We start from the raw sequence: 70,799 nt of genomic DNA on the forward strand, positions 1-70,799 counted from the left end.
ACTGGGGTTGGTTGTTGTAAAGAAAAAGACCGTTGGCACAAACAGGGTGGGGTGGAGGTTTGAAGATGTTGCCTTCTCACTGGCTGGTCTGTGACCACCTTTCATCAGCTGGGCTGTGATACCCTCTCAGCTGTTCTCTGACCATCTCTCATTGACTGGTATGACTCTGTCTCCTTGGTGGGGTGTTACTGGGTCGAGGAAAGCTCCGTCCACTTCCATGGCTTTTCCCATCAGTGGGGTCCGCAACTGGCCAGGAGCTGGATGGGAAAGAGGCTACTGCTGGCCTCATGTCCTCATTTAGGAAGGATTCCCTTTTGTATTTTCACAAGACTTCTAAACTTTGACATTTTATTTCTGTTGTGATTTTCTCTAATTCCTATATAACTATCACCTTTTATTTGTAAAAACGACGTTGTCACTCCTAATGTTGAAAACCTGATTGTTGCTTATGTAATGGCCTTGGACAAAGAACACCAGGAGTCGTGACCTTGCAGCTCAAGGGTGTGGGATGGGAAGCCAGACACACGCCTATTCCCTCCTTGTCTGTGAACAACGAGAAGAAACAGTGTTCACATAGACAATGAGAATGGCAAACATGGCCTCAGACAGTGGAATCTGGCCTGGCGCTCAGAACTGGGCTGTGACATCTCCCCTTGAGCAGAAACCATTTCACCCGCCTGTCCTCCCAGAAGATACTTCCTTGTCTGTGATGAGTCAGGGCACATGAGGACCATGTTATGGTCATGTGTGTAAACAAGCTAGAAAATTGACTCTGGGGTGGGTGTGGGGCACCAGGGTGGCTCAGTTGGTTGAGCGTCCAGCTCTTGATTTCTGCTTAGGTCATAATCTCAAGGTCATGGGATCATGGCTCATTTCAGATTCATCACAGAGTGCGGAGCCTGCATAAGACTGTCTCTATCTCTCCCTCTGCCCCTCTCCCCTGTTCACATTTTCTCTCTCTCTAACATAAAAACAAAAATTAAAAACATTTCAAAAACATTGCTATGTTGGATGTATAATGACGACGGTATTGAGTATCAAAGTATAGTCACATAGGAATCAAAGGTCATCACGTAAGACAAACTCCGTTACCATAAACTTCATGTGTTTTCACAATAAACAGCTGTGTAGATATGTGTGTTATCAGAGTTCCAGGCCTCGGGAACAGCTCTGCTGAGAATCCTCAGCCCTGAAGAGCCTGTCCTGAGTAGCCCAAGAATGAGAGAAACCCAGGGAGAAATCCTCATGCTTGGCATTCAGGAAGGCTTCTTAACTGTTACACGAAGGTCACAGGCAACACAAGAAAAAGTAGGCAAATGAGGCTTCAGCAAGATGAAAATCTTTTGTGCATCAAAGGTCACTATCAAGAGATTGAAAGGACACCCATAAAAATGGGAAAGCAACCTTGTAAATCACATATGTGATAATTTCATATCATGCAGAATACACAAAGAACTCCTATCTGAATAACAAAAACTCATCCCAGTTAGAAAAGAACAAAAGCTTGAACAGACATTTCTCTTAAGATGACACACAAATGTCTAATAGACACATGAAACGATCCTCACATCAGGACGATGCGAGTCAGAACCACGACGAGATGCCACTTCCCACTCACGAGGACGGTGCGGAGCCAGAATCCAGAGAAGCAGCGGCATCAGGATGTGGAGATACCGGAACCCCGTGCTTGGCTGGTGGGAATGTCAACTGGGGCAGGTGACGTGGAAAAAAGTTTGGTGCTTCTTCAAAAAGTGAAACACAGATTCCAATGTGACCCACGTAATCGAGTCCTACTTAAACTGAAACACTCAGGTGTGTGCACACGAATGCCGGGTGCACAACTGTGCTGACCCCGCAAAAGAGGGAAACGTCCCAAGAGCCCCCCAGTGCATGGATGGATGAACAGGGTGCAGCATACACACAGGAGGGACGGTTGTTCAGCCCCAGAAAGGAGGCATGGACACATCATGCACGTGAACAAGTCATGAAGATATTCTACCACATGGAAGACACCAGCCACACGAGGCCACATGGTGTGAGTCCACTTACATAAAACAGGCAGAGGAGGCAAATCCACGGAGATGTCAAGAATTTCAACAGTGCCCAGGAGGCATGATCTCATGGCTATTGTGACCTTTAAATTTATTTTGGAAAACAGAGATATAAGTCACATACCATAGGACTCACATTTCTAAGAGTAAAACTCAGTGTTCTTTTTAGTTTTTATTTTTGTATGTTCTCAGAGCTGTGCCACATGTACACACCACCCGAAGAAGGAATTGGAGTCTTTTACATTCCTCATTCACGGACACTGATTACACACTGGATCTGCCGTGACTTTCCTTGCATAATAAAGCGCACACCTGAGCATTGTAACGTGTCACACCTGTGGCTGTGCCCGGCTGGGGCCGCGGGGGTCCCACGTCCCTTGGTGGCTGAGGATCCAGGCACTTTTTTGACCTGAGGCCTGAGGAGTGGAGGTTGGTTCAGAGGGCGGGGCCTCACGCTTTCAGAGGGTCAGGTCAAAACCGGGGAGACCGACCTGTATCCCCTGAGGTGAGGTCGCAGGTCAGTGAGCTGTTCTTCTCACTCTTTTATTTTTCAATTTTTTTAAACGGTCATTTATTTTGAGAGGCAGGGAGGGGCAGAGGGAGAGGGAGACGCAGTCCGAAGCAGGCTGCGGGCTCTGAGCCGCCCCTGCGCTCCGCCAGTGAGCTGTCCCGACACAGACGGGACAGGTGCGCCGTCACCCCGTGTGGACGACGAACACAAGCGTCACTAGACCCTTCTGTTCTATCGCGCGCCAATCCGACGCCGGACTCAGGAGGTTCCGCACAGAAAGTGAGGGGGATTCCCGGGACGGAGGAGGAGGCGAGCTGCTCAGCCCGCCCGGAGCGCATTCCGTGGAGAGCAGCTTCCGCGCAAGTGGATCGGACAAGTGTGTACAGCAGCCCGTCACTCAGGGGGCAGGAGGCGGGGCATGGGAGGATCTGCCCAATTTGCGTCCACACGGGCGGTGCCAGGTTTAGCCTCCTATCAGAACGTGAAGGGCCGCAGGCTGTCCTATCCCCGTGCGGAAGTGCGGAGGCTCGGTAATGTCCAATCAGGATCCGGGGGTGTTATCTTCGGAACGCCGTCCAATCAGGCCGTAGAGACTGAAGCACCGCCCAATGAGGGCCCGGGGCGTGAAAAACATCCAATCAGGCGCGAGCAGGAGCCCGATGGGCGTGGCTCTGAGCGGGACAGCTGGCGCACTCGGGTCCTGCGCAGCCCCAGGTACGGGTGGGGCGGCGGAGCAGGGCGCCCCGGAGCGAGATGGTGAGTGCGCGGCCGGAGGGGCGGCGGGAGGGGCGGCCGGGACCAGCCGGGACCAGGTGGAAGCGGCCGCGGTGGGGTGTCCCCGCCCCCAGGGGGAGCACCTGGGTCCTGGGCCGATGGAACTGGGGAAGGAGGTGGGGGAGCGGACACGGGGGAGGCCTGGGGTTCGGGGAGCCTGCGAGACGAGCTAACCAGCGGGAGTTTGCCCCTCGGGGGGACAGGTAGACACTACCCAGGTGAGCTGTCACCTGAAGGACACTATGTGCAGCAGTAAGGAGGCCGCAGGGAACCGCTTCCGACTCGGCGGCTCCCCAGCGGGGACGGGTGGGTTTCTTGTACGGAGGGTGAGGGTGAATAGTCGGAAAGGGGGGCTTTGTCGCGGGCAGACCGAGTTGGAACGCGTGTCTAGAAAGCACGCGTGCAGGTTGCTGGTCGGGAGGCCGGCGCCGCCCCCGGGGCTGGGACGCGGGCGTTAGGATCCGGCAGCGGGCAGTGTGGCCGTGGGGCCGGGGCCGCGCGCGCGGAGGGAGCAGGCGCACGCGCACGGGGGCCTGGGCTGCGCGGCCGGGGCGGGAGTGCGGGGCTTGGTCACTCTGCACACAGCACGGAGTCTCCCCGGTTTGGCTGTGTCCTGGCCTGGGGGGGACGGTCAGCCTCTGCGGCCCCGCTGTCCCTTAAAGTCTTCGGGGGCTGAGGTTGTTTTTTTGTTTTTCCCTTTCGTTGTAACTCAGACCCGGACCAGGAAGTTGTGCAAGGAGTGTACTGGGTAGTGGAGCCGGGAAGGCGTAGATGTGGGAGGAGAGCGGGGGGCCTAAAACGATTGCTGTTTCTGGGCACCCGTCACCCGCTGGGCTTGCGGGGGGACCCACGGTGGACCCGTCACCCAGCCAACCTGAGTCCTGCTCACTGATTGGGAAACAAAGGTAAGCTGTGGGCACAGCAGAAGCTAAGGACGCACCCCCCACTCCCAGCAGGTGGGGAAGGTGTGACCGTCCTCAGCCTGTCTTAGCTGCGCAGGAATGAAGGAAAGAGGGAAACAAATGGTTAATGATTTGGGGTGATGGTAGGGTGATGGGGTCCAGAGTCGAAGGTCAAGGAAGAGTTCTTGAAGACCTCTTTGGTGCAAAAAGGTGAACCTGTTAGAGCTGGGAGACAGGACACCAGGGCTGGCGAGCTGTCCTGGGACTTGGGGAGAGACTGGTTTATACTGTGGGGTTGTGGGTGGCCTCGCCCAGGGGAAGTTTCCAAAGAGATTTTCATATGCTAAAGAAGACCCCCAGGATTGGGGCAGCTAGGTATTGTCACGCTAAGGATGTTTTTTTCTCTAACAAACCATTAACATTAAGACTGAGGGAGTTCCTGTTGATGCTTTTACTCAGCCAACCTCAAATATTTGTCAATGGGCTGTAGATTGTGAGGAAATTTAATTTTATCTGCCATTTCCTTCTGCCTTTGTTTCCCACAGCGGTTAACTGACTGAGAGCAGTCAAGCCGGATGTGAGTCTCCATCCACTTAAAATGTCTTAGGGGGGCACCTGGTGGCTCAGTCGGTTAAGCGCTTAAGGGTCCAACTTCGGCTCAGGTCTTGATCTCACAATTCGTGGGTTCCCACGTCGGCCTCTGTGCTGACTGCTCGGAGCCTGGAGGCTGTTTCCATTTCTGTGCCTTTCTCTCTCTCTGACCCTCCCCTGCTACACTGTCTCTCTGTCAGAAATAAATAAAACATTAAAAATTTAAAAAAAAAAAAGAAAAAATGTTTTAGGAAATTACAAGGAAACAGAGCAATTTCCAGAAACCTACAGACTCAACTTCCTGGAGCCCCAATATCACCCTCCCCTCCATAGGATGCAATATCTCCTATGATCCGTCCCTCCTCACAACTGAGAGCAGCTCATTCTGCCCATGGTCATGGCCCAGTGCTGTAGTGAAACATCTTTTTGCACTAAAGACGTCTCAAGAATTTTTTCTTGATCCTCCCCAGCCCCCCAAAACGACATCAGCTCCCTGGTGAGTCAGAAACTGTTCCACCCTCAGTAGTTGCAGGAAGAAAACTATATTAGCAGCAGATACGGATTCAGGGGATCACAGGGAATGACTTCCAGAGTCTGAGTCCCCAGAGGGAGGGTGGATCGGCTCCTCTGGGTTAGGACTGGGAAGGATATTTCCAAGGGGAAGCCTCCTCATCGTGTGTGGGTCCAGCAGTTTGGGCCCCTGGAGGTCTGGGGAGGGCGGTCACTATTGCTCCAGGGCCAGGTTCCTGTCATTTGATGAGTTAAGAGGAAAGCTGGAAGTGACGGCTTAGGGAAACGTGTGGGGAAAGGTCTGTGAGTACAAACACGTAGGCTTGGGGTCTAGCTGGTGACAGACCTGGGAGATGACCTCAAACCTGCGCCTGGCTGAGGACGATTTATCACAACCACTTCCACCAGGGACCGGCTCCCATGTCAGGGACCCTCCAGTGAGACAGCACTGGGCTTGGCTGTTCTGCGAGAGGGGGAGGGGCAGGAGGCCCGCGTCAGGCTGGGGCCCCTGCGGTGGAGGAAGGCCTCCTGGGCTCAGGCCCCCGGGGCCTTGTTCCTCAGCTCAGTGGGTGCTCGGAGTGTGGGCCCCCCGCAGTTCAGGGCCCGTGGGGGGGGCAGTGGCCTGGGTAACGTTTGGGTNTTTTAATCCCATTGGGGCTCGGGGTCCCCTCAGGCCTCCCCGGTGGACCCGTGTCAGCAGGGAGAGCTGAGTCCCCATGTGGGACCGGGCNTTTGATTAGCTGAACTGAGGGCGGTCCGAGGATGGCTTTAGCCCTGAACAGTCTGAGGCGTTTCCTGGGACTGGGACTGGGGCCACGTGCAGCCCGAGGTTGCTCTTAATGGAGGACTTAGTGTTTGGCTCTTCACCTCTTTCCGCAGCTTTCCGTGTGGTCACCCCCAAGCAGCGAGTCACTTGCCTGGGTCTCTGCTGCAGGTGTGATGGGGGATTGTCAGCTGTGCCACCGGTGACGTCGTGGCTGCCGTGGGGCTCCCAGGGCTCGTCTGTGTCACTCGCGCGGGTCCCTAGGGCTCGGGTTGCCTGGTGAACCCCTTCAATCCTAGATGTTGGGGTGTAGGGGCCCCCAGTTCATGTTTTCCTTCTGTTGGCTCTGCTGCTGCTGGCAGTGTGGCCTCGTCTCCAGGGTAAATGCCCCGTAGGCTGCACATTGCAGCTCGCGAGTCAGTTACAGGTTAGCAGGAAGCAGGTGCAGAGTGTGAGCCCCACGTCGGTGCTGGGTCCTGTCACTTGTGGCTTCCTGTGTCCAGCTCGAGTGTGTGACATGGGGTGTCCTTGATGTCACATTGGATTTTCTGACTCCCCCGGGGCTGAGCATTTCTCCTGGGCGGATCCCTCTTCTGTGGAAACCTTTCCAGCGTGTTGTCCCCTGTAACTCACATGTCTGCTTCCTGATGTTCTGTTTCCTTCACGTCCTGTGGACATTCGTGCTGTTCCATTTCTGCGTGTTGTGAGTGTTCTCTCCCGGTCAGGGTGTATGTATCACCTCTCTGTGTCTGCATGGATGGACCCCTCACGTTGTTAGTGCACTTGAACTTCCCCGTCTCTTCCTGTGTAGACGACCTTCTTTTGTTCTGTTAGAAAACTCCTCCATCATTCAGGTCATGGTCACACATGCTGGAACTTTCTATTTGTGTGCCTACTTGTTTCTAATACAGTTAAATCCACTGGACTCACTTATTGTCTGGGAGGCTGACAATTCATTTTGTCCCTTAGATGCCTGTCTACCCAGACCCTGTGTCCTGGGTGCCCTTCTCTGCCACTGCCCTGCTGTCATTGCTTATGGACATCCAGGGGCACCTGATGACTCCCTGTAACTATATCCTAATTATGGGAATAGCTGGCAATCAGACATACTTGTCCTGGGAGAGAAGAGCTTCCCCAAGTGCATCATCCAGTCCACGATAATGAATGTGACCCCATCCATTATTCCCACAAAGGATTAGTTAATCCTGTGGAGTGTGGGGTATGCCATGGCTTTTAGGGAGTGATTTTGAGATCGCCGTCACGCAGTTGGTCAAGGTGATGGTGGAGTCCTGCAACTGTTGGGGAGCCCTTCCCATCTTCCACCCGTTCAAATAATCCTCTGTCCCTGGGGCCTGTTATTCTCCCCCCAGAGTAACAAGCAAGGAGATTGTCTATACATGAGCTATATGGCGGCTTCTCTGAGGCTGACCTCAAGTTGTTCAGGATCAGTTTTTAGGATTTTAGGGAAAAGGGAAGTTTGGGTTTTTTTTTTTTTTTTTTTTTTTTTTTTTTTTTTTTTTAATTTATTTCTAGGAGAGAGAGAGACAGCATGAGCAGGGGACGGTCACAGAGAGAGAGATACAGACTCAGAAACAGGCTCCAGGCTCTGAGCTGGCAGTCAGCACAGAGCCCGACGCGGGGCTCGAACCCACTAACCGCGAGATCATGACCTAAGCGAAAGTCGGACGCGTAACCGACTAAGCCACCCAGGCGCCCCTAGTTTTTAATGACGTTAAATCAAGAGAATGGAAGATGGGACTCTAGTATGGAGAGCTGTAGCCAGATATTTGGGGAAACCCGAAGAATTCAGGACTTAATCTAGTTTGTAAGGAATATTATCAAAGTCTAATACCTACAAAGATGTGTTATGTAAACATGGTTATTTTGTCTCTGAATTCTCTCTCATTTCCAGAGATAGCAAAATCAAGGATAATTGATTTGTAAAACACGTCGAGTTTTCACAAAATGGCCTAATACAAAAGCTCAACAAACAGTGATTGGCCATAGAAGTTTTTCAAAAAGCCTCCTTTGCTCAAAGTTTTTATAAGGAATCTCTACATTGAACTTTTAATAGCCTCTCGAGGCCNCAACGTGGCTCATTCACTGTGATGTTTCCTTCTCTGTTAAAGTGACCGGTGGCTCTGTCCCCATCAATCCCTAGGGACTCTTCCTTCTGGTGCCCTTTTTGTTGAATTCTGAGCCCTGGGTTAAATGTTTCAGAGGTCTGGCTGATTTCCTGGTTTCTTGAGGCCCTGAACTCGTCTTATACACCTGCTGTTAAAAGGAACCGGGCCCTGGCCTGTGCCCAATCCCAAATTCCTCAGTTAATCTGGGGAAAGGGTCATGTGTGCCTATTTCAGAAGAGAGGTGACTCACCCAGGCTTCTTGACCTTGTCCCTTCCAGGGTGAGAGCAGCACTGGGATCTCAGTGCCCACAACATCCTGACATTATTGTTTCAGTTCATGGAGCTGACGGGGCAGGATCATGTTTGAGCAAGAAAAACGTGTGTCCTCTGATTTCTGTGTTGTCTGCGTGAATATTTCACGTTTTAGTCTGTATTGTACTGGTCTGCTCAGATCTGCCTCAGTACAAATAACTCAGTATACTGAGCATGTGTAAGTCTATGTCAGCTCTTTTCCTCACCATGTGTTTCATGTTCGCCCTTCCCATCACTACGTGCACTGTGGGGGATCTTGGGTGTTGTCACTTCCTACTCACGTGTGACTCATGGGTCCTAGGAATGAATGGAGAGCAGCTCCCTGCCTGTCACCCTTCATCCTCTGAAACACACAGGTGAGGATGGAGCTTTGCTGCAGTAGAGTGTGTGGTATGTTTCAGGACTCTGTGGTCTTTGAGGATGTGGCTGTGAAGTTCACTGCAGACGAGTGGGCTTTGCTGGATCGAGGTCAGAGGAAACTCTACAGAGATGTGATGCTGGAGACGTGCAGGAACCTGTCTGCTGTGGGTAAGGATGGCCCCGTCCCTTCTCTGGTCTTTTAAGGAGGGAGTTGAAAAGGTTGATATTTGCAAATCCTATGAAACTCTCTATAGAATATCCTTAAGACTTCACCAAATAGTATTAGAAGTGATAAATAAATTTAGAATAGTTGCAGAACAGAAATTAATGTTCCACAACCTGTTGCATTTCTGTACTTACTACCCAAGTAACTGAAAAATTAAGCAAACAAATACATTTTCAATTAGTTCACAAACAATACAGTAGTATGTTAAAAGTAACCAAGTAAGTTGAAAGATCTGTACTCTGGAAGTTATAAAACATTTAATGAAAGACCTTGAAGATGACAAAATAAAGGGAAATCTATGCCATTGTTATGAATTCTATGGATTAATTTTGTTGAAAATGCCCATACTATGAAAAGCACTATACACATTCAGTGCAATCTGTATCAATTAATATATGGGTAGCATTTTTCAAGGAACTAGAGCAAGAAATTCTAAAATTTGTATAAAAACAGAAGATTCCAAATAAACAAAACTATTTTGAAAGAGCAAACCTAAGCTAAAAATATAACAGTCCCAGAGTTCAAACTATAGTAAACAAAACAGTATAGTACTGGCATAAATATGGACACGGAGATCAAAGCAACAGAGTAGAGAGTCCAGAAATAAACCCATGTTTCTTTGGTTAAAAAAATCTAGAAAGAAGGAGCTAAGAATATAAAATGGGGAAAAGACTATCTGTTCAATAAATGGTGTTGGGAAAATGAGGCAGCTACCTTCAAGGAGATGAAACTGGACCAGCTTTGTAAACTCAGTATGGATGAAACACCTGGTGTAGGACTGAATACACATCTTAGGACAGAACGGAGGTGCTAAACTCATGGACATCAACCTTAGTATTCTTTTTGTGTAATCATCCCTTCAGGTAAGGGAAACGGAAAGAAAAATAAGAAATTGAAAGAGGAACATAACAGAAATTTTCCCACAGAAAATATAGAGATGGCCCCTTGACACATGAAAAGCTGCTCAATACCATTAATCCTCAGGGAAATGCACATCAGAACCACCGGGAGCTGTCCCTCACAGTGGCCAGAATGGCTAGTATCAAAAGGCCTGGAAATTCAAGTGTTGGTGAGGATGTGGAGAAGAGGAAACTGATCATTGGTGGGATTTAAATAAGTGCAGCCATCTTGGCAGACAGTTTGGAATTTCCACAACAAAATGAAACAGAACAGTACCATATAGTCAGTAATTCCACTTTGGGGTAGTTCACAAAGGAAAAAACGCCAGCAAGATAAGCTATGTGCACGCCCAGGCACACTGTACTGTTACTCACTCTGCTCAAGACAGGGAAGCAACACAGCTATTCATCAACAGATGAATGGATAATGAAGATAGAGATAGAAGGGACTATCCCTCAGTAATACGAAAGGGATCAATTCTTGCCATTTGTGACAATATGGATCATCCTAGAGGGTTTGTACCAAGTAAACAAGTCAGATAGAATGACAAACAAAACATGTTACTTAAATGTGAAATCTGAATGACAAAATGAACAAACAACAGATAATTGAACAGACTTGAAATTTAAAGAACAAATTGGTGTTTGTGAGATTAGAAGGGGGTGGAGGGTCAGGTGTAATAGATGGAGGGGATTGAGAAGTACAGATTTGTACTTATTTAATAAGTAAGTCATGGGAAGGAAAAGTAGAGCACAGGGAACATGGTCATTAATTTTGTAATTTTGTATAGTGACAGCAATTACACTTATGGTGAGCATTTTGTAATATATGTAATCGATAAATCCCCATGTTACGCACCTGACACAAATATATAGGTCACTGTGCTTCTACCAAACAATGAATGAATGAATGTTAAAAAGTCCCACAATTATCCGTCATCAGTGACCTTCAGGACTAAAGTCAGCCCCCGTCTTCCAGATTGCTTGGTGCCCTTCAAATCCTCCCTCCTGCCGAGCTCTTCTCAGGGGAGGGCAGCAACCACACCATCTAGTCTCCTAGTGGCAGCTGGCGCAGCGCAGGCGGGCTCCACTGAGGGCCTATGTCCCTTCTGAAGAGGCCAACCCTTGGTTGGACCAGGGTCTAGAGAAGGGATTGGGATTTGGACACGTCCATTAGAAACATGACTCAGTGGCTGTATGAGCAGAGTGATGTCTCCCATTCATCTGGCTTCCCTGTTGGACTTTTCATCCATTGTTGCCCACGTGGCCAGTCTTTCTGTCTTGCAGAGGTAGGGTATGGATGTGTGTGTCTTGCCCAGTTCATTTCTACTTGGCTTTTCTGATAATACTTATCTCCACATTATCCTCCATCTATTTTGAAGTATTTCTCAATGCACAGGGTGCCATTTCCTACACTTTCTTTATAATTGCCAAAGTCCCAAGTCACCAGAGTCCTCAGGATTTTTTGGTCACGTGACCATTCTCCCTCATGAAGTTCATTTACATTTCAGGATCAGAATATGAATAGAAACAAACATGGTCTGTTTTCTTACCTGACACATCAGGTCATTTCCAAGAAATTCAGTTAGGCTGCCAATTCTTGTAGTTTCTCTCAGTCAGGGTAATATGAGTGGATCAAAGGCTCAGCAGAATACATTGCAGAATGAGACCCCAAGTGATGAGAAAATACTAATGTTTACAAAAATGATTCCTGTTCTGTGTTTGTAGACAAGCAGAAATTTCATAGCAGTGGAGATCTGAGCCAAACGCAGGAAGGGCATTTGAGGTGAGTGACACTTGCAAGGGACGAACGGGGTATGTTGGCAGTTGTGAGACTAACCTGAAATTAAAGAACAGCAGTAAACCTAGCTCAACTATTGTGTAGTCAGAATTTTCAGAAGACGAAGTTTTTATGAATGCATTCTAGATCTTGATCATCTGAAAAACAAGTCAGTTGGAAATAATGGTCAGGGAAAACTATATGTGAGAAGCTCTGAATGTTATGACTCTATTCGAGTCCTCAGCCAGAGCAGTAAGCTTGTACCATTTTGTAACCTTGCAGACAGTGCCACAAACGTACCCATTCATTGACAGTGTCCATTATGTAGTCCAATAATGATTAACAAACATCAATATTTCATTAATTAATAAAAAGAATGCTTTCAAAACATTTTAAAAAATGTTTTATTTATTTCTGAGAGAGAGAGAGTATGAGCAGGGGAGGGTCAGAGAGAGAGGGAGATACAGAATCTGAAGCAGGATCCAGGCTCTGAGCTAGCTGTCAGCACAGAGCCCTATGTGGGGCTCGAACCCACAAACCATGAGATCATGACCTGAACTGAAGTCAGACACTTAACCGACTGAGCCATCCAGGCACCCCAATAAAGAGAATGCTTATAATCATTATTCCCTAACCATGTGCTTTCCTATTTTGAACAGAAGTCCTTTGGTGGAGGATGTCTGTGAACGTATTGAAGGAGATCAACGTGGAGAATCCCTGAAACTGGTTACAAGTCTTACTGTGCGTGAGGGGTGCCCCACTGGAGGCAAATCCTGTGAATGTGCTAAGTGTAGAGAAGCCTTCGCAGACGGTTCCTTTCTTGAGAAGCCGGGAAGATCTCAGCCAGGACTCAAACCTAGTCCCGGTGAGGAATGTGAGCCAGCCTGTAGCTCCAGCACGAGCCTCAGCCCTCATGTGGACGCAGACCTTGTACAGAAATCCTGTGAAGGTCAGGACACCGGGAGGGCATCTAAGACATATGCGAAGAGACTCAGTATTGAAAAATCTCTAGAGTGCAAGAAACGTGGAAAAGCTTTAACCTGCACATCTTCCTTTCAGGGTCATGTGCGAAATGACTGTGTAAAGAGAGTCCATGCATGTGATGTGTGTGGGAAAACCTTCTTGTATCACTCCTACCTTATACGTCACGTGGGAACTCACAGTGGGGTGAGAATCTCTCAATGTCAGAAGTGTGGGAGAGCCTTCCGATATAAATCAGGCCTGCGAAAACATGTGAGGACCCACGCTCCAGAGAAACCCTATAAATATCAGCCATGGGGGAAAGTCTTCCCTGATCAGCACTCCTTTCTCGAACCTGTGAGAAGACACACACGGGATGAACCATTGGAATGTAAAGAGTGTGGGACAACTTTCGAGAAACATCTACATTTTGAACGTCACATGACCACACACAATGTGGTGAAACCCTATGAATGTCAGGAGTGCGGCAGACTCTTCAGGCATCACCAGACCCTCCGAGTACATATGAGGATACACACTGGGGAGAGACCCTATGAATGTAAGGAATGTGGGAAATCTTTCCGGAAACTTAATCATATTAAACGTCACGTGATCACTCACAATACAGCAAAACCCTATGAATGTCAGGAGTGTGGCAGAGCGTTCGGGCATCAGTCATACCTGCGAGTACACATGAGGACTCACACTGGGGAAAGACCGTATGAATGTCAGCAGTGTGGGAAAACCTTCAGATATCATTGGAATCTGCAAGAACATGTGACGACACACACGGGGCAGAGACCCTATGAGTGTCAGGAATGTGGGAAAACCTTCAGGTATAAGTCATCCCTGCGAGGACACGTGAGAACACACACTGGGGAAAGACCCTTTGAATGTCAGCAGTGTGGTAGAGCCTACAGAGATCATTGGAATCTGCGAGCACATATGACAACACACACGGGGCCGAGACCCTGTGAATGTCAGGAGTGTGGGAAAACCTTCAGGTATAAGTCCTCCCTGCGAGAACACATGAGGACACACACTGGGGAAAGACCACATGAATGTCAGCAGTGTGGGAAAACCTTCAGGTATGTTTGGAATCTGCGAGAACATGGGACGATACACACGGGGCGGAGGCCCTATGAGTGTCAGGAGTGTGGGAAAACCTTCAAGTATAAGTCATCCCAGCGAGGACACATGAGGACACACAGTGGCGAAAGACCGTACGAATGTCAGCAGTGTGGGAAAGCCTTCAAGTGTCATTGGAACCTGCGCGAACATGTGATGACACACACTAGGGAGAGACCATACAACTGTCAACGCTGTGGAAAAGCCTTCAGTCGTAAGTGCAACCTTGTAGTACATACTGAGAGATATCACATAGGGGACTGAACTTGGAATATAAGGAGGGAGGGGAAACTTTCAGGACGCACCCACCTTTTGAATATCACATGACCACGCACAATGTAGTGAAACCCTATGAATGTGAGGAGTGTGGCAAAGCCTGCAGGTATCACGGAGACCTGCGAGTACATGCATGGACACCCTGGGGCAAAGCCCTGCAAGTGTCAGCGCTGTGGGAAAGCCTTCACATCTCCTTCAAACCTGGGAGCCCATATGAGGATTCACGCTCGGGAGAGATCTTATGAATGTCAGCAGTGTGGGAACGCCTTTATCTCTCCTGCAACCTGCAAGTTCATAGGAGAACTCACACTGAGGGAAGATGTTATGAGTGTCAGCAGTGTGGGAATCCCTGTAGGTGTTCATCACTCCTGCAAACGCACCTGCAGACACGCTGGGGAGAGACCTTTTGAGTGTACGAAGCGTGGGAAAGCTTTCAGTCAGCTGCAAAATTTTTAAGGTCATTTAAAAACACATAGCGCTATTAAACCCTATGAATGTAAGAGGTGTGGGAAGGCGTACAGGTTCTCCTTATCTGTTTGAGTGCACATGAAGAAACCCCCTGGGGAGAGACCTTGACACATCACCGCTCCGTTCAAGAACACGTGAGGCGGCACAGTGTACAGTTAGCCTTTGTATGTAAGGACTCTGGTAAGACCGTCCAGTGTCCCAAAGACCTGCAAGTACGTGTGATGACCCTCAGTGGGCAGAACCTTATGAACGTCTTCAGTTCTCCCTCTTCCCTTCGAAGACACATGTGAACGTAAGACCCATGGAAAAGCGTTCAGGTATCTCAGGAACCTGTGAGCACAGACACAGTGTGGGGAAGCATTTCAAATCTTACTGAAAATGCGAGCCAGTACAATGGAGATGATCCTGAATGGACACAATTTTGAGAAAACTTCAGGTATACAACTTCATGTATTTTCCTCATGAAAATTCAGGTGGGAGACAAATCTCATGTTATGGATATAGTTTTGAGTTCCCAGTGCCTCTTCCTTGATTGGGATCCTAAGTGTATGAACTCCTAGTTTGTGTCACTGATGTGAACACTGATGGTTTTAAGTGGCCTTCTTTGTCCTCTATATCTGTACGACCTAGTTGTTGTTATCTCAGACTTAATAATCAGACGGTTATGACCGATATGTCTCTTTCCTGTTACGATGTCTTTCAGATCCAAAGATGATAAAAATGTGGCTGTTGTTGCTGTGTACATACAACTTTGTATACTTTTACAAAAAAAAAATCTTTTGAATTATACATTCCAAAATGTTCTTGTTAAATTTTCATGATGTGAGACCCCTCATTGTTGGAAGTTCTTCTCTGTTCTCTGTTGTGATACTGGGATAATCTGATTCTGTGTCTAGTCTTCTTTCCGGCTGTATTAATGAAAGATGTATTTTCACATCAACTCTGTCTTTTTCTTTAGTTTTTTTTTTTTTTTTTTACAAATAGTTCATTGTCAAATTAGTTTCCACATAACACTCAGTGCTCATCCCCACAAGTGTCCTCCTCCATGCCCCTCCCCCCTCCCCCCCACGTCCATCAGTCCTCANTTTCTTTAGTTTTTAAAAAAAAAATTTTAAAATGTTTTTTTCAAAGAGAGATAGAGGGAGCAAGCAGGAGAGGGGCAGAAAGAGAGGGAGACATAGAATCTGAAACAGGCTCCAGGCTCTGAGCTGTCAGCACAGAGTCCATTGCAGAGCTTGGACCTATGAACTGTGAGATCTTGACCTGAGCTGAAGTCAGATGCTTAACCAGCTGAGTTACCCAGGCACCCGTTTATTATCAACTTTTTAAAATGATGATACTGGTTTAGCATTGGTGGGGCTCATTATTGGTGTCTTTGGTTGATTTTGTTGCTAATTATGACTTCAAAGAACATTGCTTTGGTCATAACTCAGGTTTGCCATTATGTTTCCATGAGCAGTAATTGTAGTGGAAATATCAGTGGGGTGCTTTCCTCCCTCCTCCAGGAGGTAAACTCTGGAAAGGCCAGTACCCTTGATATCAGCCAGATCAGCCAGCCAAAATATGCCATCTGTAAATTCTGGACTTAGGTGCCTCTTCAGTTTCATCCTTATTAGAGGTAAAAACACTTCATTCTTTCTATAATGTTCCACAGTTCCTAGGTACCTCAAAGGAATTCCAACTATGGGACAAAAGTTTGTGGTGTTACTCTTGACTAAGTTAGTGTTTGGTCATGAAATGGGGTGTAACTCATATTGGGCTGGACATCAAAGGGAAAGGTATTGCCACCTCAGTACCTTTAAAAGGATTTGCAGGCATTTAGTTGATAGGTCAGTAAGTTGTGCTATTCTTGGTCTTGGACTTGGATTTGAGCCCCATATTGTGTGTGGAGGTAATGTAAAAAAATAATAAAATGGATTCTTCATTAAACAAAGAATTTGCAAAAGCACACCCAACCTAATAATGATCCTCTCTGACTACAGGTGTGGTCCTGGTGGTCTTTGGCTGGAGGTCACTGACAAAGTCATTATCTTAGACTTATTAAAATACTACAGTCAACTTAATGACAAAAGTCTTGAGTATGTATGAATTTTAAAAATTAACCTGAAGGGAAACAATCATAAAATCGTAATGAACCTTGTATTATGACCAGGAAGATAAGAGACTTTCAACTAAGAATTGTCTTGTGAGAAATAGCAAGACAGATTTAACTACCCGTAAGTGAAATGGGATATTTTGGTAAAATCTCCCAGCCAGTGAAAAGTAAATTACATCATTAGTATACAGGTGTTTTTGTTTTTGTTTTTTTAATGAGTAAGGAGGTTTTTCTGGGCAACATGCAGACACACTTGTGTTTGACTAAACAAATGCACGCTGTTTTTAATCACAATATAAAACGTGAACACTTACTGAATTTCTTGGCTTCAACTCCACATAAGAGAAATCACCCACATCCCACCTCAGATATGAGGAAGGTGCTCATTTCTCACACAGGAGGATAGAACCGTGCAGACGACAGTGCGATAGAGGCTCAGAGGCCCATGTGCTTTTTAGCTGCAGCATTTTATCTGTTGTCCTGGAATCTAGATCCCTGGTCTTCCACAGTGAGAGAATGGGTGCTTGCCTGCAAATGATACCTTATACAAATGTGGCTGGAAGACGGGAGCCAAAGCACCAGTGACATTCAACAAGCGTGACAGTTTAAATCAGTGGCTTGGGGGACATTGTGGGGCTGGGTGGAAAACCTAAAGTTGTGGGTTTCTGACCATGGAATCTGATCCATGACTGGTGGGTCATGGAGACATGAGTGGAAGGCATGGCCACCGATTATTTATCTATTCCCAATACAGAAGGGGGAAAGTTAGTGTTTGGTTTGGTCCATGCTTGATTGATAGGCTGCTGGTTATAACTTTGGGCCGCAAGCTTGTTGCCAGATAAGTCGCTCTGCGTTTGTCCGTCTGTATGGCGACCCCACCACTAGACTAGGGCCTCTTCACCTCTGCTTTCAATACTCAGACCACCGGTGAGTTGTCACCTAGAATCAGGAATATGGGGATTCTGGGAAAAGTGGTTGTTGGCCTTACCCGCAATGAAATAATTCAGCAGAACCATAATTATCTACGTGTAGATTTCATTGACTTTTCACAGTAGCATGGAAAAATGGAGTACAGTGAAGAGAGAAAAGGAAAATGTATATGGCAATTATGTATTTTTTAAATATACATACAGTCTGAAATATATATGTACATATAGTCTGAAATATCTGTATATTTTAGAGGGATAGCTGTATATGTGGGTGGAAGGACTAGGAAAACAAAACAGGAAAGTAACGCTCTTTTCCTCCCTGGCTGCTTGAGGCTCTGCCGCCATCATGAACGACACAACTATCCAGACCAGGAAGTTCATGACCAATCGACTACTTCAGTGGAAACAGATGGTCATTGATGTTCTTCACCCCGGAAAGGCAACAGTACCTAAGACCGAGGTTCGGGAAAAACCAGCCAAAATGTACAAGACCACACCAGATGTCATCTTTGTGTTTGAATTCAGAACCCATTTTGGAGGTGGCAAGACAACTGGCTTTGGCATGATTTATTATGATTCCTTGGATGATGCAAAGAAAAATGAACCCAAACATAGACTTGCAAGACATGGCCTGTATGAGAAGAAAAAGACAGCCAGAAAACAGCGAAAGGAACGCAAGAACAGAATGAAAAAAGTCAGGGGAATTGCAAAAGCCAATGTTGGTGCTGGCAAAAAGAAGGAGTAAAGATTCTGCAGTGACTGTCTGGTGCTTTTGCAGATTTTTCATGGGACGATTAATAAACTGAGAACTTTAAAAAAAAAAAAAAACAGGAAAGTAACAATTTCAAGTAACACTGGAAGTTGATACCTAAATTCATGACACAGTATATGTAGTACAAACATACAAACCATGGGTTCAGTATTGTACCCCCCACACTTCATGTCCACGTGGAACCTCAGAATGCAGCCTTATCTTGAAATCAGGTGTTTGCATGTGAAATGAAGATGAGGCCATACTGGAGTAGGGTAGGTCTTGACCCAATGATTGGTGTCCTTATAAAACCTGGAAATTTGGATGCAGAGGCCTGCACTGAAGACAGGGCATGACCTTATGAGACAGGAGGAGGGATTGGCATGATGTGATTACCCGCCAAGGGGTGCAAAGGGTTGTGGAGAACCCCCAGGAGCTGGGAAGGAGGCCTGGACAGATTGTCCTTCAGAACTTCCCGAAGGAACCAACTTTGCAGATAACCTGATCTCAGGCTTCCAGCCGCCTCAGTTGTGACACCACGATTGTCTGTCCTCTCAGCCGCCCAGTGGGTGGCACTGTGTTACAGCAGCCCCAGGAGAGGAAAGCATTCTGCGGGGGGNAGTGAGGGGGGAAGAGGAACAGGAGATGGGAAAGAGGATGGGGTGGATCGCATGTGCAGGTCAGCCAAGAAGACTGACTGGTGGCAGGTGGTGTGACCTTTATGATGAGCTGATCAGGCACTGGCCCCTCTGTTACCATGACAACAGACCCCAGGATGGTGATGTCCGGCCAGGTGGTGGGTCACACTGGGTTGGTATCAGTGGCAATGATGTGTCAGTTGGAGTGCGGATAGAATTTGACGTTGGAGCCGTCGGCATTCCCTGGCTTAGAGGTGGGCTGAGAGAGAGTCAAAGGAGACCCCATTGTTTTGTTCAGGAAAAATTGGCATGATGTGACCCATCCACTGAGATGTGGGTCCTCACACGTGGACAAGGTTTTGGTGGAGCAGGAGGAAATCACTCTGGAGCCGGTTGAGATGGAGATGAAAGGGCAAATGAAAGGAGAGGACGATCTCTTTAATATGTTAATTGATTTAAAAAATAAATAAAAATAAAATAATAAATATATATATTTAATATATTTATATAACATAATATATTTTATTATATATATAATTTATATTATATATAATTTATATAATATAATAAAATAAAAATAAAAATTAATAAAAAATAAAAAATTAAAATATTGAAAAAGGTTAATCATTTTTCTATAATTCAAAACAAACTTGCATAAGAAGTTATTGGGATCTTAGGTTTCATGTGGATAATCTTGGGGCCACTGAAATAGCTACAATAAGGGCATGAAGGCAGGAAAATGGCTGAGCCCTACAAGGGAGACACAGTTTAACCCAAATGAATGAAGTGTAAAGTACAGAAGTCCAAGTGTTTTGGGGCGCCTGGGTGGGTCAGTCAGTTACACGCCCCACAGTTGATTTGGGTTCAGGTTGAGACCTCACAATCTCAAGATCGAACCTCGCATTGAGCCCTGTGTTGACAGCATGGAGCCCGCTTGGAATTCTCTCCCTTCCTCTCTCTTTTTTTTTTTTTTAAATGTTTTATTTATTTCTAGGAGAGAGAGACAGCGTGAGCAGGGGAGTGTCAGAGAGAGAGGGAGTCACAGACTGAAACAGGCTCCAGGCTCTGAGCTGGCAGTCAGCACAGAGCCCGACGTGGGGCTCGAACCCACGAACCGCAAGACCATGACCCAAGCGAAAGTCGGACGCTTAACTGACTAAGCCACCCAGGCGCCCCATCTCCCTTCTTCCCTCTCATTTTGACCCATCTCTGCTGTTGCTCTCTCTCTCTGCCTCTCAAAATAAACAAACATTAAAAAGAAAGAAGTCCAATCATTTAAAGAAATGAGATTTGATTTTAAATGGTACAAACTTTTGATTCTGCTTACACGTAATATGAAACAGGAAAAGTTGTGCACACAGGTGATGAAAGTAAGGACCCCAAAGGAAATGAAGTGTTCAATGCTGAGTTATTGGAGCCTACGGGAGGCAGGATGTGTTTTTGGTCAGAACATCAACTCAAGTAGCACGTGGGATGTGGTGGCCACCTTTCTTCTTCATGTTTCACGTCATGAATATTTTTTTGCTTAATATTTATGTTAGATGTATATTTGATGCATATTTTTGTGCATATATAATTTTGAGTAGAATGCTCAAAATCAATGTAACTCACCCCATTGCCACATTTTTTATTTTATTTTATTTTTTAAAATTTATTTCTAGGAGAGAGAGAGAGATAGCGTGAGCAGGGGAGGGCCAGAGAGAGAGGAAGTCACAGACTCTGAAACAGGCTCCAGGCTCTGAGCTGGCAGTCAGCACAGAGCCCGACGCGGGGCTCGAACCCACGAACCGCGAGATCATGACCCAAGCGAAAGTCGGACGCTTAACCGACTAAGCCACCCAGGCGCCCCTGCCACATTTTTTAAACCTTTGTAAAATTATTTCAGTAGGCAGAGAAAAAGCATAATATTCAGTATTCTTGCATGAAAAACATTCTTAGTCATTTAGGAATACATAAGAACTTTCAAATCATTCTGAAGGATATCTCCATAAGGTTCATGAAGGAATACATAAGGAGCATTCACAAGGAGTCCCTTGTTGAGTAGAATTTATACCCATCACGAATACCTAGCACTGAGTAACACCGTAACATCGCCTTGAGCCACATCGTAGATCTCCCAGCCAGCGCCAGGACTGGGGGGAAGGTGGCGTGGGTGTAAGAAGACAGCGAAAAATAAGGAAAGTGTCCTGTTTCCTAGCTAAAGCCAATGTGTATCTAGAACATCACAAATATATCAGGGTAACCAGAGAGAAAATAATTAGAAGGTATTCGGGATGACCTTACATTTTCACTTCTAATCACTATAAAAAAGACTGAGTTTCAAGAGGACAACCAGTACAAAAGGCAACATGAAGTTACTATTCACGTATCAAAATAACTCTTATGAAGAGGAGAGAAGCTAATGTAAAAATTGCACGAATATTATTCATTGAGGTCAAGAGACCAAAACACATGCAAATCTGAAGCACGTTCTAAGAAACGAGGAGCAGTGTCGCCACAATATCAATACGGGACAGGGAGCTGAACCGTTATAATTCCGTCAGCACTCTAACCAAGTTTTTCTTCGCACTTCACACATGATACTTTTAAGTTTTACAAATAGGAACAAACGTTCAATTATAGCGATCCTTTTCTATACGATGAGGTGCAAGGACTTAGTGTAGAGTGATCAGTCATCAAAAACTTGTATGTTGGAAGCATGATGATGAAGGTATGGATTTATAAAGTATATCCACATGGGACTCAAAGGTCATCACTTAAACTAGAAACTCCGTTACCTTAAACTCCATGGCCTTTCACATTAAACAGCTGTTTAGGGACATATGTGTTTTCAGGGGCATCTCAGTTCAAGGCCTCGGAAACAACTCTGCTGAGAATCCCCAGCCCTGACGGGTCTGTCCTGGGTAACCCAAGAGTGAAAGCAACACAGGGAGAAATCCTTAAGAACTTGGCATTCAGTAAGGTTTCTTACCTGTGACAGGATAATCTCAGGGAACACAAGGAAAAGTAGGCAAATGAGGCTTCAGCAAGATGAAAATCTTTTGTGCATCAAAGGTCATTATCAAGAGATTGAAAGGACACCCATAAAATGGGAGAACATCCTTGTAAATCACAGATATGGTAAGAATTTATCATCCAGAATATACAAAGAATCCTATATATGAATAAAAAAACTTGAGCCTGTTAGAAAGTGAGCAAAACCTTCAATAGACATTTCTTTTTTTTTAGTGTGTTTATTTTTGAGAAAGACAGAACATGAGCAAGGGAGGGGCAGATAGGGAGCAAGACACAGAATTCAAAGCAGGCTATAGACTCTGAGCTGTCAGCACAGATCCCAACATGGGGCAGGAACTCATAGACCGGGGACCATGACCTGAGCTGAAGTTATCGCTTAACCATCTGAGTTACCAAAGCACCCCTATGCACAATTAATTTAATGACGCACAAATGTCAAATAGATACATGAAGCGATCCTCACATCAGGACGATGCGAGTCAGAACCACGATGAGATGCCGCTTCCCACTCACGAGGACGGTGCGGAGCCAGAATCCAGAGAAGCAGCGGCATCAGGATGTGGAGAAATTGGAACCCTGTGCTTGGCTGGTGGGAAGTGAACTGGGGCAGCTGCCGTGGAGAAAGGTTTGGTGGCTCCTCGAAAAGTGAAACACAGAATTCCCCTGTGACCCAAGTGTTCCTGTGCTACCTAAACTGACACACTCAGATGTGTGCCCACGAATGCCAGGTGCACAACTGTGCAGACCCCGCCAAAGAGGGAAACGTCCCGTGTCACCCAGTGTGTGGCTGGACGAACAGGGTGCGGCACACACACAGCACGGAGGGTTACTTAGCCACAGAAAGGAACGAAGGACAAACGCATCATGCACATGAACGAATCATGAAGATATTCTAGCACGTGGATGGCACCAGCCACACGAGACCACACAGTGCAAGTCCACTTACATGAAACAGGCAGAGGAGGCAAATCCACGGAGACATGAAGCATTTCGACAGTGCCCAGGAGGCATGATCTCATGGCTATTCTGGCCTTTAAATTTGTTTTGGAAAATGGATTTATAATACACATATGATAGCGCTTTTAAGAGTACAACTCAGTGTTCTGTTTTTTCCCCCTTTCTGTTGTATGTTCTCAGGGCTGTCCCTCGTCTAGTGCACCACCTGAAGAAGGAAATGGAGTCATTTACATCCTGCATCCACAGGGACTGCTTACAAACCGGATCTGCTATGACTCCCCTTGCAGAATGTAACGCACACGTGAGTATTGCAACGACTCACACCTGTGGCCCTGCCTGGCTGTTTCTCAAATCCCAGGGGGCGAATGACCCAGGATATTTTTGATTGACCACAGGCTCCAGAAATGGTCGGGCCCTCACGTCGTCAAGTGACAGCTCCAAACCCAGGCGAACCTGACTTCCGTGCGATGACGTCACCGGTTAGTAAGCTGTTCTCCCTCTTTAGTTTTTAATTTTTATTATGAAGAGCCAAACATTAAGTCCTCCATTAAGAGCAACCTCGGGCTGCACGTGGCCCCAGTCCCAGTCCCAGGAAACGCCTCAGNACGAACCTGACTTCCGTGCGATGATGTCACCGGTTAGAAAGCTGTTCTCCCTCTTTAGTTTTTAATTTTTATTATATATATTAAATATTTATTTATTTTTGAGACAGAGCATGAGCATGGGAGGGGCAGGGGGAGAGAGGGAGACACAGGATCCGAAACAAGCTCTGAGCTGTCAGCACAGAGCCGGATGCGGGGCTCGAACCCACGAACCGCGAGATGATGAGATCATGACCTGAGCGGAAGTCGGACACCCAACCGACTGAGCCCCCCAGGCGCCCCTAGTTTTTAACATTTTAAATGTTCATTTATTTTTGAGAGACAGCACAGCGGGGGAGGAGCAGAGAGTGAGCCGTCCTTAAACATAGGGATCACGTGTCGACCACGGACTGAAGGGTCACCGGGCCCTTCGGTTCCGTCGCGTCGCGATCGCGCGCCGGACAACCGACGCTCGGTGAAGAAACGGAGTCGAATTCCCGAGACGGTGGAGGCAGGCGGCTCAGCCGCCCGGAAGCGCATTCGAGCAAGAGCCGACCTCCCTGCGGGCCTATTGGCCCCATGTGTACCGCCAGCCTGTCACTCAACGTGCAGACTGTTGGGCAAGGCGGGGCCACAGGGGCTGTGCAGGGATTTCCTCCAATCAGAACGAGAAGGGCCGCAGGCTGTCCTGTCGCAGTGCGGAAGCGAGGAGACTCGGTAAGGTCCAATCAGAATCGGGGGAGTCATCTTCGGAACAGCATCCAACCAGGTTACGGGGATTGAAGCACCGCCCAATGAGGGCGCGGGACCTGTACATCATCCAATCAGGCCCGAGTGAGCCCGGTGGGCGTGGCTCTGAGCCCGCGCGGCTGGCGCCCTCGGATCCCGCGCAGCCCCAGGTGCGGTTGTGGTCGCCGAGCAGCGCGGAAATGGTGAGTGTGCGGCCGGAGGGCGGGCGGGACCAGGTCGGGACCAGCCGGGACCCGGTGGAAGCGGCCGCGGCGGGGTGTCCCTGGCCCCGGGGGTCGCACCTGGGTCCTAGGTGGATGGAACTGGGACGCGAGGCTGGGGGAGGGGAAGGCCTGGGGTTCCGGGAGCGCGTGCGAGGACATAACCAGCGGGAGTTTGCCCCTCGGGGGGACAGGTAGACACTACCCAGGTGAGCTGTCACCTGAAGGACACTATGTGCAGCAATAAGGAGGCTGCAGGGAACCGCTTCCGACTCGGCGGCTCCCCAGCGGGGACGGGTGGGTTTCTTTTACGGAGGGTGAGGGTGAATGGTCGGAAAGCGGGGCTTTGTCGGGGGNGAAGGGTCATGAACGCAGAGCGTTAGGGGTCAGATCATAGCCTGGGAGGGTTTCCTCCCTGGTGAGAATTGGGGCCCCCGAGGAGGGGGATCAGGGCGTGTGGAGCTCAGGGTTTAATCCCCTTGGGGCTCTGGATCCTCTCATTCCTTCCCGGAGGACCCGTGTCAGCAGGGAGAGCTGGGCCCCCATGTGGGACCGGGCCTGACCCTCTGCCGTGTGGTGTCGTGTGTGGTATGGACGCTTCGAGCTGCCGATCTGAGTGTGTCCTGCTCTGCTGCTCGGCCCATTGTTCCTCGAGAGGCTCTCGCTGCCCTGGGAGTTCAGTGTGGGTGACACTTAGGACTTTTGTCCTTTGCCATACTCTTTCTGCTGGCAGCCTTCCGTGTGGTCACCCACAAGCAGCGAGTCACTTGCCTGGGTCTCTGTTGCAGGTGTGATGGGGGGTTGTCAGCTGTGCCATCAGGGGCACATGCGGGGCTCCCAGGGCTTGACTGTGTTGCTCAGCAGGGTGCCTATGGCTCGGGTCGCCCAGCAACCCCTCCATCCCGGGATGCTGGGGTGTGGGGGTCCCCAGTTCATGTTTTCCTTCTGTCGGCTCTGCTGCTGCCGGCAGTGTGGCCCCGTCTCCAGGGTAAATGCCCTGTAAATACTTCCTGAGCTGGGGGGAGTTTGCATATTGCAGCTCGCGAGTAAGTTACACGTTAGCAGGAAACGGGGTACAGAGTGTGAGCCTCACGTCGCTGCTTCTCACTGGTATCACCTGGCTAATAAACTGGTTGCCCCGATCCCTGTGACTTCTGAGAGGTGTTCCCCAGTAGGGACACCACATTGTCACAACACTGCAGCCATAGGACAAGCACTGGGCTTCTGTCCAGTGAGATACCATATAAACCGTGACTAAACCACATTCATGTCCACGAGAGAGGGAGCTGTGTGAAATTCATTCCTGCGAACAGACTTCCCTGAGTTGCACGTGGACAGGTGGGACCAGGGAGGTTGTCACTTTTCTGTGACTTTATTAGTGTTTCTCCACTAATTCTTATTCTTGCTAATACTTATTATGTTGTCAAAGGCCGCTGTTCTAATGCACGGCTGCTGGTGAGTAGTGGATATTGTAGCATCTCTCCTAGGAATGGGCTGTTAATTTGTCCAAACCAGAGTTCCCCTGTTTTACTAAAGTCACAATTGTTAGATTTTCATTAGTGGTTTTCCATTTCTGGGGAACATTTAGACACCTCTGGTTAGTTTCTCTGTATTGTTATTTTGGAGAACATCCCTTTGAACTATGATAGAAGTTTGCCTCTTGGTTTACTTGAGCTGCATTTCCTTTTGTGCGTTGAAGGATTATCAGCCCAGTGGTTTCTTTTGGTCTCCAAGGAGTGAAATCTGGAGCCACGATCCTTTATAATGCCAGAGCAGTAAGTAAAATACAGCATTTAATAAAATTGGGNAGGAAGTTCCCTTCTGTTCCTAGTAGTGGGGGGTGTATTTTTGTCAAGAAAGGTGTTGGGTTCAAGGGGATACCTTTTCTGTCTCGAAGTGATGGCGGGTTTTTTGTGTCTATTCTGTTCACAGGGTTTGCGACTGCTATTTTGCTTGCTGAACCAACCATTTTTTTCCCAGATAAATCCCAGTTGGTCAAGTTGTAGAGTCCGTTTTATGTATGACTGGGTTTGGCATCCGGATCAACTGGCCACGTAGAGTAGGTTGGAAGTGTCTGTGCCCAGTTGCGTTCTGCATACGGATCCTGATGATTGGTGACATTGACTCATTTCATGTGCTTTTTGGCCATTTGTGTATCTTCCTGGGAAAATGTGTACTCCCATTGTCCATTATTTAGTTGTATTATTTGTCTCTATAATCTAATCTTTTTTATTGTTTGAGTTTTGAAAAACATATTTAGATCACAGTCCTCATATCAGCTGTGTGGCTAGCAAATCCATGTTACAGCCCCGGATGAAATGGTGTTGCCTTCGTTGTAGCTGATATTGCTGGGATTCTGTGTGCTTAGGTTTTGGAAACATGTATTTTATTTAAGCAATTCCTACTTTTTTCCTCATAATTGTTTGCTGTTTATTTCAGTGATGTGGTGTCCTCTCCTATTGCTCCAAGATATTATGTGTAGGGTGTTCCAATTGACTGGGGGCAGGGGCGGGCAGAATGGGCTGTGAAAGAATTCATCCAAGGCAGAATTTACCCAACAAAGGAGTTAGAAGCTTATTGAATGCACTGCAAGGGGCCTGCAGGCCACCAGGTGGTGGTGACAGGCTGTAGTCATAGGGCAGAGCCAGGAAGTGTGGGAACACATGGAAATTCCCCTTTTAATGTAGCTGTGCCCCATTGTAAGTAGACCATTGGATAGTTGGCCTGTGGCCATGTTGAGGCGGGTCACTTCATGAGCCTGTTTTTCATCCATCTGTGTGGTCACTGTGGGCCCTTCTGCCTCACTCAGGTTCCATTGGTGAAGCCTGCTGTCTAAAGGCAGCTGTGACGTCCCCTGACAGGTGGACAGTGACAAATCTTTGGCATTAAGGCAGAGGTATCAACTTTAGTAGATTCTTCCTGCTGAATGAAGGCGTAGGGATGTCCCTGGGATGGGGCAACGTTCAGCTTGAAGAGAACCCCAAATAAAAGACTTTTGATAGTTGACCAAATCTTCCTCCAGTCCAGGAGTTTGACCAGTCATGAAAGGAGAGGGAGGGATCCTTTCAAGCACCAACGTGAGTATTCGTACATGTTTGCGCTCGTGTTACATTACTGGGGAAATCTGGAGCACATACGTGGCACTCTGTTTGCTTTTTTTTTTTTTAAATGTTTTATTTATTTCTGGGAGAGAGAGAGAGAGAGACAGCATGAACAGGGGAAGAGAGAGAGGGAGTCACAGACTGAAACAGGCCCCAGGCTCTGAGCTGGCAGTCAGCGCAGAGCCCAACGCGGGGCTCGAACCCACGAACCGTGAGATCATGACCTAAGCGAAAGTCGGACGCTTAACCGACTAAGCCACCCAGGTGCCCCCGTGGCACTCTGTTTTAATGAAAGCTTAGGTTCCTCCTTGAGCTGCAGCAGGATCTCAAGGGCCGTTTGGTATTGGAGGGTCATCTTCTCAATTTGTGGGTGACTGTGTGTTGGGCTTCGTTAAAGATGGCTGTTGTATGCCTGGCTAAAAGCTCTATTTTTAATTTTAAATCCATAGAGGTTTTCCAGGAGAATTATGGCTACAGGAGAAGACTTTTAATAAATATCCTAATTATGAGGAATCGCTGGCAAATGAGAGATACCTCTCCCTGGAGATAAGGGCATCCCAGCCTGCACCATGCAATCCAATGTAAGGGAAATGAGGCCATACATTATTTCCATAAGTCCATAGTTACTCCCATTGTGTGGGGAATGCTCGAGCTTTGAAGGAGTGATTTTCTTACCCAGCCACGCAGGATTGGTCAAGGTGATAGTTGAGTCAGGCAGTTGTTGGGGAGTCCTTCTCATTTTCCAGCNAGGCTCGAACCCACGAACCGTGAGATCATGACCTAAGCGAAAGTCAGACGCTTAACCGACTAAGCCACCCAGGTGCCCCCGTGGCACTCTGTTTTAATGAAAGCTTAGGTTCCTACTTGAGCTGCAGCAGGATCTCAAGGGCCGTTTGGTATTGGAGGGTCATCTTCTCAATTTGTGGGTGACTGTGTGTTGGGCTTCGTTAAAGATGGCTGTTGTATGCCTGGCTAAAAGCTCTATTTTTAATTTTAAATCCATAGAGGTTTTCCAGGAGAATTATGGCTACAGGAGAAGACTTTTAATAAATATCCTAATTATGAGGAATCGCTGGCAAATGAGAGATACCTCTCCCTGGAGATAAGGGCATCCCAGCCTGCACCATGCAATCCAATGTAAGGGAAATGAGGCCATACATTATTTCCATAAGTCCATAGTTACTCCCATTGTGTGGGGAATGCTCGAGCTTTGAAGGAGTGATTTTCTTACCCAGCCACGCAGGATTGGTCAAGGTGATAGTTGAGTCAGGCAGTTGTTGGGGAGTCCTTCTCATTTTCCAGCTGCTCAAATAATCCTACGTCCCTGGGGTCCTGTTCTTATCCAAACAGAGCAACAAGCACGACGATTCTGTGTATACGAGCTGTTGTGGCACTTTCTCTGAAGTTCACCTCAGGTTGTCTAGCATTGGTCTTCAGTGTTTTTATAAAAGCAGTTTTAATTTTTTTTTTAATGTTTTTTTTTTAATTTTATTTCTAGGAGAGAGAGAGAGACAGCGTGAGCAGGGGAGGGTCAGAGAGAGAGGGAGTCACAGACTGAAACAGGCTCCAGGCTCTGAGCTGGCAGTCAGCACAGAGCCCGACGCGGGGCTCGAACCCACAAACCGCGAGATCATGACCTGAGCGAAAGTCGGACGCTTAACCGACTAAGCCACCCGGGCGCCCCGAAAGCGGTTTTAATTTTTAATGACTCTAAGTCACAAGAAAGTAAGACTCGAAACCTTAGTTTGGAGAGCTGTAGACAGATTTGAGGAAGCCAGAAGAATTGAGGGCCTCATCAGGTTTATAAGAAATAGTATCAAAGTCTAGTGGTTATTAGAAAATAACATGGTTATTTTCTCTCTGAATTCTCTCTCATTTCCAGAGATAGCAAAATGGAGGATAATTGATTTGTAAAACAAGTCCAGTTTTAACAAAATGGTCTAATTACTTACAAAAGCTCAAAAAACAGTGATTGGCCATATAAGTTTTTCAAAAAGCCTCCTTTGCTCAAAGTTTTTATAAGGAATCTCTACATTGAACTTATAATAGCCTCTGGAGGCCACAAGAGAAGCCAAATCTTTGTCATCACACATGACATGTAGATTTATGTGATTTCCTCTTCTCGAGGTCCCCAAACTATCCTGAGGTTTCCGGCACCTGCCGGGAGCTGACGTTCCTTACTCACTGGTGAGGCTGCTGGGACCCTGTCAGCGGGACATCAGGCCAGCATTTCCGGGGGGGGCTCGATGGCCTCCACAGAGTCCACCTTAAAGCCGCCGAGCTGTCTGCTCATTTCCGACTCTGTGCGGCTCTCCGTCAAATCGGACGTTCCAGTCCGAGCCTTGGTAAAGTGACCAGTGTGTGCAGCCGTGTCCGTTACAAGGAGAACAGATTCTCACTGCACTTGTGCAGAAAGGAGGGGAGGACTCCGCCCTCAGCCGTGGAGGAAGGTGTCTGCTTGTAGATCAAGTCAGCAGCTGCAGACACGGGGACTGAGGGGCTGAGGGGGACCCGGCAGAAGCAGGGCGGCGACACCGGCAGCACCGGGTCCCAGCTGACCCTTCACACGTGCGCGGTCACCCCGGCCGAGCTGCCATTGCCAGCTGTGCCGCTCGTTGGGAACAGACCTTGGGAACAGAGAGGGGAGGAGGGGAAGGGTCATTCGCCCACAGGGCCCCGAATGGTCCGACCTTGTTCCCCTCCGACCTTCAGACCATCCCGGGGAGCCTCGGATAGAGAACGTGGGGTGTCCGACAAGCACTGTGGTCACTCCTGCCAAAGGGCCGAAGGAAAGGAGAGGGAGGCAGGGATCCCCCTGAAGGGCGGGAGGGGAACCCCTCAGCCTGGGGGGCGAGGGCGGTCCCATAGACTCCCCTGGGGCTTGGGATCCTCGCCAAGGAGCACGCTCAGGTGGAGGTTGTCACGTGCCCAGATTGTACTAGAGCCAGTCCACATGGGAAACTCCCCGGAAATTCCTAGAACGTCCCGGGAGAGGCCCAGGACAGCAGAGGGTCCGTGTGAAGGCCGTCAAAAGTGGGGCGACCCGATGAGGTGGAGGCCGCAGCTCAGGGGGTGAGAGAGTCCCCCCCCGAGGTGGACGGAGGAGCTGGGGGTGTGCTGAGTCCTCTGCACGGGAGCAGCGGGCAGGGCAGCAAAGGAGAGACCTGCTGCCGGGAGGCGGTGCTGGGGGGCTGTGGTTATGGGGGTCGTGAGGGGGCGTGGGCACCTTTGGGATGCGCCCCGTGTTGGACCTGCGCCTGGTTGTAAGTACCCAGCGGTCAGTTAGGGACAGTGGCCTTGTCGAGGCAGGTCCCTTAGGAGCCTGTGTGCTCACTGGGCCCTTTGCTTTGCTCTGTGTCCTTCCATTGCTCAGGTGTGTTGCCTCAACGTGGTCCATTCACTGTGATGTTTCCTTCTCTGTTAAAGTGACCGGTGGCTCTGTCCCCATCAATCCCTAGGGACTCTTCCTTCTGGTGCCCTTTTTCTTGAATTCTGGGCCCTGGGTTAAATGTTTGAGAGGCCCTGCTTACACCTGAGTTTCTTCAGCAACCAGAACTCATCTTACACACCAGGTGTGCCAGGCGCCCTGGCCTGTGACTGTGCCCAGAGTCCACCTAACCCGTGGAAAGGGTCGTATGTTTCTTTTTTTTTTTTTTTTAATGTTTTATTTATTTCTAGGAGAGAGAGAGAGAGAGAGAGCGTGAGCAGGGGAGGGTCAGAGAGAGAGGGAGTCACAGACCGAAACAGGCTCCAGGCTCTGAGCTGGCAGTCAGCACAGAGCCCGACGTGGGGCTCGAACCCACGAACCGCGAGATCATGACCTAACCAAAAGTCGGACGCTTAACCGACTAAGCCACCCAGGCGCCCCAAGGGTCGTATATTTCTGTCGGAAGAGAGGGGGCTCCCCCAGGCTCCTTGACCTTGTTCCTTCCAGGGCGAGAGCTGCTGGGATCTAAGTGTCTGCAGTGTCCTGACATTCTGGTCCCGGTTCTTGGAGCTGACGGGGCAGGATCATCTTTGAGCAAGACAGACGTGTGTCCTCCGACTTATGTGTTGTCTGCGTGAATATGTCATGTTCAGTCTGTACAGTAGTGGTCCGCTTAGACCTGTCTCAGTGTAAATAACCCAGGAAACTGGGCGTGTGTGAGTCTATGTCAGCTGCTGTCATCACCCTGCGCTTCACGTTCCAGCCTTTCCTGTCCTGTGCGCACTGCAGGGGACCTGCTTGCGTGTTGTCACTCTCTACTCACGTGTGACTCGGGCCCTAGGAATGGAGGGCAGCTCCCTGCCTGTCACCCTTCATCCTCCCACACACACGGGTGAGGATGGAGCTTTGCAGCAATCGAGTGTGTGGTATGTTTCAGGCCTCTGTGGTCTTTGAGGATGTGGCTGTGAACTTCACCCCGGAAGAGTGGGCTTTGCTGGATCGAGGTCAGAGGAAGCTCTACAGAGATGTGATGCTGGAGACGTGCAGGAACCTGGCCGCCGTGGGTAAGGATGGCCCCGTCCCTTCACTGGTCTTGTAGGGAAGACCTGTTTCTTACAATTGTCCGATTTTACTGGGGCCGAGGAACGGGAGCACGCTGGAGGAGACACAGACGTGGTGCAAGCCTCGTGAAACCTGCCTGGAGTCACACAGCTTTTCCATGAAAACATAGTTTTCTGTATTAAATTGGTTGTTTATTATCCTTTTTTAAAAAAGTTGTTTCGGGAGGGAGAGAGAGTCTGCGTGTGGATGCTGTGCATGAGCGTGGGGGAGGGGGAGAGAGAGAATCCCAAGCAGGCTCCGTGCCGTCAGTACAGAGCCCGACACGGGCTGCTGCTCACAAGCTCAGATCATGTCCTGAGCCGAAACGCAGAGTCGAGTGCTGCCACCTGCGCGAGCCACCAGGCGCTCCAAGGCCACTAGTTTCAAGACCAAGAAATGTCGCCGTGTTGCTACATGCCAACACAGGGAGGAGACAAACAAGTATGCTGCAGGGAAAACAACGAGAAAACCAGTGAAAATGAGTCACATGATGGGGAGATAAGCGACCTAACAGAGACACGATTTCAAAGTCATGGCCTGCAGATCCTACCAGACTTGAGAGAAGAGTGGAGGAACACAGTGAGACCTTCACCAAGGAGACAGAAACTATAAACGAAAACAGCTCAGGGGTCCATAACTGGCCTGAGAAATACTGGGTGGAGCCTGCACGAGGGGAGCGGGTGTTAGAGTGGGACCAGTCATCTGGAGGATGCGGTAGTGAGAAGCCGCCGGGATGAACCGCAGAAGAGCAGTCAGTACTGACACATAAGTGGGGACAGGTTCCGGGGCCTCTGTTGTTCCTGGGCTGCTTGATTCTTGTCTCCGATGCACCAGAGAGCTGCAGACCGGAATGGGGAGCTGGGCGGCTTGCGTCCGTATGTATAGTTAGTGCCCTTTCCACAGAGAAGGGGACCGTGGCTCGAGCTAGAGCGCAGTGGGTCCGGGAAGCTCTCGGCGCCTCCATTGAAGCCTGTTTTGTGTGCATGTCGCTTTGTCTTTGGTTGACATTTTGATTGACAGAATAGCGGTTGTAGAATACTTGGGCTTCCAGGCGCCTGGGTGGCTCAGTCGGTTAAGCGTAAACTTCAGCTCAGGTCATGATCTCACGGTCTGTGGGTTCGAGCCCCATATCCGGGCTCTGTGCTGACCACTAGCTCAGAGCCTGGAGCCTCCTTGGGATTCTTTGTCTCCCTCTCTCTCTGATTCTCCTGTGCTCACGCTGTCCCTCCCTCCGTGTCTCTCTCTCTCTCTCTCTCTCTCTCAGAATTTAAAAAAAAAAAAATACTTGGGCGCCTGTGCCTACCCATGATGCATTCTGTTAGAATTGTACAGATTTATATGTTGTCTGTTTATGAGCTTCTAATGAGCTTTTGCTGTAACCTTAAGAATAAGTTGCACTCTTTCTGCACATGGCTCAGCTCTTGAAAGTCCCATTGTGGCTTTTTGTTTTCGATTTTTTTTTATTTATTTAGAAAGAGAGTATGCAGACAGGGTAGGGGCACAGAGAGAGAGGGAGGGAGAGATAGAGAGTATCCTACTCAGGCTGTATGCTAAGCACAGAGTCCAAAGCAGGGCCTGATCCCATGGTCCTGATATCATGACTTGAGCCAAAATCAAGAGTCAGATGCTCAACAGACTGAGCCAGTGAGGCATCCCCCCCCCCACACACACACACACTTTTGTGGCTTTTGAGCCAGCTTGGTGGCTAGGCCTTTCCTGTTTCATTAGCCCTTAGAGGTGGCTCTGAAGGTGTAGCTGTTAGCCTCCCATCCGCCGCCCCCCAGGGATGGCTCCGAGGTTGTGGCCAGATCTGCTTTATCCTCCTCACTCATATCTAACTAACTGCCCCGCGCCAGGCCATGTCCAGGGAAATAACATTTTATTAGAGGAGTCTAAGGAGGAGAGGAGACAGAAAGGGGCAGAAACTTAGAAGAAACAAAAGTTGAGAACTTGCCTAATCTGGGGATGGGAACAGATATCAAGGTCCAGGAAGGACAGCAGGCCCAAGCAGGATGAACCAACGGAGGTTCACACCAAGACTTACAATAAAATGGGAAAAAACTTAAAAACTAAGGAGATAATGCCTAAACAGCAAGAGAAAAGCAAACTGTAAACTCTAAGGGAAATTTCATGCTTCTGTCGACTGAGGTTTCAGCAGAAACACGGCAGGCCGGGAGGGGGCGGCATAATACTGTCAAAGGGCCAAAAGAAAGTAGCTTTGACCAAGGATATTCTACCAGGCAAAGTCAATCGTTCAGAATTGGAAGAGAGAGTTTCCCAAAGAAACAATAATTAAAGATGTTCATCATCATTAACCCAGCTTTACAAGAAATCACAAAGGACTTCCTTTAAGTGGAAAAGAAAAAGCCGTAACTAGAAGCATGAAAAAATGAGAGGAAAAATAAAATTGCTGGTAGAGGGGCGCCTGGGGGGCTCAGTTGGTTAGGCATCCAACTTCAGCTCAGGTCATGATCTCACAGTTCCTGGGTTCAAGCTGCGCATTGGGCTCTGTGCTGACCACTCAGAGCGTGGAGCCTGCTTCAGGTTCTCTGTCTCCCTCTCTCTCTGCCCCTCCTCTGCTTGCGCTCTCTCTCAAAATAAATAAACATTAAAAAAAAATTTTTTTAGTAGCAAACGTGTAGTAAAGGTAGTAGATCAATCACTTACAGAACTGGTATGAAGGTAAAACTCAAAATTAGTAAACCCAAAAGTTGTTTCTTGTGGTTACCCAAGGGATACACAAGAAAAGATGTGAAGTATGTGGTTCCTGGCTGGCTCAGTTACCTCCTGACTGAAGTGCATAGTGACACAGGCCTATCTCAGGAAACAAGAAAAATCTGAATCTAACCTCACACCTAGAGTAACTAGAAAAAGAAGAAGCAAAGCCCAGATAATAGAGAACAGAAGAGAAAATAATGAAATGGAGATTTAAAAATAGAATAGATCAACGCAAGAAGAGCTGGTTCTAAATAAAGATAAAATTGACAAAATCTGGTGAAAGTAATCAAGGAAACAAGAGAAAAGGCTCAAAATTAGAAATGAAACTAATGAAATTAGAAAACTTGCAATCAACGCCACAGAAATACAATGGGTTAGAGTAGATTAGCATGAGAAATTGTTTGCCAACAAACTATAAGCTAGAAGAAATAGGTAAAATCTTTAGAAACTATAATCTGCCACGTGTAGATCAAGAAGTAATAGAAAATGTAAATAGATCCATTATAAGAAACAAAATTGAATTACTAATCAAACGACTTTTTTTTAAATTTTTTAAAATGTTTTTTATTTATTTCTGAGAGAGAGAGACAGCAAGAGCAGGGGAGAGTCAGAGAGAGAGGGAGAGACAGAATCTGAAACCGTGTAGCGGACGAAATGACACAAAGACAAGACACACAAAAGACAGACAAAGACACAACTCCAGCCGGAGGGAGAAGCTCCTCGAGCCCTCTTGCGGTTTATTTTTTATACACCGGCAGCTGGGCACATACCAAAATCTAAGAAATGCATTCTTTTACCAAATAAGGACAAAAGGCCAAGCATATTCCAAGGAGGGGGAAACAGGGGAGGAAGTGACCACAACATGTTTACTAAGAAGCCTGCCCAGAACTCCAGCCTTCTCCTTATTCTTAAAGGGGGCATGTTCCCTCGTATGCGAGCGGATCATTAACCTTGGATATTGTGTGCAGGCTTCTTGGCAGAACATCCTGGTTGCAAGCATGCTCTGCCCAAGCAGAGAGCCCTCTTTGCAGGTACTTTCCCGCTTCCTTAACCGTTCTCTCTCGTGGTCACTGTCGGGCTCCTACAAACAGGCTCCAGGCTCTGAGCTGGCTGTCAGCACAGAGCCTGATGCGGGGCTCAAACCCACGAACCGCGAGATCATGACCTAAGCAAAAGTCGGACGCTTAACCGACTAAGCCACCCAGGCGCCCCCTAATCAACTTCTAGGAAAAATCCAGAACCAACCAGATGGCCTCACAGGTACATTCTACCAAATATATAAAGAGTCAATACCTATCCTACTCAAACTATTCCCAAAAATGGAGGTGGAAAGAATACTTCCAAGTTTATTCCATAAGTCTAGTATTACCTTGATACCAAAACCAGACAAAGTCACTACAAAGAGAAAATAAATTACACAAGAATATCACTAATGAACATAGATGCCAAATATTAAACAAAATTAGCAAACTGAATTCAAAATATATTCAAAGGAACATTCACCACAATCAAGTGAGATTTATTCCAAGGATGCAAGGAACATATGTATATCAATCAGCATATGATATGCCACACTAATGAGATAAATTGTGAAAAATCATGTGATCATCTCCATAAATGTAGAACGTCTTTCAACAAAATTCAACCTTCATTCCTCGTAAAAATTCTCAGAAAGTGTATACAAGGAATATACCTCAACAGAACATAGGCCACATATGACGGACCCATAGTTCTCTTACTTAGTGGTCAAGAGCCAAAAAGTTTTCCTCTATGATCAGGAACAAAAAACGATGTCCACTCTTGCCACTTTGATTCAACATAGTATTGGAAATCATAGCCAAACTAGTCAGACAAGATTAAGAAATATGCAAACTGTTAAGGAAGAAGAAAATATAGGCAATATTTGCAGATGATTTGAAACTATTTATAGAAAATTCTTGAGACCTCACCAAATACTGTTAGAACTAATGAGTGAATTTAGAACCATTGAAGGATACAAAATTAATTATACCCAAGTTTGTTGTTTTTCTATAACTAATAACAAAATAGCAGAAAGATGAATTAAGAAAACAATCTCATGTTCAGTTCCTTCAAAAACAAGAAAGTAGAGTGAATAAATGTACCCAATGAAGTTGAAAGACCTGTAGTCTGATAGCTATAAGATATTAAATGAATGAAATTGAAAATGGCAGAATAAGTGGAAAAATACACCATTGTCATGGATTGTAAGGATTAATATTGTTAAAAATGCCCATACTATGAAAAACACTCTATATATTTGATGCAATCCCTATTGACATAGTAATAATATTTTTCAAAGAACTAGAGCAAAAATTCTAAAATTTTTATTGAATCAGTAAAGATTCCAAATAACTAAAGCAATGCTGAGAAAGAAAGCATACCAAAGCTGAAGATATAACAGCCCCAGACTTCAAAGTATACTACAAAACTATGCGAAACAAAACAGTATCGTACCTGGCACAAAAAGAGACCTATAGATCAAGACAACAGAAGAGAGGCCAGAAAAACCCATACTTCTATGTTCAAATCATCCACAAAAAAGGAGCTGATTATATACAGTGGGGAAAAAGACCATCTCTTCAATAAACAGTGTTAGGAAAATGAGACAGCTACCTGCAAAAGTAAGGCTTGATCACCTTCTTACATGATTTCACACAAAAGTAAACTCAATATGGATTAGACACCCATGTGTAAGACTTGAACCCACCCACCTCTTCGGACAAAACAGAGGTGATAAACTCCTGGACATCATCAGCCTTAGCAATATTTTTGTGGGATTCTCCCTTCAGGTAAGGGAAACAGAAGGGAAAATAAAAAATGGGATGAGGAACATAACAGACATTTTCCTAAAGAAGATAGAGAGTTGGCCACTTGGCACGTGAAAAGCTGCTCATCTATCCTCAGAGAAATGAAAATCAAAACCACAATGAGCTGTCACCTTAAAGCAGCCAGAATGGCTACCTTCAAAAAACAGGATATAACAAGTATTGGTGAGGATGTGGAGAAAGGAAACTCATCATTGTTGGTGGGATTTAAATTGGTTCAGCCACATTGGAAAACAGTATGGAGCTTCCACAAAAAACTAAACACAAGTACCATGTGGTCCGTAATTCCACTTCTGGATAGTTCACCAAAGAAAAAGCCAGGACAATAAGATACGTGCACCCCCACGTTCACTGTGGCGTTAGTCACTGTACTCAAGATATGGAAGCAATGCAGGTGTCCATCAACAGCTGAATGGATAGGGAAGATGTGGTATCTACATACGAGGGTCTATCAATCGGCAATATAAAATGGATGAAGTCTTGCAGTTTGTGACAGCTTGGCAGCTTGGATGGACCTAGAGAGTATTATTCCAAGTAAATAAGTCAGAAAGACCAACACCATATTTTACTTATATGTGGAATCTAAAAAAACATAATGAACGAACAGCAGAAGATAAGGATAGACTTAAAACTATAGAGGGGCGCCTGGTGGCTCAGTCGGTAAAGCGTCTGACTCCAGCTTAGGTCTTGATCTTGCGGTTTGTGGGTTCGAGCCCCGCATCGGGTTCTGTGCTGGCAGCTCAGACTCTGGACCCTGTTTCGATTTTGTGTCTCCCTCTCTCTCTGCTCCTCCCCTGCTCATGCTCTGTCTTTCTGTCTCAAAAATAAACTATTTTTAAAAAAAATTAAAACTATAGGGAATAAAACGGTGTTAGTGAGATTGGAAGGGGATGGAGGAACAGGTGAAATAGATGGAGGGGACTCAGAAGTACAGGTTTGCACTTAATAAATAAGTCATGGGAATGAAAAGTAGAGCATAAAGAATATACTCAATAATTTTGTAGTAGTTTTGTATAGTGACCGTAATTACACTTATTATGGTGAGCATTTTTAATGTATATAATTGTCCAATCACTATGATGTACAACTGACAATAGTATAGATCAATATACTCCCACTAAAAACAAAACAAAATAAAGCAGGGGCGCCTGGGTGGCTCAGTCAGTTGAGCATCTGACTTCGGCTCAGGTCATGATCTCACAGTTTGTGGGTTCAGGCCCCGCATCAGGCTCTGTGTGGACAGCTAGCTCAGAGCCTGGAGCTGCTTCAGATTCTGTGTCTCCCTCTCTCTCGTGACCCTCCCATGCTCCCGCTGTCTCTCTTTCTCTCTCAGAAATAAATAAAAACATTAAAAAAAATAAAAACAAAAACAAAATAAAGCAAAACATAGTTATCCATTAGCAATGACCTTGAAGACTAAGAGTCCATCTTCCAGATTGCTTGTTGCCCTTTAAATCCTCCCCCCTGCAGAGCTGTTCTTCAGGGGCATGTCAGCCACACACACCACCTGACCTCCCATTGGCAACTGGGACAGTGCAGGAAGGCTTCCCCAAGGGCCTCTGTGCCTTCAGAACAGACCAGTGACCCTTGGGGGCACCGGAGGAGAGAAGGGCATTTGGACACCTGTCAGTCTTTGTTTAAGTGTGATGTCTGTCATTCACCTTGCTTCCCTGCCGGACTTTTCATCCATCCTCACCGTCGTACTGAGCCTTTTGTGTTCCTCTTATAGAGGTAGGGTGTGGATGTATGTATCTTGCCCAGTTAATATCTGATAATCTGATGATACTTATCTCCACATTGGTCTCCATCTATTTTGAAGTATTGCTGAGGAAAGAGGCTGCCATTTCATACACTTCTTAATGGCAAAGTCCCAAATCACTAGGGTCCCCAGAATTTTTCTGTGGTCACATGTCCATTCTTCCTGATGAACCTCATTTACATTTTGGGATCAGTATCTGACTAGAAGTCGAAATAAGGTGCATTTCTTATCTGTAAACATCAGTCCATTCCCAAGAAATTAAATGATGTCACCAATTCTTTTTTTTTTTTTAATGTTTTATTTATTTCTAGGAGACAGAGAGAGAGCGTGAGCAGGGGAGGGTCAGAGAGAGAGGGAGTCACAGACTGAAACAGGCTCCAGGCTCTGAGCTGGCAGTCAGCACAGAGCCTGACACGGGGCTCGAACCCACGAACCGTGAGATCATGACCTAAGCGAAAGTCGGACACTTAACCGACTAAGCCACCCAAGCGCCCCATGATGCCACCAATTCTTGCAGGTTGTCAAAGTTAAGGTAAAACAAGTACATCAAGGCCTCAGTGGAAAATTTTGCTGAATGAGCCACTGAGGGAAGACGAAACAGGAATATTTACAAGAAAAGATTTTTGTTCTGTTTTAGGAGGAAACCAGATATTTTGTAGCAGAGGAGATCACCTGCAAACCCAGGAAAGACGTTCGAGGTGAGTGACATTTGTACGGGATGAACGGGGGATGTTGGCAGTTGTGAGACTAACCTGAAATTAAAGAACAGCTGTAAACCTAGATCAACTATTGTGTAGTCAGAATTTTCACAAGACAAAGTTTTTATAAATGCATCCTAGATACTGATCATCTGAAAAACATCAGTTGAAAACAATGGTCAGGGAAAACTAAATGTGAGAAACCCAGAAAGTTGACTCTGAGTCCTCAGCCAACCAATAAGCCTGTTCCATTTTGTTAAGCATGCAGACAGTGCCACAGACATACCCATTCATTAAGAAGTCTAATAATGATTAACAAAGATCAATAGATCAATCATTAATGGAGAGATCTTGCTAATTATCTAACCACGTGCCTTCCTATTTTGAGCAGAAGTCCTTTGGTGGAAGGTGTCTGGGAACGTCTTGAAGGAGATCAATGTGGAGGATCCCTGAACCCGGTTACAAGTCTTACTGTGCGTGAGGGGTGCCCCACTGGAGGTAAATCCTGTGAATGCGCTAAGTGTAGAGAAGCCTTCGCAGATGGTTCCTTCCTAGAGAAGCCAGGAAGATTCCAGCCAGGACTCAAACCTAGTCCCGGTGAGGAATGTGGTCCGGCCTGCAGCTCCGTCGTGAGCCTCAGCCCTCACGTGGATGCAGACCTTGTAGAGAAACCCCGTGAAGGTCAGGACACCAGGAGACGATCTAAGACATCAAAGAGACTCAGTGGTAAAAAATCTCTGGAGTGCAAGAAATGCGGAAAAGCTTTCACTTGCACATCTTCCTTTCAGGGTCATGTGCAAGGTGACTGTGGAAAGAGAGTCCGTGCGTGTGACCTGTGTGGGAAAGCCTTCAGGTGTAACTCAAGCCTGCGGGCACATATGGTAACACACACTGGGGAGAAGCCCTGTGAATGTCAGCACTGTGGGAAAACCTTCTCTGGTCGCAGATCCCTTGTAAGACATATGAGAATACACACAGCGGAGAGACCCTTTGAATGTAAGGAATGTGGGAAGTCTTTTTGGAACCGTGGACATTTTAATCGTCACATGAGCATGCACAGTACAGTGAAACCCTGGGAATGTAAGGAGTGTGGCAGAGCCTTCCGGGATCAGACAGACCTGCGAATCCATATGCGGACACACACAGGGGAAAGACCCTTTGAATGTCAGCAATGTGGGAAGGCCTTCAGATATCTTGGAAATCTGCGAGAACATATGCGGACACACACGGGGGAGAGACCCTATCAATGTCGGGAGTGTGGGAAAACCTTCAGATATAACTCAAGTCTGCAAGCTCATGTGAGGACACACACCGGGGAGAGACCCTATAAATGTCTGCACTGTGGAAAAGCCTTCATTCGACACCACACCCTTGCACTACATACTGTGAGAAGACACTCGGGGGACGGACACTTGGAATGTAAGGAATGTGGGGAAACTTTCAGGAAGCATCGACCTTTTCAACGTCACATGACCACACACAATGTAGCAAAACCCTATGAGTGTGAGGAGTGTGGCAAAACCTTCAGATATCAAAGAGGCCTGCGAATACATGTCCAAACACACACTGGGGAGACCCTATAAATGTCAGCGGTGTGAGAAAGCCTTCACCTCTTCTGCAAACCTGTGTGTGCACATGAGGACACACACTAGAAAGAGACCCCATGAATGTCAGCACTGTGGAAAGGCTCTCAAGTGTCCATCACACCTGGAAATACATATGCGGACACACACTGGGAAGAGACGCCATGATTGTAAGGAGTGTGGAGAAACTTTCCAGAAGCGTGAACACTTCAAACAGCACTCGGCCACGCACAGTGCAGTGAAACCCTGTGAATAAGCAGTACGGCCTCCTGGGGTCACACACACCTGAGGTACATAGGACACACACTGGGGAAACCTCGTAAGTGTCCACTCTGTGGGAAAGCCTTTGGTTGTCCTTCCCTTCGAGGACACATGTGAAAGCACAGTGACGTGAAGCCCTATGAACTTAAACACATGGAAAAACCTTCAGGTATCCAGGAATCTGTGAGCACAGACACTCTGTGGGAAGGCATTTATTTTCCCTCAGAGTCTTACTGAGAACATGAGCCAACACACTGGATCCTGAATAAACAACATTTTGGGAAAACATCAGGTATAGAACTTGATGTATTTTGTTCACAAAAATTTAGGCAGGACAGATCTTTTCATTGTAATGAATGTGACTTTGTCTTTCAAAGTGCCTCTTCCTTAATGGAGACTCCAGGTATATGAATTCCTAGTTCATGTCACCGATATGAACATATTGTTTTAAGTGGCCTTCTTTCTCTTCTACATCTGTACAACCTAGATGTTGTTATCTCAGACTTCATGTAATCACACCGTTATGTACAGCGTGTTTCCTTTCCATTAGTATCTCAGACCCAGGAGTGAGAAGGGTGTGTGTGTGTGTGTGTGTGTGTGTCAGTGTGTGTACAACTTTCTATAATTATAGAAAAAGATTTCTTTAATTTCACATTGCAAAATGTCTCTAGTATATGATCACAACATGTAGACTTCTATTGTTGAAAGTTCTGTTCTCTGCTGCCATTACTGGAGTTTCCTGATTCAATAGCTACTCTTCTGTTCAATCTTTATTATTAAAGGATATATTTTCATATAGTTCTCTGTTGTGTTTTTTTTTTAGTTTATTTACTTGTTTTGAGAGAACGAGTGGGGGAGGGGCAGAGGGAATCCCAAGCAGTCCCTATGCTGTTCGAATGCAACCTGATACAGGGCTTGATCCCACGAACTGCAGGATCATGACTTGAGTGGAAGTCAAGAGTCAGATGTGTAACGGACTGAGTCACCCAGGCACCCCAAGTTCTCTCTTTTTATTGAACAGTTGGTAAAATTCCGATGTTGGTTTCTTTTCTGGGACCAATTTTTGGTGTTGGTCAATTTTGTGCCAAATTATGACTTCAAAGAACATCCCCTTGGACCATGACTCAGGTTTGCCTGTTTGTTTCCGTGAGCAGGGATTGTGGGGGAAACACTCTATGAGGTGCTTTCCTCCAGCCCCCAGGACGTAGCACCTGGAGTGCCCAGTACCTCTAGTATCAGCCAGATCAGCTGGCCAAAATACAGCATCTGATGAACTTTGGACATAGGAACCTCTTCAGTTTTATCCCCATTGGAGGTAAAAACACGTCATTGTTTCCATAATATTCCAGAGCCCTGAGGTACCCCAAATGCATATCAGCTATAGGGCTAAATGTTTTTGGTTTGGGCCAAGGGGTGGTTTGTAACTCACCCTACTGGGCTGGGTGTAAAAGTGAAAGTCTTGCTGCCGTAGTACCTTTACAAGGTGTTGCAGGCTGGCTGGCTCAGTGGAGCGTGCAACTCTTGCTCTTAAAAGAGTTGTGGGTTTGATCCCCATCTTGGCTGTCAAGGTAATTTTTAAAAATAATAAAATGTTATTTAATAAAAAAGGACTTCCAATAGCCCACCTAAGCTAATAGTAACCACTTTCATCCTTTTTCAAAGATCCATCAGTAAACTATGGAAAATATTCATTGTTCAGAGGAGTGACATGTAAAATGCCACTGATCATCAAAAGATGTGTCAGCGATACGCAGTCCTGAGGAGTTTTGTCTGGATCCAGATGTGGCCTCTCTCAATGCATTGGATGATTGGCATCTCCTTTCTTCACTTTTTCTTTAGAACAACAAAAAAGAAATTCCTAAAAACCACTGTTCACTGTGAACTGGCTGGTCCCAAAAGGCCATGATCCAAAGGCCCACATGGTTCCAGGCAGGAACAGCCTGAGTCCACACAGGAGTAGGACTGGAGGCCACCTTACTTCTAACGGGCACAGTTTCTGATACCAAGTGAGGTTAACTTTAAGTGTTCTTTTACAAGCAAAAATGGGTTTCTTGGGAATAGCAAGAACTGCAAATCCGGACATGCAAGAAATGGCAAAACCATGGGCAAGTTCAGAGAAGAAAGGAGAAGATGCTCTTTGACAGGGAACAGGGAGAATTGGGTGGGTTTTTGTAAAGAAAAAAGTGCGTTGAGACAAACTGGGGATTTGAAGATGGTGCCTTCTCATTGGCTGGTCTATGACCATCTCTCAATGGCAGAGCTGTGATGGTCTCTTCAGCTGGGCCGTGACTGTCCTGCTCAGGATTGTAGGAGGGGGAGCCAGACACGCATCTTGCCACTTGTCTGTGAACAACCAGAACAAATAGTGTTGGAGAGGGGAGTCTTAGTGGTGGTGGGAATGAGTTCTTACACAGCTTCAGGCATCACTGCTTTGAGGAAACTACTAATTTCTGGAAATGTATCTTCCCAATGTGTGTTTTCCAAATAGCTCTTAGATGTTTACATGAAAATCGATACTAGCATGGAAACCTGTCCTTCTCCCTGCTAGAAATTGTATTGAATTGTGCTGAACAGGACGTTTCTTCCCGTGATGGGTGGGTAATTGATTGGTAATGCCTCCCCCAGTGGTGGTTCCTTATTTCCAGTGGTGAAAAAGTGGGCCCGGCCTTTCCCTTTTCCTTCAGACCACATGCTTCTGTTGCTCCTCCCTCACTTGACACAGATCAGTTTCCGTGTCTGAGATGATGTGCAAAGGGGAGCGGTCCCATGGGGACCTGGGGAAAGAAACGGTAAAGGAAATGTTCAATGTGGTAGTTTAAATGGAAAATCAAGATATCTGTCCAGTCCTTGCGGAGAGGAATGCTTATGTCTAGTCATTTCAACCCCTCTCGGAATGGGCTTTCGTCTCTACTGTCCTCAGCTTACCAGTCAATATGACCACGGGTCACGTGGATACCACACACTAATAAGGCTCAGATATAGCTTCGCTGAGCTGGAACAGCATGGAAGGTGTGGGCCACACCCACGTTTCTGTTTCATCAGCGGTGGAAAAGAGTCCATGCTTGGCCTTTTCCATGGAACTCTCTTTTTCTTAGCAGACCCATGTCATCCATTGTCACGGGGGCTTATAGGTTGTTAGCCCTTCTGCATACCCATTGGCAGTTTTCCTCGTAAAGCTGTAGTTCTTTACAGTGCTCTTCAGATTCAGACTGAGCAGCTTTGCTGGGATGCCCATTGGTGTCTGTCTGTAGGCTGCGACTCTGCACGTGTTCTTCGTGCCTTTAGTGGCCAGCCAGTTGGTGTGGCCAACCCAGGGGCACAAAAGTCCCAGGAAAATCATATTTTATGATCACATCCTAGGACAGTCAGTGCATGCAAAGAGGGGGTGACCCCGGGGAGCACCAAGGGAGCAAGCAGAGCAGGAGGGTGGGCAGCAGTGAGCACAAGGCCGCGTGGGCAAGTGCCGGCAGTGCTGGATCAGCATGGAATGGAATTGCGTGCTTTGAGCCAACAGGGTGGCACACGAGGGAGGCTCAGTATTTATCACCTGACAGTACAGAATCTGGGAAAGAAGGCTCAATTTCAGTTGTGATCCTGAGCTGCTTCCTTCCTTCTGGTGTCTTCTGCGTTTGTAGGCCTCAGGAAACTCAGACAAGGAGATGAAAAATCTCCTCTTACAGAGTTTGCTGAGGGGAAATTGAATTTATATATGTTGACGGAGTTCCTTTAGGGAAGACCTTTGACACAAAGCCGGATATGAGTAGGCAGCATGTCAGTGTTCACACAGTCCATGAGAATGGTAGTCATCGCCTAAGGCAGTGTACGCTGGCCCGACGCTCAGTACTGGGCTGTGACATTCTCTTGTTTTTTTATTGTTTTCTTTTTTTTTTTTTAATGTTTTATTTATTTCTAGGAGAGAGAGAGAGAGACAGCGTGAGCAGGGGAGGGTCAGAGAGAGAGGGAGTCACAGACTGAAACAGGCTCCAGGCTCTGAGCTGGCAGTCAGCACAGAGCCCGACGCGGGGCTCGAACCCACGAACCGCGAGATCATGACCTAAGCGAAAGTCGGACGCTTAACCGACTAAGCCACCCAGGCGCCCCTGACATTCTCTTGTTGAGTAGAAACCATTTCACCCACCTGTCCTCAGACGAAACACTTCCTTGTCTGTGATGCGTCAGGTCACACGAAGACCATGTTACGGTCATCTCTGTAAAGAGGCTTAAAAATAGAGTCCAGTCCATAAAAATCACCGAATATTCCCTGTTTCTTGCTGATGAGCACGGTGCCTCTTTATTCATAGTTTTAGTTGCACCACATTCTTTTTTCTAGATAAGAATTGTGCGGGTGCCTGGGTGGTTCAGTCAGTTCAGCGTCTGGCCTTGATTTTGGATGAGGTCATGATGTCACGGTTCATGAGATCTAGCCCCATGTTGGGCTCTTTGCTGACAGCGCATAGGCTGCTTGGGATTCTCTCTCTCCCTTTCTCTCCTCCCCTGCTCTTTCTTTTTCTCTCTCGAACATTTTATTTTATTATTTATTTCTTTTTCAGAGAGGGCAAGCAAGGGAGGGGCAGAGAGAGAGGTGGTGACAGAGAATTGGAAGTAGACTCCTTATTGACAGCAGAGAGCCCCATGTGGGGCTCAAATTCGAGAACTGCGAGATGATGACCTGAGCCAACAAAGTGGGATGCTAAACCGACTGAACCACCCAGGTACCCCAATAAACATTTTCTTTCTTTTTTTTTAATTTTTTAAAAAAATTTATTTCTGAGAGAGAGACACACACACACAGCATGAGCAGGGGAGGGTTAGAGAGAGGGGGAGACACAGAATCCGAAGCAGGCTCCAGGCTCTGAGCTGTCAGCACAGAGCCCGATGCGGGGCTCAAACCCACGACCTGTGAGATCATGACCTGAGCCAAAGTCAGACGCTCAACTGACTGAGCCACCCAGGCGCCCCTAAATAAACATTTTCAAAAACCAAAAATAAAAATAGGTAAGAACTCTGAAGATTTTTCAATTATAAATTTACATCTACCTCCTAATGGCATCTGGATTAGATGACATCTACCCCAGAGTAAAGGAGAATGTCCCACAGGCTCCCATCATCCATCACATGTCTGCAAACGTCATGTCAGAACACGTTCTCATGCAGTACATGTCATAGTGTGTCCCTCACACCGACACCTCCGCCCTCCGTGAGTTGTGTTCATCTGACATCCTGATCCAGTGCGATCCTCTCCGATGACGGGTGTGGTCCTGGTGGTCTGTGAGTGGAGGGCATTAACGAAGTCAGTCCTGGCCTTAGTAATGTACTACATTCATGTTAACCACAAAAGTCTTAATATGTAAGAATTTTAAAAATTGATTCATAAGAAAAAACATCCATGTGGTCATAGGTAGGTGTACTATGACTAAGAGTGTATGAGAATATTGACAAGAATTGTCTTAAATGACAAACCGCAAGGCTGATTTGACAACCCATAAGTGTAAATAGGTAAAGTATCATTTTTATGTATAACTTTCACCAATGAAAACTAAACAGTGTCATTCTGTTGATATACAAGTTCTTTTAATTACAATATCAGGGATATATATTTAGAAGGTTGGTGGGATTGGGAAAGTGGAAGAGTAAAATAACGATTTCAGGTAACACTTGAAGTTGATCTCTAAATTCATGACAAGGTATATGCAGTGCAAACATACACAAACTCTGGGTTCAGTATCGTACCCCCCAAATTTCATGTCCACGGGGAACCTCGGAATATAACCTTATCTAGAATTAGGTTTTTCCTACAGGTAATGAAGATGAGGCGATACTGGATTAGGGGAGGTCTTGGCACAATGATGGGTGTCCTTATAAAACCAGGAAATTTGGACGTAGAGGCCTGCACTGAAGACCGGCCTTGACCGCGTGAGACAGAAGCAGGGATTGGTATGATGTGTCTACCCCCCAAGGAATGCAAAGGGTTGTGGGCAGCCCCCAGCAGCTGGGAAGGAAGCCTGGGACACATCCTCCTTCAGAGCCTCCAGAAGGAACCAACTTTGCAGACAACTTGATCTCTGGCTTCCAGGCAGCTCAGTTGTGACCCCACAAATGTCTGTGTTATGCTTTGCTATGGCAGCCCCAGGAGAGGAATGCATTCCGAAGGAGGGAGGGGATGAAACGCCCAGAGTTCGAGAGACCCCAAAAACAGACCACCAGAGACCAGAGTCAAAGCCAATCGGCAAGGGTTGTTTATTTGCAGGTTCAACCCGGACCTCCGCGCACTCGTCGCCGGTGACGCTGAGAGGCCCCGAACAAAGTCTTTGCAGCCTTTTTATAGACAGGAGTAAACAAGTCGTGGGGAGGGACAGGGGATCTCTATGGTTACAGGTTTGTCATTGGTTGATATTTAAATATGAACGTATACCATATTTGATTGGTTCCCGCCATCAGGTTTTTGGCGGGATCCAATTACAACATTTAGGATACCTTTGAATTCAGCCAATCATAGAGCGAGTCTAGGGTCTTGTTCGGCGACTAACAGGTTAACTTCTCTCTCCCTAGGCCCCTCCTTCAGTAAGGCGGAGGGTGGCTGCTGGCCTTTCCTGATTGAGTGTTGCCAGGGTAGTGTGGTGGAGTGATGCGGTGGCCAGTTTCTCCGGCCTTGGGCAGCGTGCAGCTGCCTGATAGCTCCGGGGAGGCTGCAACTCAAGCCTTAAGCAGTGGTACAGAAGCGGAAGGAGCTAGTTTGTATCTGCAGTTTCCAGCCTTGACTCAGACCATAGGAATGTTTCTATTTTTTCTTTTTGATTAGCTGAACTGAGGGCGGTCCGAGGATGGCTTTAGCCCTGAACAGTCTGAGGCGTTTCCTGGGACTGGGACTGGGGCCACGTGCAGCCCGAGGTTGCTCTTAATGGAGGACTTAATGTTTGGCTCTTCAGGGACCTCAGACATCTGAAGGACACCAGAGACCACTGTGCCCCCAGCAGAGTGAGGGGAGGGAGGCACAGCAGACGTGAGAGGAGGGGATGCCGTGCGTCACATGTGCTGGTCAGCCAAAAGACTGACTTTGGTGGTGGGTGGTGTAGACCTTCATGATGAGCTATTTGTGCACCCTCACAGGACCCCTCTTACCATGACAACAGACAGCAGGGATGGTGATGTCGGCCAAGGTGGTGGATCACTCTGGGCTGGTAGCCGTGGCAATGATGTGGAGGTTGGAGCGCAGATAGAATTTGAAGTTAGAGCCATCAGAATTTCCTGGCTTGTAGGTGGGCTGAGAGAGATTCAAGGAAATGTTCCAACATGTCAGTACTTAACAAATAGTTGAATTGTTTTAGTAGAATTCCATCAGTACTATCAAGTTTTTCCTGGAACTTCACAAATCTCACTTCAGAATTTTACATATAAGAACGATTGTTCAGGAGCACCTGGGTGGCTCGGTGGGTTGGGCGTCTGACTTTGGCTCAGGTCATGATCTTGCGGTCCATGGGTTCGAGCCCTGTGTCAGGCTCTGTGCTGACAGCTCAGAGCCTGGAGCCTGCTTAGGATTCTGTGTCTCCCTCTCTCTCTGACCCTCCCCTGCTTGCGCTCTCTCTCTCTCTCTCAGAAATAAATAAAACATTTTAAAAAAAGAATAATTGTTCAAACATAGACATGATTTTATATATAATGAGGTGCAGGGACTTACCCAAAATTGAGCAGTCATCAAGAACTTGCATGTTGGAAGCATAATGATGAAGGTATGGATGTATAGAAGTATGTTTGCATAAGAATCAAAGATCATCACTTAAACCACAAACTCCCTCGTGGCCTTGCACATTAGACAACTGTCTAGGGGCAGGTGTGTTATCAGGACCTCCAGCTGGGCACAGCCACAGGTGTGATGTGTTACAATGCTCAGGTGTGCGTTATGTTCTGCAAGGAACGTTACGGCAGATCCAGTGTGAAATCAGTCCCTGTGAATGAGGAATGTAAAAGGCTCAATTTCCTTCTTGAGATGGTGCACTGACGTGGGACAGCTCTGAGAACATACAAAAAAACCCACCTGAAGTTTACTCTTAAAAGTGTGAGCGCTACGGTATGTGAATTATTATCTCCATTTTCCAAAACAAATTTAAAGGCCAAAATAGCCATGAGATCATGCCCCCTGGGCACTGTTGAAATACTTCACATCTCTGTGGATTTGCCTCCTCTGCCTATTTTATGTAAGTGGATTCACACCATGTGGCCTCGTGTGGCCTGGTGTCTTCCATGTGGTAGAATGTATTCATGATTCGTTCACGTGCATGCTGTGGCCGTGCTTTAATCATTTCTGTGGCTGAATAACTGTCAGTTCCGTGTCTATGCGGGTTCTGAATATTTCTGCACCTGGCATTCACGGGTACACATCTGAGAATCTGTTTCGGTTTAGGTAGGAGTCAGTTACATGGGTCACATTAGAATTCCGTGGTTAAGTTCTTGAGAAACAATCAAGATTTTATTCACATCAGGTGCCCTAGTTGCCATGCGCCTAGCCATGCACACCTGTGGCTGTGTCCTGCTGGGACCGCGGGATGCTACGTCCGACGGGGGCTGAGAACACGCGGCATGTTTGGTTGACCTGAAGCCTGAGAAGTGGGGGCGGGGACGGAGAGTGGGGCTTCGCGGTGGCAGAGTCAGGTCAAAACCCAGGGAGACCTTGTCTTCTGTTTGGTGACATCACCGGTCACTGAGCTGTTCTTAAATACAAGGGACACGTGCACCGTCACCCCATGTCCACAGCGCACACAGGGTCACCGGGCCCTTCTGTCTCTTCCCGATCTGGCGCCAGACAAGTGCTCCGCGGAGAACCGGAGTCAGATTCCCGGGACGGAAGGAGGATGCAGACGGGTTACGGGCCAGGAGCACGTTGTACTGGGAACCTTCCTGGGGCCTTACGGATCAGGCACAGGTGAAACGCGAGCCTGTCACTCAGGGGGTAGTGGGCGGGGCTTGGAGGGTCTGCCCAATCTGGGGTCCCGGGGGCGGTGTGAGAATGACCCTCCAATCGGAACGTGAAGGACCGCAGGTTGTCCTATCACAGTGCCTTAGAGAATTGTCCAATCAGGGTCGTGCGGAGTTATCTCCGGAACGCCATCCAATCAGGTCGCAAGACCTGCAGCAACGCCCAATCAGGGCTCGGGGACTCTCGGTGCAATCATGGAAGCCGTCCAATCAGGCCCGGGGGCGGGCGGATCCCACCTGGAGGCGGGGCTCGGCGGGCAGGNGGGCCCGGGGCCGAGTGGGGGACGCCTGGGGAGCCCGGCGCGGAGCCGCGAGATGGTGAGTCCCGCTCGAGTGACACCGGGAGGGGCTCGTTCCCACCGGCGGGACCCCTGGACGTGGCCGCGGGCCCAAGTCTCCAGAACGCGGGGGTCTGGACTCGAGTTTTAGCCCTCGTCGGCGGGGTGGGGTTCCGGCGTTCCTTCCCTTCCGCGCGTGCGCTTCCCGGGGTCCGCTCCCGATTTTCTGCCGTGGGCCGCGAGGTGGAGTTCCGGCGTCCTGTCGCCTCTCCTCCGGCGGCTTCTCGGGGTTCGGACCCGAGATCCACCTTGGGCCGCGGAGTGCGGTTCCGGTGTCCGGGGCCCTTCTCGCGCGCTGGTTTCCCTGTGACGCCCGAGTCCCTGGCTGGGGGAAGAAGGCGGGGACCACCCCGCGGGCGGTGCACTCGGGGAGCTCGTGGTGGACCTGAGAGAGAAATTCAAACCTGAGCTTCTCTGAGGACACTTTATTTATTTATTTATTTATTTATGTTTTATTTATTTCTAGGAGAGAGACAGGGTGAGCAGGGGAGGGTCGGAGAGAGAGGGAGTCACAGACTGAAACAGGCTCCAGGCTCTGGGCTGGCAGTCAGCACAGAGCCCGACGCGGGGCTCGAACCCACGAACCGCGAGATCATGACCCAAGCGAAAGTCGGACGCTTAACCGACTAAGCCACCCGGGCGCCCCTGAGGACACTTTAATACGAAGAATTCCAACAGAGACCAGGTCCAGGCTCAGAGACCTTCCAGGGCCCCCAGTGAGACAGCATCGGGCTTGGCTGTTCTGCGAGAGGGGGAGGGGCAGGAGGCCCGCGTCAGGCTGGGGCCCCTGCGGTGGAGGAAGGCCTCCTGGGCTCAGGCCCCCGGGGCCTTGTTCCTCAGCTCAGTGGGTGCTCGGAGTGTGGGCCCCCCGCAGTTCAGGGCCCGTGGGGGGGGCAGTGGCCTGGGTAACGTTTGGGTAGGAAAGGGGCGGTGGCGGACAGTTGCGCAAACCAGTGTCAGGTGAAGATTTCCGAATTGAGCAAAGAGCGAAGTATATTGAGATTGATCGCAAAGGGCGCCCGGAGGGGCAGAGGGGGCTGTTGCATCAGGGGCAGCGGCTACAGCGACAGGGAGGCCGCTGTGACAGTAAGACCCGTGTGTCTCCAGACTCGTGTGAAAGCGAGGAGAGTGTGGCGCTGACGTGCACGTTCCCTGGCCGGAGGTTTGGGTAAACGCCCGTATCCGCTGTTCTCCGGAGAAGAGTAAGTTCCTGTCGTTGAGGAAGCCCCTCCGAGTGCTGTCGCATGTTGTTCTGGGGCTCAGCGTGGGAGCGTCACCAGAGCAGCGTCTCAGGAACGTCCCGCGCACTGAGGTGTGGTGGGTGCGGGGGGGTTAAAAATGCCTAAAATCCTAAGAACTCTGCAGACGCAGTAAACGAAGATGTGGTAGATTCTCATTAATTTAAAACTTGTTATCATGAGGATAAAGTTAAACTGCTCTGTGCGGGTGTGAACAGTTTCCACTTCTGTGAACCCACCGGTGCCCTGAGCGCGGGGTGGAGGCCGCGATTCTGCACCCGGTTGTCCCCACGCCAGGTTGGGGATCCTGATGTCACTAGGATGACCCAGGGCGCTAGAAGCTGGGGCCTCCCCTGGGCTGGGGACTGGATGCCCTCAAAGCTGGACGTGGTGGGAGGCAAGAGAAGGTGTGGTGGGGTCTCGCTCGCCTGCAGGAGGCCTCCGTCCCTGGGGCCAGTGCGGGAGGGGCTGTGGCGGAGAAGGAGCCGCAGTGCAGCTGTGCTGGGGGCGGGGCCGCCCTGGGGGGCGGGGTCTCCCGAGGACTGGGGTTGGCATCTTCCGTGGGGCTGAGGGGTTAAGTGGGATCTGTGGAAACAGGAAGTCTGCGCAGGTGAGACTGAGGGAAGGCTCCTCGGGGTCAAGTGCTGGTGGAAGGGTCATGAACACAGAGTGTTTAGGGGTCAGATCCTAGCCTGGGAGGTTTCCTTCCTGGGGAGAATTGGGGCTCCAGGTTTCATTCCACTGGGGCTTGGGGTCCCCTCCCTCTTTCCTGGAGGACCTGTGTCAGCAGGGAGAGTGGGCCCCCATGTGGGACCGGGTGTGATCCTCTGCCGTGGGGTGTCGTGTGCGGTGTGGGCACCGAGGGCGGCCGATCTGAGCGTGTCCCTCTCTGCTGCTCGGCCCTTTGTTCCCTCGAGAGGCTCTCGCTGCCCCAGGAGTCCAGCGTGGGTGACACTTAGGACTTTGGGGCCAAGTTGCACCTTAAGATTTTTATTTCTTGGTCAATCTGAGAGTATTGAGCAATAAGGTGTGAGGAAGCCAAGAGAATCGCAGAAATAAAGTAATATTTGGTTCAGATTAAGTTTAAAAAGTAGGAATATAAATAGTGTAGAACCCCCAGAAGAACAAATTGGTCTCTGCACCCTACCTTCCCCCAGCCTGACCATCTCCTGATTATTTTTGTTACTTTTTACAGCTTTACCCTCCTATTTATTACCAAGCAGTGTTGGTTTCATCTTGCTTTCTTTGACCATTGGGTCAGTTGATGTTCCCACTGGTATCCTGTTAGTGTTACACAGAAGATGTCCTCAGCGGCCAAGACCCAAGCTGGCGCCCGAGGCTGTGGGTCACCTACCTCATTAGCTCATCCATTTGCTTTCTGCTCTTCTGTGGTCTCACACGTTGTCTTTCGTTTCAGCGGGGTAGGCAACAGAGCTAGTACCCTTCTGGTCTTTACCTCTGCACGTCCCGTAAGTTCTCTCCACACTGGGGAAGGATGGCCGAGTGGCGGGCTACGGATGTACAAACCCTCAGTGTTTCACGTTGTGACAATTCCGCCTTGGGAGCGGATGTTTGAATAGGGTTGGAGCTTCATGGTACAGATGCGGTACTTCTGCCTGTGGACCTGACCTTGGGGATGGAGCGGGGCGTGGCCCCCAGGCCCTCCTACGGTATCTCCTGAAGCAAACAAAACATCAGGGTCAGGACAGGCTCTGCCGTGCAGTAGAGAAAGCAAAGAAAAAGGGTATTGCAGGCTGTAAACAGGGAGGGAAAGAAGGAAAACAGTGGAAATCCCAGTGCTACTGAAAGCATTTCCTCGCCTGGTCTCTCCGGAATTGCCGTCAGATGTTGTACTTTTAGGTATATATTTGTCCTACAGTGTGTAGGGTTGACGATGAAATAATTAAATATTTCTTAGGTTTAAGTGGCAAGAAAGACAACTTGTAAAGACCTCAACTTGGGCTGGAATCAGGTCTCTTCTGCCTGAAAGATGGCCTTTCCCAGGCCTCGTGGAGCCTGTCTGGGGGGCGGATTCCTTCCGCTTCCATCTGTCTGACCCGGTCTCTAGCTCGCTCTTCATTTTGAGGGATGTTTTCACTGAGTAGGTATTTAGTTTGACAGATAATTTTGCTCTTAGCATTTAAATTTTTTTTAAGTTTATTTATTTTTGAGAGAGAGAGCGTGAGCAGGGGACGGGCAGAGACAGAGAGTGAGGGAGACACAGAATCCAAAGCAGGCTCCAAGTTCCGAGCTGTCAGCACAGAGCCTGACACAGGGCTCGAACCCACGAACAGTGAGATCATGACCTGAGCCGAAGTCGGTCACTTAACCGACAGAGCTCCCCAGGTGCCCCTGCACTTAGCATTTTCAATGTGCCATGCACTACATTTGTGTTGCCGTTAGTTCAAATGAGAAATCAGTGTCAACCTTGTTAACCTTCAAAGTAAAACTTAGTTATTTTACCAGCAAAAAAAAAAAAAGTTGTTTTTTTTTTGTAAATTGGTTTATTTACAGACAGTGGATGATTGCAATCTGGGACAAGGAGGCCATGGCAGAACCACACAAATCCAGAGAACACAGGAGAGGAACAATCTAGTAGAACGTGGGGGTTGGGAGGGCTGCTGTGAACCAAGGGCAAGTCGTAGGAGCTAGGATTTGGACGTGTCGGGGCTGCTTACTGGCTGGGCTGGCAGAGGGGGAAAGCCGTTCTTCTGCCCCTGGGGTAGTAAAGTGTTAGCTAAGGCCCTAGTGACCTGCGAGGCTTCTCTTTCTGTGGGATCTGCAATTGAGCACGAGTGGCAGGCGGCCGGGGCGGCCGGCGCTCCTCCCGACTCCCTTCTAAAGCGCGTTTCCATTCATTAATTTTCACACTTTTGTTCAAGCTCTTTCCCCAAGAACATTGCTCATCAAGAGTCAGTTTTTCCATCTTTAGTGGTTTTGTCCTTTGCCAAGAAGGACCTTTCCTGCTTGTGTCTTATGTTGGGGGCACGTGCATAGCAGTGGAAACCAGTTAAGGCCACATTTCAGTCACAAGGAAGGTTGGGAAGGAGAAACTCAGGCACTTGCCAATTAAATATTCTATGTTCTGAAGGTCATAAGCTTTGGAGATCATCTCAAAGCATTGAGCCAGCATCACATTATTGGATATATCATTTATTTTTAAATTTTTTAATGTTTATTTTTGAGAGAGAGACAGACAGAACATGAGCAGGGGAGAGGCAGAGAGGGAGGGAAACGCAGAATCTGAAGCAGCTCCACGCTCTGAGCGTTCATTGCCAAGCCTGATGTGGGGCTTGAACTCATGAACTGTGAGATCATGACCTGAGTCATGTTGGACTGAGTCAAGTTGGATGCTCAACTGAGTCACCCAGGCACCCCAGATGTATCATTTTTTAAAATGTTTTGAGAGGGAACCAAATACAAAAATTAAAATATAGTAACATAGGGGCGCCTGGGTGGCTTAGTCGGTTAAGCGTCCGACTTTCGCTTAGGTCATGATCTCGCGGTTCGTGGGTTCGGGCCCCGCGTCGGGCTCTGTGCTGACTGCCAGCTCAGAGCCTGGAGCCTGTTTCGGTCTGTGACTCCCTCTCTCTCTGACCCTCCCCTGCTCACGCTGCCTCTCTCTCTCCTAGAAATAAATAAAAACATTAAAAAATATATAGTAACATAGTAAATATTTAAATATAGTAATATTAAATAAAAATAAAATTAAATAAAAATTATTAAATAAAAAATTAAATACAAATAGTAATATTAAAATATAGTAAAGAAGCAACATGACAAATCCAGATTGTAAAATGAATCTAATCCGGGACCCCGGGTCTGAAGGCAGCGCACTGGAATGTTCATTGGCACGTAGTCCAGCCTCGAGGAGAAAGTTCTCCCTGTGGAGGGGGACCCGGAGTCCTGCACGCCTCCTGGAAGGCCCTGCCCAGGTGACCCTGAGGACAGATAGTGGATCCTGCGGAAGCACAGTGAGGGAAGGGACCCAGCGCATATGGGAGGAGCCAGTGCGGGGGAGGACACGGCTTGGTGGTGAGGTTTTTGGAAAAAAAGAAACCAGCAAAACTTGAAAGATGTTTTGAAATAGTATTTTTATCTCAAACCACTTGGAACCAAATGTGTTCTCAATAATACAGCCTGTAAGTTTGCAAATTAAGAGACCATGAACTTGGATATTAGTCCTGAGTCAGTTAATAGGTCAACTGAAGGAAAGACTCGATTTCTGAACTTTGTATCTTCAGAAAACTCAGGCGATGCTGAGGAGCCTGTTCCGCAAAGGCCAGAAGCCCATGAAAAGGGCTCCCCCTCCCGCAAGTGTTCTGCAAACGCGGACAAGGGCAGGATGTCTCTCTGTGAAGGAGAGAAGAAGCGACAGTGAGGAAAAGGGCCCCAGGCCAGGGCCGCACGGCTCGGGAAGACTGTGGCGCCGACGTCGTCTGCTGCCGTTCCGGGTCGCCTTTACGGTCGTGTCACCACGCGGTGTGCAGGGCAGTCAGGGTTTGCTGTGCGTCTTGATGTGTCCCGTGCAGCCAGAGTCTGTTCCCTGGAGTGTGGGGACACGGGGGTTGGTGGGCAGATCCTGAGCCTTGTCAGGCCTTTCCAGGGAGGCTGGAGAGGACCAGGTGGTGTGTTGTCAGTAGACGAAATCTCGGGGTTGCAAGCTGGGAGAGTTCAAGTCTCGGCTCTCCCCCAGAAGACTGGTTCCAAAGCACGGTTATTGCAAATAGAAGCGATCAGTCTTTTCCGATACTGAAGCCTGCCGCCCTTTCTCACTGAGGGTCAAAGCCACCAGGGGCCAGTGCATTGGACGTGCTGGGATATCTCAGGGTGGGTGTCTGGGGGCGCTGGAGGGGGGTATGAGATTTAGAAGGACCAAGCCCAGTGCTTTTGGACATGGTGTGTGTGTGTGTGTGTGTGTGTGTGTGTGTGTGGGGCGGGGGGCATCTCTTCACAGTTTCTCAGTTGACTATCAATAGTGCCATTAGTGCGTTCAGCTAAGCCTGAGGGTTGTGGATGGTATGTGCAGGGAATGTAAAACCAGCTTAACAGAAGGGATTCATGGAAGCACCTGGCTGGCAAAATGGGTTCACCAATCACTGTGAAGTTTGAGAGGTGTTCCCCAGGTGGGGACGATGTTTTCTCACAGCACTGCAGCCACGGGGCAAGCCCTGGCTTGTCTACAACCAAAGTTTCAGTCCAGCGAGAAAACATGCATAAACCATGACTAAACCGTATTCCTGGCCGTGAGGGAGGGAGCTGTGCGAAATCCATTCCTGTGAACAGGCTTCCCCTGGGTTGTACGTGGACAGGCGGGACCAGGGAGTAGGCGCTTTCTGTGGCTTTATTAGTGTTTGCTTGCCAATGTTAGTTCATGACCTAAATAAGCCACTGTGTCATTAGCCAGTGGTTTTTTTTTTTTAATGTTTACTTATTTTTGAGACAGGCAGAGCGTGAGTGGGGGAGGGGCAGAGAGAGAGGGAGACACAGAATCTGAAACAGGCCTCAGGCTCTGAGCTGTCAGCACAGAGCCCGATGCGGGGCTTGAACCCACAAACCATGAGATCATGACCTGAGCCGAAGACGGACACTTAACCAACTTAGCCACCCAGCCACCCCCATTAGCCAGTGGTTTAATGCGCGCACAGTGCTGGGTAGCAGGAACTGTGGAATCTCCGGTGGGGCCAGGTTCTTCCTTGATTCAAACCAGCGTTCTCTCTCTTTATTGAACCAATACTGTTTAGATTTTCAGTACTGTTTTTCCCTCTCTGAGGCCAGTTATTGGGTATCTTTTGTTAATTTTTCCAAATTGTCATTTGGGAGAACATCCCTTTGGACCAAGACAGATATTTGGCTCTCCGTTTCCTGGAAAGTAGTGCTTTTCATGGAAATATCAGTGAGGCGATTTCCTTTGGGCCGCCATGGAATTTGGTCTGGAGTGCCCGGGAATCTTAGTAGTAGCCCAAGCAGCTAGCAAAAGTAGGGCGTCTAATAAATTTGGAGCCATTTTAATTTCGTCCCCCTTGGAGGTACGGAAGTCACAAAATTTGTGTAATATTCCAAAAGTATGAACTACCCTAAAGGCATACTGACTATTGGTATAGTCTGTGGTTTTACCCTTAGTTAAGGTATGAGCTCAAATAAGAGAGTATAACTCACCTATTAGGCTAAAGTGCCACGGGTAAGGGTGCTCTCTCAGTGATTTCAAAAATGAGTTGCCATAGCACAGTCAACACATTCAACGTTACCATCCTTTAGAGAAAACCTGCAGTAAACCATAAAAACCATGCCTTAGTCAGCGTCCCATACACTGCAGTGGGGAGTTGAAAGGTGGTCTGTCAGCATCGCCAAGTCAACTCACTCTGGAGTGGACCTGCCTTCCCTTTCCATCCTGGTCCTGTTAACCAGAAGAGTACGACCCCGGTTTAGATGATCAGCAAACACGGAGTTGGTTAAAGCCTGCTTGGGTGGATTCCCCACCTTAAAGGAAAAGCAGAATTTTCTCTGAGGACAGTTTGGAGTTGAGCGTCACTGTCATGAACAGGTTCCTGCAGGTTCCTCAGGTCCTGTGTGCAATCCTGAAGTCTGTCCCAGTCAGCAGGCTTCGGAAAAGCTTCTGTATTTGCCTGGTGGAGACTTCCCTTGCGTGTTCTAGCATCTTGCCGGAAGTGAGGGGTCTGTTTCTCTAAATCCCTTTTAGGGATTTCCTGGTGGGCCAGCTTCATCCCGTATGTGGCCTGACCCTCACCAACATGCATGGGGACTAGCTGATATCTATCTGAGAAACCAGTTTAGGAAGTTTGAATAACGAGGTTAAATTCTTCATCGAACCTATGGGGGTCTTCAGTCACTTTGGGAAACTCATTCACTCTGGCTTGTAGTTCAGCTTTCGTTCAGGGAAGAAATCGGGTTTGTTTGGATCATCAGAAGATTTAACTTCTTTAAAGTTTAAAGGGGCAAGATTTTTTTTTTTAATTTTAAAAATTTATTTCTGAGAGAGAGAGACAGCGTGAGCAGGGGAGGGTCAGAGAGAGAGAGGGAGACACAGAATCGGCATCAGGCTCCAAGCTCTGAGCTGTCAGCACAGAGCCCGACGTGGGACTCGAACCCATGAACCGTGAAATCATGACCTGAGCAGAAGTTGGGCGCTTAACTGACCGAGCCATCCAGGCGCCCCTAAAGAGGCAGGTTTTACCAGGTTCAGGAGAGGAAGGATCAGGGCGATTTTCAGAGGAACAGAGACTTTCAGCAGGAAAAAAGGAAGAGGGTGATGGAGGCAAATTTGTCTATTTTTTCTTTTTTCACTTGTGACTTCGATATTACAGCTGAAAATCCTTTCCACACCCAATGTTGTGAAGCTTTTTTCCTATATTTCCTTCTGAGAGTTTTATTGTTTTAGGGCTTACATGTAGGTTCTTGATCCATCTTGAGTTAATGCTCGGGGATGGTGCTAGGGAAGGGTTCCACTTTGTTCTTTTGCGTGGGGATGTCCAGTTTCCCCCACACCATTTATAGAAATGACTGTTCGGGGGCGCCTGGGTGGCTTAGTCGGTTAAGCGTCCAACTTTCGCTTAGGTCATGATCTCGCGGTTCGTGGGTTCGAGCCCCGCGTCGGGCTCTGTGCTGACTGCCAGCTCAGAGCCTGGAGCCTGTTTCAGTCTGTGACTCCCTCTCTCTCTGACCCTCCCCTGCTCACGCTGTCTCTCTCTCTCTCTCCTAGAAATAAATAAAAATATTAAAAAAAAAAAAAGACTGTTCTTTCCTCATTGAATGGTCTTGGCACACTTGTCAAAAGCAGTTGACCATGTATGCAAGGATTTACATGTAGGCTGCTTGGCCTATATGTCTGTCTTTATGCCCTTCCCACACTGTTAAGTAGCTTTGTAGTTAAATTGTAAGCCAGAAAGAGGGAGACTTCCAAATTTTGTTACATTTGAAGATCGTTTTGGCTATCTGGTGTCCCTGGAGATTCTTTATGAATATTAGTAGGGGTGTTTCTATTTCTGGAAAGAAAAAGCCGTTGGGATTTTGATAGGAATTGCATTGAATCTGTAGATTGCTTTGAGTAGTAGTGACATTTTAAAAATACTGTCTTTTGGGGGGTGGGGCGTGTGGGCGGCTCAGTTAGTTCAGTGTCTGACTCTTGGTTTTGGCTCAGGTCATGATCTCACAGTTCTGTGAGTTTGAGTCCCATGTTGGGCTCTGTGCTGGCAGCGCAGAGCCTGCTTGGGATCCTCTCTCTGTGCCCCTCCCCCACTCACACTGTCTCTCTCAAAATATATGAACAACAAAAAAATACTGTCTTTTTTTTTTAATTTTGAGAGAGATCACATATGCGTGTGAGTAGGGGAGGCAGAGAGAGGGAGAGAGCGAGAATTCCCAGCGCAGAGTCCGACACAGGACCCCATTTCACAAACCACAAAATCATGACCTGAGTCGAAATCAAAAATTGGATGCTTAGCCAATTGAGCCACCTGGGTGCCCTTAAAAAGTACTGTCTCTGAATCATGAATATATGATGTGTTTCCGTTATTTATATCTTTAATTTCTTTCAGCAATGATTTGTAATTTTATCTCCTCTGAGTCTTTTGCCTCGTTGGTTAATTCCTAAACATTTAATACTTTTGGATGCTATTTTAACTGGGATTGTTTTTGTAACTTCCTTTTCAGATTATTTATCATTTGGTTTAGAAGCGAAACTAACTTTTGTGGTTTTATCCTGATATTTTGCTAAGTTTACTTATTAATTCTAGTGTGTGTGTGTGTGTGTGTGTGAGATTTTTAGCGTATTCTACACATAAGATGTACAGAGATTATTTTTATTCCCTCCCAAGTTGGATGCTTATTTCTTTTCCTTGCCTGATTGCCCTGGGTGTAACTTCTAGTACTCCATTCAACAGGGGTGGTAAAGTCATTCTTGTTCCTGATTGTAGAGCAAAAGCTTTCAGTTTCTTACCACGGAGTGTGATGTTCTCCATGGGTTTTGCACGTCGATTTTATTACGCTGAGGTGGTTCCTTTCTATGCCTCGTTGATGGAGGGTTAACATAAAAGGGTGTTGAATTTTGTTGTGATGTTTCTGCATCATTTAAGATAATCGTTTGATTTTTTTTCTCTTCGTTCTGTGAATGTGGCATATTGCATGGGTCAGTTTTTGTATGCGGAACATTCTCACATTCCAGGGATCAATCTCACTTCATCACGATGTACAGTCCTTTCAGTAGAGGCTGCTGAAATCTGTCTGCTGGCATTTTCTTGGGGAGTTTTGTATACAAATTCATAAGGGAGATTGGTTTGTAGTTTTGTTTCCTTGCAGAACCTTTGCCTTTTTGATCAGGGTGGTGCTGGTCTCCTAGAGTAACTTAAGACGGGTTCCTTCCCTCTTCAACTTTTTGGAAAATTTTGAGTAAGGATCAGTCGTCGTCTTCTGCAAATGTTTGGTACAGTACACACCTTCAGGGTGAGGACTTTTCTCTGGGAGAGTTTTTTTTTTTGGGAGAGTTTTGATGACTGACTCAATCTCCTCATTAGTAGATTTCTATTTGGATTTCTTCATGGTTAATTTTCGGTAGATTTTGTATTTCTAGGAATTTGCCCATCCCATCCAGGTTGTCCAATTTGTTGCTGTGCGTTCCTGCCTAGTATTCTCTTGTAATCCTTTTTTCTGTGCTCAGTAGCAGTGTCTTGTCATTGCTGCTCTTAGTAATTTGAGCTTTCTTTTTCTCAGTCCACCCAGCTAAAGGTTTGTCAATTTTGTTGATCTTCTCAAAGAATCACGTTCTGGTTTCATTGATTTTTCTCTATTTTCTTTTTCACTTATCTCTGCTCTAATGTTTATTATCTCTTCCCTTCCACTAGGCTTGGTCCCCCTTTCTCTGCTTCTGAGGTTGTGAAGCCGGGTTGTTGATTTGAGGTCTTCCTTGCGTTTCAGTATAAGCATATGCACATACGTTCTCCCTTAGTAATGGTTTTGCTGCACTGGGTTTTGCTAAGTTTATCCTTTTCATTTCTCTGAAGTACTTTTAAATTTCCCTTGTGATGCCTTCTTTGATCCATTGGAGCTATTTGGAAGTATGATAATTAACACTGCCGTCAGAGAAAAGTGCCATTTGAAGAGAAACCAGATGTTGGGTTGATGAGGGTGAAGGAAGTCTTCGTGCCGTTACAGCCACTGCATCCGCCCATGCACGTCTCTGTGTTTGAATAAAATTACAGCAATTTGAAATACTTGGAACGGGGGCGTGCCTGGGTGTCTCAGTCGGTTAAGCGTCCAACTTCGGCTCAGGTCATGATCTCACGGTTGGTGAGTTCAAGCCCTGCGTCGGGCTCCATGCTGACAGCTCAGAGCCTGGAGCCTGCTTCAGATTCTGTGTCTCCTCTCTCTGTTCCTCCCCTGCTCACGCTGTCTGTCTCTATCCAAAAATAAATAAATAAAGATTTTTAAAAATTTAAAAAAAGAAATACTTGGAAGTAAAATCTTATTAAAATTTTGAGAATAGATAATAAAGGAACCTAATGTTTCAAAGAGTGCACAAGTTCTACGTGGAGAATAGTTGTCTTTGTGCTCTTCTCGTATGTCTGCTTCTCAGTGTTTCACAGAGAAACAGGCCGGGGTACCTAACGGAACCAGTAGTGGGTGATTGAAGGGCATCTGGTGGCAGGGCACGTGGCGGCATGTGCCTTTGTGGTGTCATTGGCAGCTGTGACGCTGTTGGATGTGACTGTGCATGTGTTGAGCTCGCTGTGCGGCCTGCTGTGGGAAGGTGTGTCCTTGGCACCTGGAGGCCGCCACTGTGCCAGCCCGTGCGCCTCGTGCCAGAGACCTGCTCCCCAGTGGGTGCGGCTGCGCACCTCTCGTGATGCTTCTTAGCAGCAGGACACATCTGTCCTTTATGGGAACGTTAGCGCTGGGAGAGACCTGGGACAGGCCCTGGAGAGAGACATACTACTGAAGCCCAAGGAGTACGATGCCCCCAAACAGGGTCCCCGTCGGGAAGACTGGGCTGGGCCTTTGTTTCACGGCCACAGTGTTCCCAGAGGACTGACAGGACTCAGCATCTAGTCACGGTCACTGCCAAGATCTCTCATCGGGAAAGGAGACAGGGGCAGATCAGTGAGAGGAGTAGGCCCCTGGCCCCAAGCTCGGGAAGCAAGGGCCAAGCTTTTGGGTCCTCCCCCGGGAGGCTCCCAGGGTGCACTTCATGAATTGTTTGTGACAACTCATGTAAACTGTCGCCAGCCAGGGAGGTCAGCACAGGGTCAGCGGCAAGGGTTTTATGGGGCAGCTGCTCACGCGAGGGCCGCCTGCCTGTCATGTGCCACGGTTTCTACAAACAGCCCTGACGTAGCCAGGCCTTCAGAGGACAGCGGTCAGGCTGCTGTGTTCCCTCTTCTCTACAGTCTAGGCCTTTGGCCCTCCGTTTACAGCAAAATAGTTACCCATACGAGCCATGGGGCAGGGTGAGACCATCTTCCGGTGCTGGTGTCCGTTATGATGTTTAAGGACAGCAGACTTGGGGAGAATAATGGCTTTCCTTAGAAAGGGGGCTAGGTTCCTCCTTGAACTCCTGTGTCCCCCCCGTTTGCCCGGCCTATCAATTCACACCCAGCACAACTGTGCCCAATAGATGGGAGCCGGCCTGAATGTCTCCCACAGCTCAGGCCGTGTCCGCACCGCCGACGCGCGCAGGAAGGACAGTCCCAAAGGAGGCAGAGGGGGCACGGCTGTCAGGGTGCCCCGAGCACACGCTGGGGCATCAGGCAGGTCAGGCTCAGAGGTCCCGTGGGGCCCCTAATGTGGCCCCTTCTGCCCCTAGCGTTCTCTGCCCTGTCCAGATAGCTTTTTTTTTAGTTTATTTTTTTTACAAATACTTTATTGTCAAGTTGGTTTCTATATAACACCCAGTACTCATCCCCACAAGTGCCCCCCTTCCCCCCCACCCCCATCAGTCCTCAGTTTGTTCTCAGCATTCAAAAGTCTCTCCTGGTTTGCCTCCCTCCCTCTCCCCAATTTTCTCCCCCCTTCTTCTCCCCCACGGTCCTCCGTTAAGTTCCTCCTAATCCTCCTATATGTGCAAACATATGGTAGCTGTGCTTCTCTGCCTGACTCATTTTGCTAAGCATAACACCCTCAAGTTCCATCCACATTGCAACAAATGGCCAGATTTCATTCTTTCTCATTGCCATGCAGTATTCCATCCTATAGATAAACCACATCTTCTTGATCCATTCGTCCATTGATGGACACTTAGGCTCTTTCCATGTTTTGGCTACTGTTGAGAGTGCTGCTATGAACCCAGATAACTTTTTTTTTTTAATGTTTATTTATTTTTGAGAGAGACAGAGAGTGAGCAGGCGAGGGGCAGAGTGAGATGGAGACATAGAATCCGAAGCAGGCTCCAGGATGCGAGCTGTCAGCACAGAGCCTGATGTGGGGCTCGAACTCACAGACTGCGAGATCATGACCTGAGCCGAAGTCGGACGCCCAACCTACTGAGCCACCCAGGCACCCCAACTTTTTTAATGTCTTATTTATTTTTGAGAGCAAGAGTGACAGAGCACGAATGGGGGAGGGGCAGAGGGAGAGGGAGACACAGAGTCAAACTAGGCTCCAGGCGCGGGGCTCGAACTCACAGACCGCGAGATCATGATCTGAGCTAAAGTCCAACACTTACCTGACTGAGGCACCCTGGTGTCCCCCATCCAGATAATGTAGTTCAGTCATTGATTTCAGAATGACTGCCTCACTCCCAGATGGCTTGCCTCTCCTGACCCCAGCTTGTCCACTTCATTAGCCTGGACGGTGTCTCCAGGGACTCCACATGGGAATCACAGAGCCGGGCGGTGCCGGCCAGACTTGGTGGGTCAGCCCAGTCGTCTGCGCTCAGACGCTCACAGCACCTTGGAAAGGTGGCATGAGTTTCCTTCAGAAAGGATTCTGAGAAACAAGGTTAACATTGGCACATTGGCCTCTGCCTTCCCCGTCACCTCACTGGACGCCAGACTTGTGTCCCGTTTAGCCATTATAACATGACATCTTATTTTTAATTTTTTTAATGTTTATTATTGAGGCAGAGAGAAACACAGCACGAGTGGAGGAGGGGCAGAGAGAGGGAGGCAGAATCTGAAACAGGCTCCGGGCTCTGAGCTGTCAGCACAGAGCTCGAACGAGAGCTCATGATCTGAGCCCAAGTCGGACACTCAACCGACTGAGCCCCCCGGGCGCCCCGATATGACATTTGAAAATCAGCCCCTCCTCTCATCCAGACCTTTGCTGTGGAAGAGGAATAAAAACATTTCCATAGAAACCATTTTGATCCGGCTCATTCAGACACATCCGACTTACAACTTGTTCAGGACGAAATGCTAAGTTTGAAAACTGAATGTGCACCGCCTCCCACCCATCTTGCCCCGCTGACTCCTCCAGCAAGTGGCCCGGAGGAGAGGAGTGCAGACCACAGTGCGGCGTGCGCACCAGAAGGGGCGAGGGAGGCGGGTCAGGCTGCCAGCAAACAGCCGTCATGGCCACGAGCCCGAAGTCAGGGGTGGGCAGACAGGCCACTGTCCCAGGGTTGTGCCCTCCCCCAAACTAACAGCTTTTGGTAGGAATCACAAGTTAGCAGCGCGGTCCGTCTGTGTATCAGATGATCACTGTACCGTTTTGGTCGCTGCAAACATTTCACATTTATGTCTGTTTTGACCATCCACACATCCATCCAGAAGCAAGGAGCACAAAACAGAAAGACTGCTCCCCCCTCCAACCCCCACTCTTTTTAATCATTGCAAATTCACTCAGACCCCAAGTAGTCAATTCGGCATTTATAGTGTTGGCCTTTAAGCAAGATCGTGGGCGGGAACGCAGGAGAGGCCAGGGGAGGGGTATGCTGAGGCAAGGGCTTTGGCAAATGCAACCTGCAACCTGCAATTCTTTGAGTTCAAACACCTACACCCTGTGGTGCAAATCACTGGAAAGACCCTGATCCAGAATAGTCATTTCCAAAGTCCTGAGTGCACCTCATATGGCCTAGAACTTGTAACCGTCAAGATGCTTAGGGGCGCCTGGGTGGCTTAGTCGGTTAAGCGTCCGACTTTCGCTTAGGTCATGATCTCGCGGTTCGTGGGTTCGAGCCCCGCGTCGGGCTCTGTGCTGACTGCCAGCTCAGAGCCTGGAGCCTGTTTCAGTCTGTGACTCCCTCTCTCTCTGACCCTCCCCTGCTCACGCTGTCTCTCTCTCTCTCCTAGAAATAAATAAAGACATTAAAAAAAAAAATTAAAAAAAAAAAAAAAAAGATGCTTGAAGTAGGCCCCTGCCTTTATTTTAATGGGACGTCATTACTGTAAACTCCATGAATGCACAGCTGTGTAAGTATTCCTCCCCAGAATTTACAAATACTTCCGAGCAGTTCCTGAAACACTTAATTCATACAAACGTAATGAATAAATAGTGAATTAATGATGAGCCCCTCCCTGCAACTGTTACTGTCCATAGAAAAAAATGCACATCATTTCCTATAGTGCATTTCCTATTATCCGGCTTGTCGTAGTTCACTTTCCCGAAAGGTCCCTATTCCCTTATAAACCAAACCGTTGCCATGTTAATGATCTCTCTCTCCTCACAAAAATATAAGACCAGGAGTGTAAACATTTGTTTGTTTCATGCCTCTACATCCAGAGCTTAGGATGCCCTGATTAGCTTTAACCCTAATTGTATACATTTTGAGGATAAAATGCTGGGTATATGAGAGCTGCTCAGAAAATAGCATCAAGGGGGGCCTGGGTGGCTCAGGCGGTTAAGTGTCCAATTCTTGGTTCCAACTTGGGTCATGATCTCAAGATTTGTGGGTTTGAGCCCTGCATCAGGCTCCACACTGATAGTGCAGGGCCTGCTTGGGAGTCTCTCTCCCTCTGTGTGTGTGTCCCTCCCCGACTTGCGTGTGCATGCTTGCTCTCAAAATAGATAAAAACTTAAAAAAAAAAAAAATCCCGGAAAGAAAAGTCCTTGAATTTGTACAAACCTAGTAACACTGACAGATTAAATGTTGCCTAACTTGGCAATTAGTTCATTTCACAGTCCATATTTGCAATGGGATTTTTAAATATATCCCAAGTGAAAAGTAAAAACATTTCTTTGTACCTGTGTTGGGGGAGCACATGGAGATGCTGGCATCTTAAGTCTGAGAATGAATGTCAAGTGCATGCTATCTGTTTTGAGGGTCCTCTTCATTAAAAGGGGCAGGAATCCCGAGTAGCTGGAAGTCCGTGTTGCTTTCCAGGTCTCATGCATGTCTGACAGTTCATGAATTTGAACCTAGAAGTCTACAGGGAAGACATTTAGGGAAATACTCCCAGCCTTACCCACATTTCCGTAATGAAATCCAGTATAACCATCCCCCAGCTCATCTGTACATTTTATTATGTCAAAGGTCTCTATTCTTTCTGTGTCTTTGAGAGACAGAACGAGTGCGGGAGGGGCAGAGAGAGAGAGAGAGAGAGAGAGACAGAGAGGGAGATATAGAATCAGAAGCAGGCTCCAGGCTCCGAGCTGTCAGCACAGAGCCCAGTGGGGCTCTCAAACCCTTGAACCCTAGAATTGTGGGGTCATGACCTGAGCCGAAGTCGGATGCTGAACTGACTGAGCCACCCAGGCGCCCCAAAGGTCTCTATTCTTCATTCAGAGCTTGCTGTCCAGTTCATGTGGAGAAGCAAGGAAAAGAGCAGACTGCAGGAGATAAAGATCGCTCTTTGTAGAGTTTTGCATACTTATAAAATTTTGCATCAGACTTGGTTTTTTTTTTTTAAACTTTTTTAATATTTTTTATTTATTTCTAGGAGAGAGAGAGAGAGAGACAGCGTGAGCAGGGGAGGGTCAGAGAGAGAGGGAGTCACAGACCGAAACAGGCTCCAGGCTCTGAGCTGGCAGTCAGCACAGAGCCCGATGCGGGGCTCGAACCCACGAACCGCGAGATCATGACCTAAGCGAAAGTCGGATGCTTAACCGACTAAGCCACCCAGGTGCCCCGAGACTTGTTTTTTTTAAACAGACTATTTTAGGAAGAAAAAAAACTACATTAGTGATATCCACCACGTGGCATGAACAGTAAGAAAACTGCAAAGTTACTAAAGTTCTGTTATTCTGATGATACAGAAAAACTGGTTCTGTTCGTCTCAGCCTGTTGGTAGCGATGTTATTGGCTAGGAAAGCCTAGGGGCACCCCCTGGGCTGTACTACTTGGCGTGAGCCCCCCAGACCTGCCCCACCCAGACCCAGTGTTGTGACCGGACTGTTCTTCTCAGGACTGTAAGGTGCACCTTACCAACAGCCACCAGGGAACTCACGGGAACAGGGTTTATCCCAAGTCCTGGAGACTACGTAGCACACCTGGGGCCACAAAGCAAGGTTGTGAGTGAGGGGAGAACGCAGACCTGGTGTTCTACGTACGCTGGGGGCAGGGGCAGGGGGTGGTTCCCTGTCTCCTTGTTCTAACGGCAGCTGGATTACACAACCAGCAAGGCTGACTCCCGAGGGAGCTTGGAGTGGATGTACTGTCAGGCACTGACGCTCAGTACAGCAGTTAGACTTTCGGTAGCATTACAAGCACACGTGAGGTTACTGTGGCTCAGATACACTACAAAGGAAGAAAAACTAGAAAATCGAGAAGCAGGGGATGCTATTCAAACCTGTGCGCTCTGCCTGAAGGAAGATTCGGAGAATTATTTCTCACGTGAACATTTGTGAAAGAATTCTGAAAGAACGTGACATTCACTATTTAGGGGCCCATTTATAAAAATGTATTTTGCGAGAGCAGAGGAGGGGCAGAGAGAAACAGAAACAGAATCCCAAGCAGGCTTCATGCTGCCAACACAGAGCCCAGCACAGGGCTTGAACCCATGATCTGTGAGATCATGACCTGAGCTGAAGTCAAGAGACACTCGGGGCGCCTGGGAGGCTCAGTAGGTTTGTGTCCGACTTCAGCTCAGGTCATGATCTCCCCGTTCGTGAGTTCGAGCCCCGCGTCAGGCTCTGCGCTGGCAGCTTGGAGCCTGCTTGGAATTCTCTCTACCCCTCCCCTGCTTGTGCTCTCTCTCAAGATAAATAATAAACTTAGTTAAAAAAAAAAAAGTTAGGCACTCAACCGACTAAGCCACCCAGGTGCCCCTAGGCACCTAGGGGTCCATTTTTTAAATGAGGCAATGACCAACACAATACCATATTTATATCTTCTATATTTTTGCCTTGGCATGAATTTTCTGGGGCATTATACATAAATTAGTACAAGGTTTTCCAACATGACTTAGAAATATGGAATTCCTCTCTAGAAAGTACGACTTAACTGAAATGTTTCACACAGACCGTGCCTTCCTGGAGCTACTACCCAGAGTGCATCCTCACATGGTTCAGAAAGGTTGAGGGCCAGCTGAAGGCTTTCCCACAGTTTGCACTGGTGAGGTTTCTCTCCGGCGTGGGTTCTCACGTGCCCCTGGAAGGTTTGGGGGAACCGAACGATTGCCTACAGTTAAAGAGCTTCTCCCCAGTGTGCACTCTCACACGTATGCAGAAGGTTTGGGGCCAACTGAAAGCCTTCCCACACTCCTGACGCCCGCAGGGCTTCTCTCCAGTGTGAGTCTTCTTGTGTCGTTGAAGAGACTGGGGGTAACTGAAGGTTGTCCCACACTGTTTACACATAAAGGCCTTCTCCCCGGTGTGCGTTATCATGTGCCTTCGGAAGGTTGAGGGATAACTGAAGGCTTTCCCACATTCTGTACACTTATATGGCTTCTCCCCAGTGAGTTCTTGCGTGTCTAGTAAGACTGGCCGTGCTGCACCGCTTGCATTTATAGGCTTTCTCTCCTGAGTGACGCTTTATGTGTTGAGAGAGGGAGTAGGGATGCCAGACAGTTTTCCCACATGACTTACATTCATAGGGCTTCTCTCCAGTACGTGTTATCATGTGCCTTTGAAAGACTGAGGGATAAATAAAGACTTTCCCACGTTCCTTACATTTATATGGCTTTTCGCTGGTGTGCGTTCGCATGTGCCCAGGAAAGCTTGACAACTGACTGAAGGCTCACCTGCACTGCTTGAATCATAGGATTTCCCTGAATTGTGTATCTTCACTTGTTGAGTGAGGGAGCAAGGACGGTAGAAGGCTTCCCCGTGTACTTTGCATTCATAGGGCTTCTCTCTAGTGTGTGTGATTGTGCGTCTCT

The 70,799-nt window shown here is 47.8% G+C and overlaps 3 protein-coding genes and 1 pseudogene across 5 annotated transcripts; 3 read left to right on the forward strand and 1 right to left on the reverse strand.

Moving 5' to 3' along the window:
* The first annotated feature begins 3,270 nt into the window (after nucleotides 1-3,270).
* Nucleotides 3,271-15,577, forward strand: LOC144219510 (uncharacterized). Its single transcript, XM_077749555.1, is given in 4 exon segments — nucleotides 3,271-3,318; nucleotides 8,942-9,068; nucleotides 11,754-11,811; nucleotides 12,465-15,577. Coding segments are annotated over 4 exon segments (1,944 nt in total). The 5' UTR covers nucleotides 3,271-3,315; the 3' UTR covers nucleotides 14,221-15,577.
* On the forward strand, nucleotides 15,016-23,496 carry LOC144219598 (small ribosomal subunit protein eS24-like). Of its 3 annotated transcripts, XR_013331487.1 has the most exons (3): nucleotides 16,051-16,255; nucleotides 23,203-23,323; nucleotides 23,418-23,496. XR_013331487.1 is itself a non-coding variant. In XM_077749662.1 (2 exons), the coding sequence occupies exons 1-2, from the start codon at nucleotides 15,016-15,018 to the stop codon at nucleotides 18,404-18,406; spliced, it is 471 nt and encodes a 156-aa protein (XP_077605788.1). In that variant the 3' UTR covers nucleotides 18,407-19,012. The 3 variants fall into 3 exon arrangements, 2 of the variants coding, with proteins under 2 accessions (XP_077605788.1, XP_077605864.1); XM_077749662.1 differs by lacking the exons at nucleotides 16,051-16,255; nucleotides 23,203-23,323; nucleotides 23,418-23,496 and adding exons at nucleotides 15,016-15,073; nucleotides 17,994-19,012; XM_077749738.1 differs by lacking the exons at nucleotides 23,203-23,323; nucleotides 23,418-23,496 and adding an exon at nucleotides 17,994-19,012.
* Nucleotides 23,497-24,468: 972 nt separating this feature from the next.
* LOC144219757 (uncharacterized) lies at nucleotides 24,469-42,841 on the forward strand. Its single transcript, XM_077749880.1, is given in 5 exon segments — nucleotides 24,469-24,535; nucleotides 32,019-32,145; nucleotides 40,143-40,203; nucleotides 40,595-41,773; nucleotides 41,775-42,841. Coding segments are annotated over 5 exon segments (1,638 nt in total). The 5' UTR covers nucleotides 24,469-24,532; the 3' UTR covers nucleotides 42,043-42,841.
* Nucleotides 42,842-69,797: 26,956 nt separating this feature from the next.
* Nucleotides 69,798-70,799, reverse strand: part of LOC144221424 (uncharacterized) — a 1,135-nt pseudogene continuing 133 nt past the window's right edge.

This window comes from Crocuta crocuta, unplaced genomic scaffold, assembly GCF_008692635.1.
Source record: "Crocuta crocuta isolate KB4526 unplaced genomic scaffold, BGI_CrCroc_1.0 scaffold110, whole genome shotgun sequence".
Classification (NCBI taxonomy): domain Eukaryota; kingdom Metazoa; phylum Chordata; class Mammalia; order Carnivora; family Hyaenidae; genus Crocuta; species Crocuta crocuta.

What these genes read in the sequence shown, in the direction of transcription:
- LOC144219598 (XM_077749662.1), top strand. Translation starts at nt 15,016, where the DNA reads ATGCGAGCCAGTACAATGGAGATGATCCTGAATGGACACAATTTTGAG. An exon ending in CAATTTTGAGAAAACTTCAG is followed by an intron (nt 15,074 to 17,993) that starts GTATACAACTTC and finishes TGGCTGCTTGAG; the next exon opens with GCTCTGCCGCCATCATGAAC.